A 72,089-nucleotide genomic window follows, 5' to 3' on the forward strand; every position below is an offset into this window, starting at 1 on the left:
AGGCCCTCCACGTCAAGTATCAATTAATTTCCTTTAAAGCATTCAAGAGTTGGTGTGATTTTATTTTAAGCCCAAAGAAAAGATGTGTGAGACTCAATTTGTCAAGCGCACGCTCGGAGGCCCTCCGCGTCAATAGTTGTTCAATTTTAGTACCCAAATGAAGTGTGATTGATTTAATCTAGATTTTTGGTCATTTAAGAATTTTGATAAAGTTAAAGCAAACGTTCAAAGACCAAGTGAGTGAGTTAGATTGTGGAACATTTAACACCTTTTTCAAGTAGACCCATCCCCATGAATGGCGCTGAGATTGCAACCAATGGTTAATATTTGATGGGTGATTAGAAAAGAGGCGAGTCCAAGGAACTAATCAAATTGATTTTTGCAAATTTTTGTTTAACTTAACGAAGTTTCTTAAATGTCCAAAAAATCAAACTTTGCCTGAATTGCATGTGGAAAAGAGATTTGTTTTGTTCAATTTTAAAAGCTCCAAATGAAGTGTTTGATATTGCAATGGTTAATTGATCCTTGGAATTCAAGATTGGATTTGTTATTTTAATCATGCATTCAAGAAAAATTTGATTTTAATCCATGGCATTTAAGAGTGTGTTTAGCAACATGCATTCAAAGACAAATGATTAAACATTCAAGTTTTTTTCCTTTGAGCATTCAAGATTGAGATTTTGTGTGTTGTTTTAAGAACTTTGAAGTGCTTTGTTTTAACCTTAGATCATTCAAGATTGATTTTGGACTCAAAAATGAAAATGACTTTTTGGACTTTACTTTTCATTCAAGATTTTGTGTTCTAGTTTGCATGTTTTAAGCCCAAAAATGATATTCTTAGATTGTTTTGATGCATGAAAAACCTAAGAAACATTCAAGATTTTGCAAGAATACATTTTTTTGGAACAAATAAAAAAACTTTTAGGACAATTTTTGGCAACCATTTAGGACTCTTAGTTTTCATGAGATTTTTAAAAGAACTTTAAAATATTTGCAAATGAGGTTCATTTTATCCTTGGTTGATGCTTTGAGTTTGATTTAGATTTTAGTGTGCACTTAGTGTTGATTTTGAGCCTTTTGAAATGAAAACTTGAAGTTCTTTTTAAATTACCAAAAATGAAGTGTTCCTAACTTTGCATGAATGCATCTAAAACCTTGATGTTGCAAGGATGCAAATGATTAGATTGGTTTAGTTTCACTTGTTAAAAGATTTTTTCTTTTTTGCAAATTTTTAATTTTTTAATGGATTTAAGTATGATTTGGGAGTTCATTTTAAGAACTAAAAAGAAGTGTGTATGATTTTGCTTCCTTAAAAAAAAATGGCCAAGATCTCCCACAAGAAGAAGAAGACGAAGTAGATGGAATAAGAAGAATATAGACAAGAAGAGGAAGAAGAATTCCAAGTGCTTTGTCCACCTATAAGCTTGAAAAATTTGCAAATACTATGAGTTCCTTTGTCTTCTTCATGCTCATGTGGACCTAAAAAACCAATTTATACAATCCTACCAATCACAAAAACAAGCAAAATTAGCCAAAATTAGCAAATGACATACAAAACTTGACTAAAAAAGCTAATGAAGATGACCCATGTGGGGTCCCACCGGGCGTGCCAAAATGTATATGAGCAATGTTAGTATGCTAATAGAAACCAAATTTAAATAAAGCTTCTACAAACTAAACAAAATTCATAAACTTCAAGATAGACTAAGATGAGCTCTCAATTGAGAATATGAGCCATTAATGGGCTCTCTCAATGAGAAGCTCTCTTGTTGAGTGGCTTTGTCTAAATAGATAGGATGTATGCTCAAGCTTATGCTTCAAATGGAGTTGGAATTTGGGTGTGAGTGTATGGTTTTGATGTAAAATGGCTTCTCAAAATGGCATTATGACTTTACTTCATGGATTGTGTTATTTTTCAAAGGGGAAGGATCCAATTTATAGGCAAGAGGCTTGAGAGATTGAGGGCTAAGATGCAAGGATGGGAAAAAGCTTATGGAGGGCTCAAATTGCATGAGAGGAGAGCACATGGATTGTGCTTCCTTATAGCCAATCAAAGAGTGACACATGTCACATGGTGAGAGGATGGAGGAAAGGGGAAGGATGAGTCAACAAAGGAGGCTCAAAGGATAAAATATTCATAAAGACCCTCATAATGACTTGTAAGAGCAATAAAAGGGCTTGGAAGAGTCATTTATGGCCTAGTGGGCTTCATAAAGTTTTATGGTTGAGATATTTTGAGGGAGATGAGAGAAATTTCGACTTGGGCTTGATTAGGAAGGTTTTAAGCTTGCTTAGGATTGTGCAAATGATTAGAGGATGGATTAGGATGGTTTAGGATTAGCTTAGGGATAGGCAAGTGGATGGCATTTAATGAGGGTGGGTGAAGGAGGAGATATTTGTTAACTTTGGCTTGGGTTAGTAAGTTTTAACCCATGTTTAGAGAATGTGACAAGGTTAGGAGGGGATTAGGATTAGGTTTAAATACATCTTCTAGAAGAGTCTAGATTTTAGATGAGGATAAAGACTTTCTAGAATAGTCTAGAATTTCCTAGGATGAGGATGAAGACTTTCTAGAAGAGTCTAGAACTTCTTAGGATGAGGATAAATTAGATTTTTAGGAAATAAATAAAGTTTTATTTATTTCAAGGGTTTGGGTTGAGGAGATATTTATTAAAATTTTTTTAATAAACATGAAGATTAATATTTAATCTTAATTAAATATTTTGAGTTGGGATTAGGGGTAGGAAATGATGGGATTAGCCTTTAATCAAAATTAAAGAAGGGTTAGAAGATTTTGGAAGAGGTTAGTGGTCTTAAGGAAATTGGCCAAGTTTTGGGCAAAAAATAAATTTTTTATTTATTTTGAGTTTTTTGGTCAATTTATTAATTAAATAATTAATAAATAAGGAAATAATGTTTAAATAAGATTTAAACATTTTTGGGAGGGATTCCTTAATTAAATATTTTTAATTAAGATAAAGGGATTTAATGGCATACAAATAAATAAATAAATAAAATAATTAATTAATTAATAAATGATGATGTCATCAGGACTTTTTTAGAAAATAAAAATACTTTATTTTCTAAAGATTTTTAGGTGTCTACACTATGTTCTCTCTAGTTGGGGTTAGTGGGGGGGTGGGGGGTGGTGAATTAGTATTCCAACACTTTTTTCCCAACATTGAATTTTAGCAATTAATCATAAACATGCATAAAAAATTAAACTAAAAAAAATTTAAATCATCCCAAAAAAAATCATAACACCATAATTTGTTAAATAGGGAAACCCATGCCAAAGGAAAACCCTAGTGGGGATGGCACCCATAAATGATGCACTAATAAAATACTCTGCAACAAGTTTTGACCCTTTTAGGAGTATATTACACAGATTTAGTACATTTTTCCTTGTTATAGGATTTGACCTTGGGGTGTGTGCACCTAGATGGTGTGTAAAAAGAGGGTATAAGTGGACAATTTTTTTCGAAATCAAGTAAACTTGATCTTGGAAGACCCATTTGAGGGTCATACATTAAAAATGAGAAAATGTGCAAAACACAAAATTATAGTGCATTGAATCCAGTTTCTAAACCACTAAGGTTTTTTAAAAATGGATTTAAGGTTAAGAGGGTCAAATCCCATGCACATGAAAAAGTTTTTCTATTTTTTGCTAAAAAACATAACATAGCTATTTCCGTGCACTCAACAAAATGATATAGCTATATTTATTAGTTTTAAAAACCATTTGGTAGGATGATAGGTAAGAGTGAGATCTATAGGTAAGAGTGAGATCTACAATTATTATTTTTTCTATGATTTTTTGAAGTGACTCTATCATCAAATTTTGGTACACCTTCATGCACTAGACATAACTTGCATCAAAATCATCTAAAAGCATAGAATAAAGTTTAGAACAATAATATGTAATTTATTTCCCATTTGGATAAGTAGATCAAAAGTTATTAAAAAAATGATAGATGTTAACCTGAGAGGACTGTTAAGACACTAATATAGAAAAATTAACTTCACAACTGTAATCTTGTCCAAAAATTAAAGAAATTATATGGTTAGAAAGGCAAGAAAATGCATGAGATTATGGTGGTAATTTTAGATATACACACTTTAGCATTTGTAGACTTGATGAAGTTAAAGACGAGAATTGACCTTAGAAGATGAAAAAATGTCTAAAGCAACAAAAAATAGAGGGAAAACATCAACCCAAGCCTTTAGATAGTTTTACAGGCCTATTACCAATCTTCAACATAATCGTTCTTTTTTGTTAACAAAATGTGATAGCATTATGCTTCATATGACTAAACTATCATACTAGACATAACACAACCACGCTATGTCTAGTATGACTATACTAGACATAACATGATCACCTTATGTCTAATATGAATATCCTATACATAACACAATTGCATTATGTCTAGTATGGCCATATTACACATAATGCAATCATGTTATGTCTATGTAAAATTTAATCAACACCTTTCTTTAAAAGTGTATAGAATTAAGTGTAGAACAACAATATGTAATTTATTTTCCATTTGGTTAAGTAGATCAAAAGTTATTAAAAAAAAGGTAGATGTATGTCTGAGAGGACTGTCAAGTCATTAAAATAGAAAAATTAACTTCACAATGTTAATCTTGTCCAAAAAATAAAAAAGTTATATGGTTAGAAATGCAAGAAAATGTGTGAGATTATGGTGGTAATTTTAGATATAACCACTTCAACATTTGTAGACCTAATGAATTGAAAGATTAGAATTGATCTTAGAAGATGAAAAAATGTCTAAAGAAAAATAAATAGCGGGAAAACATCAACCCAAGCCTTTGGATAGTTTTACAAGCCTATTACCAAGCCTAAACCTGATTGTTCTTTTTTGTTAACAAAATGTGATAGCATTATACTTCATATGACTAAACTATCATAATAGACATAACAAAACCATGTTATGTCTAGTATGACTATACTAGACATAACATGATCACATTATGTCTAGTATGACTATACTAGACATAACATGATTGTGTTATGTCTAGTATGGCTATACTACACATAATGCAATTGTGTTATGTCTATGTAAAAGTATAGTCAATTGTTCAGAGGCCTAATAAGCCTAATTAGGCTTAGTTAATGAAGGAACTACCCAAAAATTGCTTGATTTCATAAAAATAAATGATTGGATCAACTAGGGAACTATGAAAAATTTCTAAATCTTGAGCTTCATGCTTTAAATGAGCCATGCATCAGACACATTAGAACCATCACATTTCTCAATCACTTCATTGTCTTGTTTAGAAGATTGTGAGAGTAATAAAAAAAAATGTTGTAAGAAAAACATGTGTATTGCCAAAGAGTGCCCAAACCTCACTATAGAAAGAGTTTGGTGGAGGGACAATGCATAATGAGTTTTATAAAAAGATTCAAATGCCAATTCTATCAAGGAAAGTTTAGCTTCCCTAACTTTGACTATGGATCTTAGAATCATTTAGTTTGTTGTTCACCCAAATGGAAACCCTTATAGGGAAGATCTAATTGAAATGAAATAATACAATGTAAGGTTAGGATATAGGAGAGAGATTATTGTGGTTGAACTAGAAGCTAAATAATCTTCTGAAGAAACAATAGTAAATTCCTATGAAAGCTTTGAGGTACATCGATTCATTTTAGTCAACTTTCTCTTTAATTTTTATCATGTAGGTGTTAGCCATAATTTTTGATTGACCAAGTTTTATAGTCTATTTTTCTCTTCACTTATTAAAGTATGCCTTTCAAATTGTGTGTTGTTCCTATTGATATATTGTTTTGACTTATGTGCATAAAGTTGAACCCCATTGTGGAATTCTTGTGAATAAATACCTTGAACTAGGTTGAACCTCTTTGAACCTTGCTTTAAAGAGTTCAAAGTAGTTCAACCAAAGGTTTTTTGGAATAAATTTTTTCTTTTAGGTGGGACCTACCAAGTGCCCCACTAGCTTTCTTAACGTAACACTAATCTTTCTCCTCCTTAGGTCTTTCTTCTGACCTAATAGGGTTACTAACTACCATATTCTCCTTAGCATCTTCAATATGAGATCCTACCTCCTTCAATAATTGAACATCAATTGAAAAGAGCTACAACTCCATCCATTGCTTCCTAGGCTTGCACTAGCCCCAATGCTTCCTCTCCACAAATTTCACATCCTACCTCCTTTTGATCAGAAGACACTCTAAAAATAGGCATAGGCCTTTTGAAGGTTATTTGAATCCCTTTTAAGATCTAATATTACTTTGGAGATTGGAACCCTAATTGAGTTCACAAAAACACATTATTTGCTTCCCAAATAGCTAAACAAGGCTACAACCAATTAGCCCTACTATTGAGGAATTGAATAACTTGAAAAATTCCTTAACAAGAAGGGGAACCAAGTCTTGATCCAATCACACTTTTGAGATACCTAAAATATTTCTAAGGTCTTTGGCCCCCAATATGTCCTTACAGTACAACCTATAAATGTGCCTAAAAACAAGGTTTTAAGGCTTTTTAAGCCTGTGTAGCAAGAACTTAACTTTCACCTCCTAAAATATTTTTCCAATACCTCCCATTGAGTTTGGGACTTATATTCTCATGCTACTACCTTCCTCCAATATTTATTGAAGCTATTCATGTAATCAATCCCTCCTAACACCTCTGTAATTGACTATGATCCCTAGCCATATAACTGTGGCTCGCCTAGGGCATCGCCTTAAAAATACCATCCTTTCTTTCCAGTGCCCCTCATTCACTATAAAACATGTACAAGGGGTCATTTTCCTAATACCAAAATGCTGTATAGGTCCTATAGTGGTAAGAGGCTCTATGATCCCATCTTGGCAAACAACCTAGTTCAGGACAACAGACTAGCAGGAAACAAAATAATTTAACCAACTAACTAGAAATCCACAAAACTACAATATAAAACTAAAAATAATCTAGAAAGGATTTATACTAAAATTTCTACTAGTTATCACACTCATTCAATCAATGAAAAGCCAAAATACTCAGAAAATAAGAATTGTCACTATTATTGCTTTGTTTAAGTCTGTACACAAAAGACCAAAACTTCTTCCAATCCCTTTATTAGGTTTGGAATGGCCTTAAATAATTTTCAAAAAGCCAACAATAACTATTTTAGATAGTTATCAATCCCCATCGACGAAGTTTCTCCAATGCAACAAAAAGCAACTTTTGAGCAACTTTTATATCTTTTTGAATGTTGCACTCAAAAATGTCCCAAAGGCTACCAAACTACACCAAAAGTCTAAAAAGGACTTAAATCATGTAAAAAGGACCTTAATCCTCCTATTTGGCCACTACTCTCAAAATCACATAATTATCCTATCTGACCTAAAATGGACAATTCTTGCAAGTAAGGCATAACATGCTTTCCTAAACCTAATACTTCCCACTTTAGGACCTAACCAATCTCTTTATTAATCTAGTGGTGTGGCTAGTACCAATACAAGATAAAATAACTTAGGAACACTATAAGAAAACTCAAGTGTGGAAACAACTTCCTACACTAGTCACTTAAGGAAAGTATTTTGCAAATTCTTTTAAAATCCTCACAATTATAGATTCAATATTATGTAAACAATAATATTAAAGTCAACCATGAATATAGAAAATAGATAGAGAAATAAAAACACATAAACACAAAGATATGTTGGTGGGGAAAAACCTTTCGGTAAAACAACCCCACCCCTCCAAAACCTACACAATGTATCATCTTCAACTCAAAGATTACAACACACTTGCAGTGAAAACTCTTTTAGGACATGGAAAACTTATCTAGTAGCAAAGCTACTACTCACCCTTACACTATATACAGCCCTCAAAGTGCTTATATAATGCATTTTGCGTTTTTAGGAAATATTCCAAACATAGCTCTTACACGTCATAGGAATTCATCATAACTATTTCCATTATGATTTCCTTACATACAATTAAATCTTCCAAAGATATCTCTTATGCATCATAGGAATCTATCATAACTATTTTTGTCATGATTTCCTTACACACAATTAAATATTCAAAAGATAGCTCTTATGCATCATAGAAATCCATCATAATTGAAGATGTCGACACATGCAAGTGGAGTGACACATCAACATGCCAACTAGACATGTACACTCACACTTAATTACATTATTTACAAAAAATACATTTACAAAACAAATATGAAGAATAGGAATTATCCAAGGTTGAAACACCTTATTCCTAACATTCTCCCACTTGTCAAACACCTTGTAAGAGCAATAAGAACATAACACAAACTAACCAGTAACCACTATAGGACGAAAGGCCCATAGAATCCAAACACCATTTGAACTTCTTTGTGCCTACTAGTTTTGTCAATGCATCTACAAAATTCTTTATAGTATCTACCTTCTCCAAATTTACCTTTCCATATTCCACCATATCTCTCACAAAGTGAAATTGCACATCAATGTGCTTCACTCTAGCATAGAAAGTTGGATTCTTTGCAAGGAAAATAACACCCTGACTATTGCAAAAAATAGTAATTTTTCCTACATCAACACCAATATTAGAAAAAAATCTTCTAAGCCAAATGACTTCCTTAAAAGCATGAGTAGCAACCTCAACTTTTGTAGTGGACAAAGCAACCACAGGTTATCACTTACTCATCCAACTGATGGAACCACCAAACATAGTGAACACATAAGCACTGGTGGATCTCCTACTATTAATATGACCAGCCCAATCTAAATCCACAAACCCACAAATACAAATTGAATGTGGAGCTCTAGAAGAGTTACCATGATAATAAATGGAGTAATTTGACATAGCCCTCAAATATTTGAATACTCGCTTAACTGCATCCCAATGTAGTCATCTAGGATTAGCCATAAACTAGCTCAGAACTCCCACTACTTGGGTAATGGCTGCTCTAGTATAGACCATAACATACACAAGATTGCCAACTACATTAGCATAAGGTACTCTACTCATGTCTTCCACCTCACTAGGAGGTTTTGGACAATCATATATAGATAAATTTGTTCCCATAGCAATAGGAACACACAATGGTCTACAATCTACCATGCTAAACCTTTTCAACATAGACTTCACATACTTACTCTAACTCAATCAAGGTTTTCTGTTAGAACCATCTCTATTGATTTCCATACCTAAGATGTACCTTTCTACCCCAGGATCTTTCATCTCAAAATGTGCTGACAACTGAGATTTAAAATTAGAAATGATACCCTTACCCTTCCCAAACAACAACATATCATCAACATATAATGCAACAATAAGAAGGCAATCATTTTCAACTTTGAAGTAAACACAATGATCTGATTTTGATCTTACAAATCCAATTGGCAACACAAAAGAATCAAACTTAAGGTATCACATCCTAGGAGATTGTTTCAAACCATATAGAGACTTGTTTAGTCTACAAACTAAAGATTCTTTATCTTTAACAATGTAGTGCTTAGGCTGTGACATATAAATCTCTTCCTCCAAATCGCCATGAAGGAAAGCTATCTTCACATCCATCTATTCTATCTCTAAATCATATGATGCAACAAAAGATAACATACATCTAATGGATTTCAACTTTGCAATAGGAGATAATATTTCACCATAATCTATTCCCTTTACCTATGAATAGCCCTTCATAACCAATCTAGCTTTGTAGCTTTCAACAATGCCATTTGTACAAAAGTTCTTCTTGAACACCCATTTTACTAATAGTTTTTCATCCTTTAGGAAAAGGTACAAGGTCCCAAGTTTTGTTTTTATCCAAAGAATCCATCTCATCATCCATGGCCTCAATCCAAGAACCTACATCTTTCATACCCAAAGCCTATTTCATAGATCTAGGCTCATTAGTGTTAGTAATCAAAGCAAAGGCACAAATAGAATCTATCATAGAATAACCAAACCTTTTTGGTTGCTTCCTTACTCTTGTGGATCTCCTCAAGGGATGAGGTTGAGGTTGTTCTTCCTCTTCTTCTAAATTGTTAGAGCTACTAGAGCTCTCCTCATCACTAGACCCAACATGGTCTTTTTTTAAAGTCTTCTTAGGGGTAGGTGGAAATTGAACAATATCTTCCTTTTTTTTTCCATCTAGTTGTAGCACAATAGGAGAAGGTGTTAGCTCTCTAAAAGTAACATTTATGCTATACAACACCTTACTAGTCATAGGGTCCCAAAGCTTGTATCCTTTCATACCAACATTGTATCTGATGAAAATACATTTAACAACTTTGTTTTTCAACTTAGATCTTTTCTCCTTTAGAAAACGTGCATAAGCTTCACAACCAAAAAAATGAAGATGTCTAATTGAAGGCTTCGTACTAGAACACACCTCCATGGCTGTCTTACCAACACCAGCTGATGTAGGAGATCTATTAACTACATAGCAAGTAGTGGCCATAGCTTTAGCCCAAAATTTTTGTTCAAGACTAGTTCCACTAAGCATACTCCTAGCCTTCTCCATCAGTGTCTTGTTCATTCTTTCTACAACTCCATTTTGCTATGGGATATAAGGAGTTGTCTTATTCCTCTCAATACCTTTTTCTATACAAAACTATTTAAAAATTTCTAAGAAAAACTCACCACCATTGTCCATTCTCACACACTTAATGTTCTTACTAGTCCAATTCTCTACAAGGGCTTTAAATTCTTTGAATCGACTAAAGACTTATGTCTTATCAGGAAATAAATCCATGTACTTCTACTATAATCATTTATGAAAGATACAAAAAATATAGACTTGGAGATTGAAGGGACTTTTACAGGACCAAATACATCAGAATGAATAAGATCCAAAACATCAAAAGTTTTGTGAGAACTAGAGTAAAATTAAACATGAATTTTTTTTACCGTAGACACAATATTTGCAAAAGTGAAACTGAAGATTACAATCATTTAATCCCTTAATGAGGTTCTTGTTCTTTAGGGTTTTGAGACCCTTCTCACCAATGTGGCCAAATCTCATATGCCACAACATTGTCTTTTCTGCAAGAATCTTTCCTTCTAATGTGTTTGCAACCTTAAGTACACATGTTGCACTATCATCAGAAGCAATAACCACAACCTTCTTTACTATATGTTCAAAAGGTGTAGATGAAGTGATAGCTTCTCTCTTCTTTAAAACAAAAAACTATTGCATTGAGAAATGCATGCATCAAGCTAAGAAAGAGTACCTCTCCTAGTACCCTTAGCAAGCACCATAGCTCCTCTCATCATCTTACATCCATCTTTAGAAAAAACAACTTGCACACCTATATCATTCAACATACATAATAGGTTTTGTGCCAAACTAGGGATTTGCATTACCTCATTGATCCCCTTTACTCATCCATCAGGGAATCTGATAGTGACCCATCATCATCCAACTATCTTTGGGTGAGAATCATCACCCAAGTACACTTTTCCACCATCAAAAATTTCATACTTTGAGAACCAACTTTGATGAGAGGTCATGTAGAAAGAAGCACCTGAGTCTATCAACCACAGATCATTAGATGCATGTTCTTCCAAGGCTACAATGAAAGAATCAACATCTTCTTGAGATTTTTATGAACCTAAATTTGAGGCATTCTTCTTCTTCTTTGGCTCTTTATAATCTTTACAGAAGTGCCTAGTCTTATCATAGTTCTAGCATTTTTCCTTGGTCTTTCCAGGAGTCTTTGATTTTCCATGGGATTTGGATCTTCCCTTTCCAAACTTGTTGTCATTTTTCTTGCCTCTATTGTTGGATCTATCATGAACAACAAGAGCTTCCTTAGCCAAATTTGATGACTTTATAGTTGTCTCCTTAGATAATAGTGAAGACACAACATAATTCATTCTAAAAATGACTAAATTACTTCTAAGAGCCATAACAAGATGGTCCCATGAATTCAGAAAGGAACATAATAGGGTCATAGATCGATCCTCCACTATCTTGATAGTAGATGATTTCAACTATACAATTAGTAAATTAAAAGAATTTAGATGATCTATAACATATCTCCTCCTTCCTCCATTCTTAGGCAATAATATTTTAGTCAACCATGAATACAAAAAAAAAATAGAGAAATAAAAACACATAAACACAAATATATGTTAGTGGGGAAAAACCTTTTGGTAAAACAAACCCACCCCTCCAAAAGTTGCACAATGTATTATCTTCAACTCAAAGATTACAACACACTTACACTACAAGATCTTTTAGGACATGGAAGACTTATCCAATAGTAATCAATAATACACTACCCACCCTTACACTATCTACAACCCTCAAAGTGCTTATATAATGCATTTTCCATTTTTAGGGCATCTTCCAAAGATAGCTCTTATGCATCATAGGAATCTGTCATAACCAATTCAGTTATGATTTCCTTACACAATGTAATCTTCCAAAGATAGCTCTTACGCATCATAGGAATCCATCATAATTATTTTAGTCATGATTTCCTTACACACAATTACATATTCCAAAGATAGCTCTTATGCATCATAGGAATCCATCATAATTCAAGATGTTGACACATCAACATGCTAGCTAGACATGCATACTCACACTTAATTACATTATTTGCAAAAAATACATTTACAAAATAAATAATAAGAATAGGAATTATCCAAGGTTGAGACACCTTATTCCTAAAAAACACTAAGTCTTCATTTAGCCTTACCTAGGTGCTGTTGCACCATACTCCCCTACAAAAGAAAACTATATCACTCCTATGGACAATAGATCTGTGGAGATGTCCATTTTGTTGAAGTTTGCCTTAGTAATTCAAGTTGCCTCTGAATCTATATTTTGTTTCCACTTGATAAGGTGTTCCATGTACACCTTAAGTATGGTGGCCTTCTTGACTCTAGAGTCTAACAGCTACTTAGCTTCCAGCTTTCTTGGTGAAGGTGTTACTATAGGTTCTAGATCAACACTAACTTCTTGACTATTATGAGCAATCTCAGGCAATGATCCTTTGAACTAAACTAAGTCTTGGACATTGAAAATAGAAGAAATGCCCAAATCTAATAGGAAAACCACCTTATAGGCATTGGCCCCATATTTTTCTATGATTTTACAAGGTCCTACTCTAATAACCTATAGTTAGTTGGCACACTTTTCTGCAATATTGATATGTTCAAGTACATCATGAAAAAACCTCCAATAGAAAATTGAATGTCTCTTCTATTTTCATTCACCTTGGATTTCAACTTTTGTGTGCTATCTTGAATGGTCTTATTTACCTGCACTTGGAATTTTTTCATAGCTTGAGAAAAATCCTCAGCATGACTACTCCTATATTTCATGCCTCTAAGATCTCTCAACTCACATACACCCCTTGGATGCATCCCATACATAATCTCAAATGGGCTTCTACTTGCGGTTCTATTCTTACTATCATTTTAAGAATATTCTACTTGATGAATAATAACATCCCATGTTTGTCCATAATCTTTATTTAGGCACCTCAAGAGACTATCCAACACCCTGTTAACCACCTTAGTTTGGCCATCTATTTGGGGATGGTAGGTTGAACCAAATGAAAGGTTTGTAACAAGTCAACTCCACAAGGTCTTCCAAAAATGGCTCATGAACTTCACATCCCTATCTGAAACATTACTCATTCCACCCTTGGATTTCATACACATCATGCATTGCTCAACATACTTAGTCGCATCCTTGATTAGTTTTGGCCAATAGTAGAATCTTTTGAACTAATTATAGGGTCTTGTTCAAACTAAAGTGACCTCTTAGGATACCATTATGCTTTTCCTGAACTAGGGGAAGTTATCCCTTATTGATCCTCTTGGGACACATAATTGATTGCCCTTAAATAAAAATCCATTATCCACAGTAAATTTAGAGAACTTGCTATGGAAATGGTTCTCAAAATTAGAACATACCTTATATTCCTCTTCAAAATCTCCATCCTCCTTATAGAGATTCTTGAAACTCTCTATCCCAATGTTATGCAATTGAACTTCTTGGATAGTTAGTAATCTCCTACACAATACATTAGATACCTTCTTCATCTGCCCTTTCTTATGCTTGATTGTATAAGTGAAGGCTTGTAAGTATTCCATCCATTTCAAATGCCTATTACTCAACTTTTCTTGAGTGTTAATATAGCTTAGGGCTTGATTATTAGTAAATACAACTAATTACTTTGGCAACAAATACCGTCTCCACTTCCTAAGGGACTAAACTAAAGCATACAATTCTAGATCATAATAAGAGTATTTCTTCTTAGCTTTATTCAATTTTTCATCAAAGAAGGCTACTGAACTACCTTCTTTGCTTAACACTCCCCCTACTACTAAGCCACTTGAATCACATTCTATGGCGAAGAGCTTCTCAAAACTAGGCAATTGCAAGACAAGTTGGGTAATTGCTTGTTTCTTTAGGAACTCAAAGGATTTCTTTGCTTCTAAAGTCCATTTGAACTTAGACTTGACCCCAACCTTAATTATATCTAAAAAAGCTGCACATATTCCCCTAAAATTCCTAATGTATTTTCTATAAAATTGAGCTAGACCATAAAACCTTCTTATCTTAGTAGATGTGGTAGGTGGTGGCCAATTGAGAATAGCTGCAAGCTTCTCTTGATATATTTCAAGGAACCCTTAGAAACCATAAATCCTAAGTACACAAGGTCTTGTTTGAAAAAATCACATTTCTCAAGGTTAATAGAAAGCTTTTCCTCATGTACAATAGGTACTACACATGAACTTATACTTTTCTTGATCTAGCCTTGATCCAAGAGTTCTTGCACTTGTCTTGCTACTTCCAAGTTTTGGTCAGGAGTCAGATTATATGATGTTTTGTTTGGCAAGGATGCACTAGGAAAAAAGTCAATTTTATGGCTTATCCTTCTAGCAGTTAACATAGTAGGAGTTCTATCACTCATATTCTCTTTGTACTTTTCAAGCAATGCTTGTACCTGTGCAAGCAATGGCTCCATATCTGTCTTTTACTTTCCTTTGAACTTTAGTACAAATACAAAGCTTTGGCTCTCATCATCCCTTAAATCCTTTACAAGCTCCTTTCCACTACATAGAAATACACTAGGCACCTTGGATTGTGGTTCATCTCCTTCCAACAGAGATTGGATTTTGAAAGTTTTGCCTCCCTTCTTAAAATAATATGAAATTTGCTTTTCCATCATACATTGCCTCTCTATCAAATTTCTAGGTTATACCCAATAGTATATGGCAATCATGCATGGGAAGGATGTCACAAAAAAACCTATCTTTATACCCATCTATGGAGAAGTCAACCCATGTCTGTTCATTCATTAAAATGCTTTGGCCCTTATTTAGCCAGTTTACCTTATAAAGAATCACATGGGGTATCTTGTTTAGTTTGAGCTTTTTTAATACCTCCTATGATATTATCTTGTTAGTAGAGCCAAAGTCCACCACTACCTTGTAGACCTTTCCAAGAATCTTGCATTTGATCCTAAAAAAAACACTCTTATGCTTAGGTTCATCTTGAGCTAGTAACCTAATCAATATCCTTATAAACATAAGGTTCACAAATTTCTTTGATTATATATGATCCAATTTAGGTTCTTTGCCACTATAGCTATCCCCTTGAGCATATGCCACTCTCTTGTCATGGTTTGAAGAAGAACTCTTAGCAGGGCACCTATATTGCATTCTAATTTTTGAGTACCATTCTAAAATTTGAGCCCCTTTAAGCACTTTTTGTGCATGTGTACTTGACTATCATTTTGAGGCCTATGAGGTGATTCTTGTTTCTAACACCTTTCATTTACCATATCCTTCTCTCCCATGATGTTAAATTTTCATTACAAATCATTTCATGAAGCGACATTTTGAGCACTGTTCAGATATGCATTTTTGCTTAAGTGTCAAACAATGAGGAGAAGCCTAGTTTGCATTTGAGTATCTTGCACCCAGTAAGGTTTCATGAATCACTTATTTGGGAGTGTTTAGTATGAATATAAAAGAAACTATGTTTTATTTTACAAGACATTTCAATATGGTTTGACTAGGCTTTGAATCCCTCAAAGTTGGTTGTTTATTGTTGTCATGCTGATGCATATTTCTCATAATTTTAGCAAGCCCTGTTTGATCAGTTATAACTTTGATCCAGTAGATCATAATGAGGAAATTCCTTTTGTATTGCACTCTAAGGATTAGAAACTTTCTATGTTATATATTTGAGCCTATGATGAATCCATTTCATTAGTTTTTAAATGCAATTCCAAATGCAATCTGTAAAGTTTTACCGTTGTCTTAAAGTGTAGATTGGTCAATACCCTTGTTTGGAATTTCATAGCTTTAAATCCATGATAGATGAGACAAAATAGATTATACCACTATGTTATACTTTGAAAATACTTTAATCATGCCAATTTTCAAGTCTTGATGAATCTATCTACACACTTTCCCAGGTCCATTTCATTTGTGAAGATCATAGTTCTACCAATGTTCCCAGTTCAACAATTCTGAGTACCCCATTTTGACCCTTTTCCAAATGCACCCAATTATTCATCATGATCCAATATTATAGACTTATACTCTCCTCATGACAATGAACTAATGCTATAGTTTCTATGTCATTGAGTATTTGTTTGACCTATTCCCAAAGCCAAAACTGAATGCATTTTGTTGTTCTGACATGTTTGTTTGCAAGCAGTTTAGAGAAGGAAACTTTGACGGTTAGTATATTTTGATCCAAATTTCATCATGAAAAAAAATTGATAGGGTACAAGAATGTAGAATATAGAATCAGTGTGTCAGATCTCAAGGCTTAGTTGTTTGATTTGGTCAGTTTTTAAAGCCAGTCTTAGAGGCTTCTAGGTGGAAAATCATAGTTTGCAAAAAGTGGTAAAATGATTTTAAAATAATGATTCAGTGGTTGATATCAATTTTAATTAGTGCCATATCATTAACTATTCAGTTTGAAAGGTCACATGTTTCAGTTTGACTTTTTTTTAGTTAGACCGACTTTGGGGTCCAACTAGTTTCATCAGTTTAAAATCCAAGTTATTATAGAAGTGAGGGTGAAAATTAGGATGAATTTTATTCTAAGATGATGAATGTATCCAAGAGTTTTATTTCTAGTGGTTTTCTATTTGTTGTGACCCTTTTCCCAAATATGCCCAAGGTATCAATTCAAATCAAAGTGGAAACATGAAACAATGTACACACATTCAAAGTATACTGGCTATAGATCTTGTGATTGGGCCTCAATGGAATGCTTCAAAGGATTTCCAAATAACTTCTCATAGTTCAGATTGTGGCATGCCAACATCTCAAGCTAGCTTCATCATGTGTGACACCAAAAATCTAATCATATGTGGAGCTTGTTAGAATGTTTCCCATCCACCTTAGGGCTGTAGGGATTATCTGGGAGTATGTTTTCCCACAAACATTGACCATTCATCTTTAGTTGAAAAAAAATACTTTGCACAGATCATTGAGATGAAACATCAACTAACACATGTACTAAAATCTTTAACACAGATGTGTATAATAATGAATACCTAATTACCTAGGTTACGAAGGTGAGTATCAAGTCTTGTATTGATTTTAGATGTTGCGTAAAGGGGAATCAATTGCAGCAATAGACCTCATCCCAAATGTTCATGAGGAATGAACCAATAAAGATGATAAAAACCTAGGTAAGAATGTGAATGGACATGATGCATCAATAAAAATTCTTGAAGGCCAAGTTGAGCAAGATTGTACCCATCATTATTGAGGTAAAACATGGGAAGCATTTAAAGTGTTCCCCAAGGGACATGACGGAGACGGGCATGGTCATATGAGTCCCCTTTAAAACTCATACAAAAAATGCATAGCCATAAAATAGATGAAACTCATTCATCATCTTCTTCTAAAATTTTTCGGTGCTTGTTTATCATTTTTGAGAAGTTGAAATCATTGGCTATTAGTAATGAAAGAATACATGTTTATCAATGACCTTTTAGGGAGAGGAAGCTATGTTTTCATTCCTCTAAAAAACATTCCTAATCCTTGTGATATTGCTATCAAGATTTAACTACGTGATTTTGAGTCAAACTCATTGACCCATGTTTCATGAGTAGTGATTCAACATGAATCCATCTCTCATGAGAATAAATGGAACACTTAGCACTCATTGGATCTAGGTGATACTCATAGGGGTGAAGCATCAAGACTTCCTAGGAGGTCACCCATCCTAGTACTAATCTAGCATGAGCATGCTTAACTACGAAGTTTCCTCTCTCTCTCATGAATAATGCAAAATACTAGTCATTGCTACTGCCTGGCCCTCTTATAGATCACACAAAAAATTGAAGAGATTATCCACATTGAGTGGATAGGAGGCCTTTTTATTTTTTAAATACACATTCACTCAATAGGCTATTGTCTTTAAGACACAACCTTTTTTGAGCCAGCCATGTGTGTGTGTGTGGGAACCATTACTAGACAACTAGTAGTGTGATGACAATAAGTAAATTTTGATGCAAAACAAAGGCAAATAATGATGATGTCAGCACTAACAAGGTGACTAGGTAGAGAAACCAATAGGTGCCACATGGCATGGATTTTGAGGTGGACCTAGATTTCATAGTGTCACAATAGTCAAGCCATGATTAGGCCTAACCACAATGATGGAGCGAAATAGTTAGTTAACTGCTAGGCATAATTTTTTGATAGTTGATGCCAAGTTAGATGAAATGGCTTTGAAGTTGAGAAAATACATGTTTCACATGGTCATAACCATTAACCCATGGTCAAAAAAATGAGCTTTGAGGTGCGAAAAGGAGTTAATCACATGGTTGCTTGGGTTAAGATGTAGTTAAAGGTTAAAGCCATGAAGCTACAAGACATTGACATGTGGTGAGGACCTAGTGATATAGTGAATGAGGTGATGGATTCAACCAATAGGGAGTTGACACTTGGTGCCCATATGGTGATGAATGTGCAAGTATGGACCAATCAAATGGTGACACATGTCATAGGAGGTTGATTGGGTTTGACCCATATGTAAAAATAGAGGAAAAATGTAAAGCCATAAAACCAAAATTTTATTATTTTTCCTTCAAATGTACATGCATCTTCAGATTTGAAAATTTGAAAATGAATTTAAGATAATCTAAAGTTAAAACTATATTGAATTTTTTAAATTTTCAAACTTTAAAGTGTTCTGAACATGGCCAAGGGCCTGATTTTTCAAATCAACACCAGAGGGGCCATTTTTATCCAAAATATGGAGTGTAGTATACCATTGGAAAGGGGAGAAGACAAAATTTTCAAATCTATAGTCATAATATGTACATGCATTTAGTGATAAAAGTTACAAGAAGTTTTGTAAAATATAGGGCATTCTCAGTAGAATTAGTGTTTTTCATGATTGAGCTTCAGAATTAGGTAGAGAGTAGACATGGGAGTTTGTTGGTTCTAGATCTAGGGAAAATATTTTTAAGAGTTCCATTTTGCCTCTAAAATCATTTAGAACTAGTTTTGGCATGAGTTTCAGTGAGATTTATATCTTCTTGCAAATCAGTTGTATGCTTCCATCTTCTGAAGATATTTTGGTTAGTTAGTAAAAGCAAGAGGATACGATCTAATTTCAGTTACATGAAGAGAGTAGAGGAGAAAAAATTTCATTAGTAGGTGGAATTTTTTGAAGTGGACAAATGGTACCATCATAGAAAATCTGAGATTTCTTCCATTCTTTATAATCTCTTCTCTTCTCTTTCTTTAGGGTTAGTTCCAGTTTATTGGAAAGTTTTCCATTGTTCTGATACCACCTAGTTGTTGATGGTTGGCTATTTCTAGACTATTTAGAAGAGCTCTAGCTATGATCCCAACATTCACTCGCAACATTTCTCTTTATATGAAAATTAATTAATGATGTTATAGAGATAGTCCTAGTCTATTCAACTATTTTATGAGTCATTTTCTGCATGCATCTTTTATTTATTTGTTTCATGGAAATGAATAAAAATACAGCAACAAGTTTATCTTCAATCTAATTCTTGTCTCCTATTCATGCTATCTGTAATGTTTTGTGGTTTATGACAAAAGAGCTTAAACCCAATTGCAACTCCTTAAAGTTGTATGTCTTAAAATCTATTTTGCTATTGGAACAAAGAGCCAAGTAAATGTTTAATGTATTTGACAAGATTATAAATTTCATGAAAGGATAGGTCAAGTATGAGATTTAGTTTTGATGCAGATATCTAATTCACAAAGTAATAGGATAGATCAGGGGTCTTGATACATGAGATGTATCAATGATATCCAAGGATGTATGTTTGTGATTTGTGGAATTTCCCAATAGATAAGGCACTAATCAACTACATGATCTATATGTTTTTTGTTCATAACTTGGTTTTGGTGATAATCAACACATTAATCAAAATATTTTCCCTTTTATGTTGAAAAGCTAAAAGGATTTACCTGAACTTAGCTTATCAAGTTCATAGGTCATGTTATTAACTATTTCATGTCTATGTTGTTTACATGAGTATAGAAGAATTGGGGTTTTAATATGTTTTATCTAGATTTAGATGTATGCTTTAAGAACTGGTACCATATGAATGAATCTAAGGTTCACCCGTCTAGGTCTTGCAAAGCTTGAAGGAGTATAGCCTTATAGTTGGTCCTTGTGTTTAAATAATTATGTTGAACATAGAAATTAGCTACCACTAGATGTATTTTGTTCTCATCATTGGGTTTTTGAAACCTTTAGTTTTAAAATAGAAACAAAATGGAAACTCTTCTTGGGAGGTATTGAATATCTCTCATAGAGAAACCTTGAGAATCTAAAAAGAGATTCAATATAGTTGGAAGAAAGGCATGTAAAGAATTTTCTATGGCAACAAGGTTGTGAAGTGTTTTCCATTTCCTTTGTGAAGATTCATGTCTCCTAGTAATGTTTTATTCATTTACAACAATACCTTTGAAATTTGAATGCAAATTGTATTGTTACTAGCAAATTCATCTTCAATTAGTTCATCTATTCACAAAGTGCTATTGTAAAACCAAAGTCATAATTGATCAAAATTTTTCTCTCTTTCTAAGTGTTTGATGATTTACAAGTTTAACAAGTTTAAAGTTTGATTCAAATTTGTCAAGTGATAAATCATGTTTTAAATCTTGTCTCAAAAGTGCGAGTGGTAACTCTTGAAAGATCTCTGTACTAGTGAAAATTGGTTTTATGTGAATGTTTTTCAAGGATTTTCAACTTAGTAGTGTAGATTTGGAAGTTTTGTTTGTAAGAAGAACTTGGCAAGAAAAGAGAAATTATCATTTCTTGATTTAAGTTTAGGTGGTGTATGCATCTGCTATTGTAAAAAATTGAATGTTAGCAAGTTAATCACATCAAGGTATTTATTTTTCCTCTTCAAGGAGGTGGAAAATCTACATGGTTTTGATAAACAGTGTGAAGAAGTTGAGGTTTGCACCCATGACAAATTAGTACATCAAAGTTTAGCATTAACACTTAAAGTATTTTTTTTTTCATGAGATTTTCTTTCATGAAATTCAAGTGTTAAAATTTTTTGCCTCTATTTAATGACTTTTAGCACTAAGAGAAAGAGATAGAATTTTTTCTTTTCAAGATGGAATCAGATCTTAGATCTGAAGTTAGTTTACCAAGTAATGAAAGTGTGCTTGAAGATATTGTACAGATAAAAAGGAACTTCATAATGAGATTATCAGATTCATAAGAAATATGGTAGGAGATATCTAAGGTCTAAGAAATGATCAAGTTTATACAAAGTTCAAATCAACACTCATGGAGTTGCATTTATCTTTAAGACCTAAGAAATTGTCATGGTCTATTGTTTTCCTAGATACTTTTATGCCTAATTCAGTTGATTGGCCAGTACATTTGAGATTATAAAATATTTTGAATGTTGAAGATCTTTTCAAGAAATTTGAGAGTGATTTAAGTAGTAATGAATTTTGTACTAAATCCTTTGATAAAAAATTTAAATGTGTTGAACATAATAGTGAATGTAGTGAATCCATAGATGCTAACAATGTGTCTAGTGATTATGAAGAGATGGATTCTAGATCTAGTGAATCATATGATTTCAATAAACAAGAGAAAGATGGAAACATGACAAAAAATGAATCATGTAACAATATGTGTGAGAGAGTAGAAATTTACAACAACAATATGGATAACTCTTCTTGTGATGAAAATGAAAATGAAACATTTATTGTTTAGATATTGCATAAAGAAGAGGAAATATGTTGTAGTAATGATTTTGATTTTTTAGATTGTTATACTAATGGTATTGCTGTATATATTTTTCAGATCAGCCAGATTATGATCAAAGCCAAGGAGAATAGACTTGTGATGAAGTCTTGTTGAATGCTAATGAAAGTTTAGAACTATTGGCTTATGGTTATGAAAGGTATGAAATTTCTTTTACAGATGATCCATTTTTCCCTTGTTATGTTGATTCTCAAGATAAATTCCTTTCCCTAATGTTTGATACTGAAAGTGATATAAAATCAGAACATTCTTTATCAAAGTTTTGAGGTATATGTGATAATAGTTCAAGTGTCAATACACATGATGACTTCTCTTATGTGGAGAATACCACTAGGGAGAAATTTCATACTATTTCATATTCTTATCATGCTAATGACACTAAAGTTAGTTTTGATTATTCATATGACAAAGAGGAAAATGCTGGAAGTTGTAAATCTGATTGTGAGTTTCCCTTTTATGATGATGAATCTTGTGATGATAAGTTCAAAGTTCACTCTAATGAGTTGTTAGATGAAAACTATGATTATGATCAACATAATATATGTCAACACTTTCATGAGAGTTTTTCAAACTTGGTGACTAATCGGTTATTTGAGTGTGACAAAGTTTCAGCATGTGACAAATCTGATTGGATGAGTAACAAGATTGTAAGTGATGAGAAATTAGATTTTATGTATTCTTCAACTTGGTTACACAAGGTGAGTTGCAAACTCTTGACATATGTAACTTTTTGAATGAAGTAGAATATGAAGCCTTTGTGTTTCTAGTTGATAGCATGCATTAGTCATATATGGATGAAGATGTCCACTTTGATTCTAGTTTCTATGAGAATGCTGATTCACATTTTCATAGTGAGCATGATGTTGAAGTAAATTTTGATTGTTATATGCACTATGAGAGTGAAGAGAGTTATTTTGTTTTGCCAAGTGAGCTAATTCATAGTGTTGATTTTGTTGGTGAAACTAATGAGAATTATTTTTATAGATTGTATCATGAAAATGGAAATGAGAATAGGTATATGATAGAGATAAGAAGTTTTCTTGAAGTTTTGGTGGCCTAGGGCCATCATTTGTATAACTTAGAAGTAGTTTTTCTTTATTTCAATAAAGTTGTTTGAGAGAATGTTTTGGAGTGGTCTACTTCTTCCACATATATGAATCCTTGAAATTCTCACAAGGGACATGTATCCCTAGATAGAGTTGCTAATGGGACTCAAAATTGCATTCTAATTTTTGAGCACCGTTCTAAAATTTGAGCCCCTTTAAGCGCTTTTCATACATATGTAGCCAACCGTCATTTTGAGGCCTATGAATTTCATGTTTCTAAAACCTTTCATTTAGAATATCCTTGGGTCCAATGATGTTAAATTTTCATTTTGAATCATTTTGTAAAGTGTCATTTTGAGCACTATTTAGATCTACAATTTTTCTCAAGTGTCAAACAATGACAGGAAGCCTAGTTTGCATTTGAGTATCTTGCACCTGCTAAAGTTTCATGACTCACCACTTTGGGAGTGTTTGGAATGCATATAAAAGAAACTATATTTCATTTTTATAGACATTTTAATATGTTTTGATTAGGTTTTGAATCCCTCATAGCTGGTTGTCTATTGTTGTCATGCTAATGCATATTTCTTAGAATTTTGGGAAGTCCTGTTTGACTAGTTATAACTTTGACCTAGTTGAAACTAATGAGAATTTTTTTTGGAATTACATTCTAGGGGTTAGACACTTGCTATGTTCTAGATTCGAACCTATGAATAATCCATTTGATTAGTTTTTGAATGTGATTCCAAATGCAATTTGTAACATTTTACTGGTGTCTTAAAGTGCAGATTAATCAGTACCCTTGTTTGGGATGTCACAACTATGAATATATGATAGATGAGACCAAATGGATTGTACCACTATGATGTGAAAATCATAGTTTTTCTAGTGTTCCCAGTTTTGCAATTCTAAGTACCCCACTTTGACCCTTTTCCAAATGCATCCAATTATTTGTCATGAAAAAAAATCATGGACTTATAATATCTCTTAACAATGAACTAATATATGTGCCCAAGTATCTATTTGACTTGTTCTTAAAACCAAAATCAAATGCATTTTGTTGTTTTGACATGTTTGTTTGTAGGCAGTTCAAAGAAGGTAACTTCAATGGTTAGTATATTTTGATCCATACGTCCTCATGACACAAAATGTAAAAGGGTACAAGAATTTGGAACAAAGAATTAGTGTGTCAGAACTTAGGGCCTAATTTTTTGATTTGGTTAGTTTTTAAAGCCAGTCTCAGAGGCTTCTGGGAAGAAAATCATAAGTTGTAGAAAATGGTAAAATGATGATTTAGTGATCAATTTCAATTTTAACCAGTGCTAGATCATTAACTATTCAATTTCAAGGGTCACATGTTTTAGTTTGAATTTTTTTAGTTAGACCCGCTTTGGGGCCCAACCAGTTTCATCAATATAAATTCCAAGTTATTATAGAAGCAAAGGTGCAAATCAGGACGAATGCTATTCTAAGTTGATGAATGTATCGATGAGTTTTATTTCAAGTGGTTTTCTCTTTTTTGTGCTCATTTTCTCAAATATGCTCAAGTTATCAATTTAGATCAAAGTGGAAACATGAAACAATGTACAAACATTCGAAGTATGAAGGTTATAGACTCATGAATCTTTGAAATAAAATCATAATGGGATAAGGGAAATTAAATATGAATCCATGGTAGAAATGGATGGCTCCATGCATACAAAAGAAGTAGCTACATAAGAAACACTATTAGACATCCACAATGAAGTTGAAGATTTGATTGACATTGCAAACTTAGGATACATCTCTATTTTCATGATCAATTGGACTATTGCCATTTCCCAGTCTTCCAGATATGTCTCCCAAGATTTTTTTTGCCATAAATAATATCTATGTCTCACCACTACACTTTGGCAAGAGGGAGAAAACTTAGTTCAAACCATTCAAATATTTTGTATGCATGTGTTGGTGAAGGTACTCACCCATATCAAAGCCCTTCAAAATATTTAATGGCTATTAAACGACTACCTCAACAATAGACATGTTATTAGGAGACTCAATTTTGATGATGTATGTTTAATGAGTGACGTTGAAGTTGTGAGATACTTGTCTACAATGCAAATGTAGGTGAAAAAAATTTCTCACATAAGAATAACATTAAATTAATGTTGATTGGGATGTCGATGAATTAGATATTGAGCTACTTGTAGATCTTGTGATTGGGCCTCAATGCAATGCTTCAAAGAACTTCCAAATCACTGCTCATGGTTTAGATTTTGGAATGCCAATATTTCAAGCTAGCTTCATCATGTGTGACACCAGAAAACTAACCATTTGTGGAGCTTTCTAGAATTTTTTCCCATTCACCTCAGATTTGTGGGGCTTATCTATGAGCATGTTTTCCCATAAACATTGACCATTCATCTCTAGTCAAAAAAACATTAATTTGCATAGATCATTGAGATGAAACATTAGCTAACACATGTACTGAAACCTTTAACATAGATGTGTATAACTATGAATGCCCAATTGCCTAGGTTATAGAGGTGAGTATCAAGTCTTGTATTGATTTTAGATGTTTCATAAAGGGGAATCAAGTGCATCAATATACCTCATCCTAAGTGCTCACAGGGATTGACCTAATCAAGATGATAGGAACCTAGGTAAGAATGTGAATAGACATGATGCAACAATCAAAATGCTCGAAGGCCAAGCTGATCCAAATTGTGCCTATCATTATTGAGGTAAAACATGGGAAGAATTTAAACCCCAAGGGAGATGATGGAGAGGGGCACGGTCATATGAGTCCCCTTTAAAACTCATACAAAAAATGTGTAGGCATAAAATAGATGAAACTCATTCATCATCTCCTCCCAAAATTTGTTAGTGCTTGTTTATAATTTTCTAGAAGTTGAAATCATTGGCTGTTAGTGATGAAAGAATACATGGTTATCAATGGCCTTTTAGGGAGAGGAAGCTACATTTTCATTCCTCTATAAACATTCCTGATACTCACTTTCTCATGAATAATGCAAAATATTGGAGTCATTACTACCACTTAGAAGAGATTTATCCCACATTGGGTGGGTAAGAGGCCTTTTTACTTTTTAAATACAAATTCACTCAATTGGCTATTGTCTTTAAGACATGAGCTCTTTTGAGCTGGACATGTGTGCATGGGACCCATTACCCAATAGCTAGCAACATGATGACAGTAAGTAATTTTTTAATCAAAACATAGGAAAGAATGATGACATCAGCAATGATGATATGACCAAGTGGATGAACTAGCACATGCCACATGGCACAAATTTTGAGGTAGAACCAAATTTCACAACATCACAATAGTTAAGTTGTGATTAGGCCTAGCCATAGTTAGGGCTAATTATGATGATAGAGAAAAATGGTTAGTTAATCACCAGGCATAGTTTCACAATAGTTAATGCCAGGTTAAATGAAATGGCTCCAAAGCTACAAAAATGCATGTTTTTCATGGTCACAACTCTTAATCCATGGTTAGGAAAATGAGCTTCGAAGGTGTGAAAAGGAGTTAATTGCATGGTCACTTAGGTTAAGCTATGGTTAAGGGTTAAAGCCACAAAGGTTCAAGAAGCTAACCTAAGGTGAGGATTTGGTGATGTAGTGAGTGAGGTGATATATTTAGCCAATAGAGAGTTGACACTTGGTGCCTAGATGGCAATGACTATGCAAGGATGAACTAATCAAATGGTGACATGTGTCATAGGAGTTTGACTAGGTTTGACCCAGATGCAAAAATAGAGGAAAAACTATAAAGTCATAAAATTAAATTTTTATTATTTTTCTATCAAATGTACATGCACCTTCAAATTTTAAAAGTTGAAAATGAATTTGAGATAATATAAAGTTCAAACTATATTGGAGTTCTAAATTATTCAAACTTTTAAAGTGTTCTAAACATGGCCAAGGGCTTAATTTTTCAAATCAACACTAGAAGGGCCATTTTTATCTAAAATATGGAGTTTTGCATACCACTAGAAAGGGGAGAAGATGAAATTTTCAAATCTATAGTTAGAATATGCATAGGTATTTAGTGGTAAAAGTTATATGTAGTTTTGTAAAATCTAGGGCATTCTCAGTAGAATGAGTGCTTTTCATGATTGAGCTTCAGAATCAGTTAGAAAGCAGAAAATGGAGTTTGTTGCTCTAGATTTAGGGAAAATATTTTTAAGAGTTTCATTTTTCCTCTAAAATCATTTAGAAATAGTTTAGGCATGAGTTTTAGTGAGATTTATATCTTCTTGCAAATTAGTTATATGTTCCATCTTCTGAAGATTTTTTGATCAATTAGTAAGGGTAAGAGGATATGATTTGATTTTTAGTTATAGGAAGAGATTAGAGAGAAGTTTTTCATCAATAGGTGGAAGTTTTTCAAGTGTACAAATGGCAACATCATATCAAATTCAGGATTTCTTCCATTCTTTATAATGTCTTCTCTTCTCTTTCTTTAGGGTTGGTTCTAGTTTATTGGAAAGTTTTCTATTGCTATGATACCACATAGTTGTTGATGATTGGTTGTTTCTAGGATATTGAGTGGAGCTCTAGCTATGATCCCACCATTCATTCCCAATATTTCTAATGATGTTACAGAGATAGTTCTAGTCTATTCAGCTATTTTATGAGCCATTTTCATTCATCATTTATGTATTTGTTTCAAGGAAATGAATAAAAATGTAGAAACATGTTTATCTTCAATCTAATTCCTATCTCCTATTCATGCTATAAGTAATGTTTTTTGGTTTATGAACAAAGAGCTTAAAACCAGTTGCAACTCCTTTAAGTTGTATGCCTTAATATGTTTTGCTATTGGGACAAAGAGCCAAGTAAATGCTTGATGTATTTGATAGGATTGCAGATTTCATGAATGGATAGGTCAAGTATGAGATTTAGTTTTGATTTAGATGTTTGATTCACAAACTAATAAGATAGATCAAGGGTCTTGATATATGAGATGTATGAATGATTGCCAAGGATGTAAGTTTGTTATTTGTGGAATTGCCCAATGGATAAGGCAATGATTAGCTACAAGATCTATATGTTTGTTGTTCATACATTGGTTTTGCTAATAATTACCACATTAATCAAAATATATTCCCTTTTATGTTGAAGAGCTGAAAGGATTTACCCACACTTAGCTTACGAAGTTCATGGGTCATGTTATTAGCTATTTCATGTCTATGTTGTTTACATGAGTATAGAAGAATTGGGGTTTCAATTTGCTTTATCCAGACATATAGGAAATGGTAGCATATGAAAAAATATAAGGTTGATGTAGGAGAATCCTAGGATGATGTGTTTTCTTTCTCACTTGTTTCCATTTTGTTAGTTGTTTCCTAGTTGTAGTCATTGCCTAGTTACAACCATTATCGAGTGCTAGTAATTTACAAGTATAAGACGAGTTGAAGTTATCCTATGTCATGTTAACATTCAGAGTTGCGTATTATCCCATCTCATTCTATAGTGTGTACCAAGTTCTATAGTGTGTGCCAAGCTATCCAATGGGTGCTAAGTGATCCTTCATGTGCTGAGTGATCCATTATGTTCTAAGTGAACTTGTTGATGCCAAGTGTCAACATTTTGGACTAGTTTTCTACGTTTTGGTTCTTAATGGGAGCCAACTTGCGAGATTAATTTCAATCATTAATTTTATGATAATATCTGGTCTTGGGATATTTGGAGACCATTTTAGGGTTGACCTTTTTTTTTTTTTATGTTCTAGAATCTTCTATAAGCCATTTTGGCAAGTATAAATAGGGTGTTTAGGCTTAGAGTTAGGAAACTTTTTGGGAGTGGAACTTAGAGATTTCAAAGGAATGAGAAAGTTTGATGTATATGTGTCTAGAAGTGTGAATTTGAAGTTGGATCTTGGATTTGGAATGTATTTTGTATCTAGCTATAACTAAGAAGGCCTTATAGCTAGGCATGTATGCTAATTATTTGATGAATCAATAAAAGAATATTGTTCTCTCCTCTCTCTCTCTCTCTCTCTCTCTCTCTCTCTCTCTCTCTCTCTCTCTCTCTCTTTGTAGTGCTATTCTCTTGTTGTGTTTGCTTTGGTTGTGTGTTAACTCTACAAGGTTGTTTTGGATTTTTGTGTGTGACTTTTTCCTTAGTTCTTCTTTCCCTCTATGTGTCAGAGGTTCACCCACCTAGGTCTTGCATAGCCTAAAGAAGGAGTATAGCCTTATAGTTTGTCCTATTGTCTAAATTGGTATGTTGAACATGGGAATTATATACCCCTAGATGTATGTATTTTCATCATTGGGTTTTTGAAACTTGATGTTATAAAATACCAACACATATGCCACTCTATTGTCATGGTTTGAAGAAGAAGGCTTATTAGGGCACCTATATGTTGGATGGCCTATTTGACCATAGTTATAACATTTTATACTAGAAAAGAAAGAGTTAGTTCTACCTGATTCTCTACCTCTATTAGATCCTCCTTGGTTACCCATCCCTCTCCTATAACCTCCTCTAGTAGTGCCTTTAGTGCTTTTCTCAGTGAATTTGGTCTAACCTTGGTTCCTCCACTCATTACCTCTACCTTGATATCCTCCTCTTTATCCCCTTTGATTTCTTCCCTTGCCTCATCTTTGAAGTTAGAATCCCCTTTCTTCCTATTTTTTTCTTCCACCTTTAGGGCTAGTTGATGGAATCTCTAAACAGTAGTAGGTGTCTAAAAATTTAGCTCCTCTTGGATATTCCACTTTAGACCACTGAAGTATCTGGCCACTTTTATTGGCTCCTCTTCTTGTTTATTGGAACCATGAAAAAACCTTTGAAAATCCTCTGTATAAGAGGCCACATCTATGTCTTTCTTCTTTAGTCCTTGTCTCCTCTTGTGAAGTTGAATCTCATAGTTCTCTAGTAGGAAATTCTCCGTTAGTTTAGTTATCATTTCATTCCAATAGGCTACAGGCTTCTTACCCATCCCAATCCTCTCATCATGGACATATCTCCACCATGTTAATGCTAACCCCTAGAGTCTTCACTTAGCCACCCTAACCTTTTGTGCCTCTGTCACTTCTTCACATTCAAAATGATTCTCCATCCCATCTATCCAATCCATTACTACATCAATGTCTATCTTCCCACTAAATAAGGGTACGCCTTCCAAGGCCTTCCCTCCTAGGGCTTTTATGGCTTTCAAGAAAGTATCTTCATTCAAGATAGGGTGTAATTTAGGGACAACATCTTACTCTTCTATATCCTTACCCCTATCATTTCTTTCTTCTTCCTTTTTCTTGGCTATATCAACAACTGCATCCAAATTTATCTTCACATCTTCTAAGGTTTCTTCAAGGATTCTATTCCTCTTCTTTTTCTCATCAACCTCTTTGGCTAGCTCTACATTTTCCACCATGTTTGACTTACCCATTGATTCCCCAGTAGCCAAAAACATATACTAGGTTCCCATATCTTTAACCCACTATGATACCACTTAGATGTACCACTAATCTTTTTTCTACCCCAACTCACACTAGGGCCTCCTTAGGTCTTTCTTCTAACCTAATAGGGTTAATCACTACCCTATTCTCCTTATCTTCACTATAAGATCCTATATCCTTCAATAAGTCAACATCAATTGAAAAGAGCTACAACTCCATCCATTGTTTCCTAGGCTTGCACTAGCCCTAATGCTTCCTCTGCACCAATTCTGATTCCTACATCCTTTTGATTAGTAGATAATCCAAAAATAGGCATAGGCCTTTTGAAGGTAATTTGAATCCCTTCCAATATCTAAATCCACTTTTTATATTGGAACCCTAATTGAGTTCACAAAAACACATTATTTGCTTCCCAAATAGCCAAACAAAGCTATAAGCAATTAGCCTTACTATTGAGGAAAATATTGAATAACTTGAAAAAGTCCTTAACAAGGAGGGGAACTAAGTCTTGATCTAGTCACCCTTTTGAGATACCTAAAATATTTCTAAGTTCTTTGGCCCCCAATCTATCCATACAACATGACCTATAAATGTGCCTAAAAATTAAGGTTTTAAGGATTTTTAAGCCTATCTAGCAAGAACTTAACTTTCACCTCCTAAAACATTTCACCAATACCTCTAATTAATTTTGGGACTCTTATTCTCATTCTACTACCTTCCTCCAAGATTAATTGAAGCTATCTATGCATTTAATCCCTCCTAACACCTTTGCAGTCCACTATGATCCCTAGCCATACAATTGTGGCTCACCTAGGGAATCACCTTCAAAATATGATCATTTATTTCTAGGGCCCCTCCTTCATTGTAAAAAAATTGCATGGAGTCATTTTCCTAATCCCAAAAGGCTATATAGGTCCTATGGTGGGAAGAGGCTCTATGACTCCATCTTGGCCAACTACATGGTTTAGGACAACAAAATGACAAGAAACAAAATAATTTAACCAACTAACTAGAAATCCAAAAAACTAAAATCTAACACTAAAGATAATCTAGAAAGGAATTATACTAACATTTCTACTAGTTATTAAGATGGAGATGCCACTAGCTAGATTATTAATTGGAACAAAAGTGTGATTTACTTTATCAATGTTAGTGAAGCTAGACAATTAAAGATTAAAAGAATTATTGGGTGTGAGAGTAGTTCTTTGCAAGGCACTTAGCTGGGGTTACCTATGGGTTTATCCCCTCCTAACAGTTTTTGGAATTCTTTGATTGATAAGATTCATGTCAAACTTGCTAGCTGGAAGGGTTCTCTCCTCAGTTAGGTGGGGAAGGTGATTGTTTTGAAATCTATTCTTCAAAGTGATCCACTTTATGCCTTGAGTGTCTTTAAGATTCCAAGAAAGTTTTCTGTTGCTATTGAGAAAATTTAGAAGACCTTTTTGTGGAATGGTATGGAGTCTAAAAAGAGAATCCCTCTTATTGCTTGGGAGAATGTTTTTATTCCTAAGGGGAAAGGTGGACTTGGGCTACGAAGGATTTCTACTATGAACAAACTTTTACTGGCTAAACTTCTTTGGAGATGGCATAAGGAAGAGGGTAAATGGAGAAACATTTGGGCTGATAAATACAATTTGGATAACTTTGATTTTTAGCATTTCATTTTTTCTAATGGTGATCAAGGGGGATCTCAGATATGGAAGAATACTAGAAAATTTAAACATATATTAAGGAAAGGAGTTAAATGGAAGGTTGGTAATAGATTGAAAGTCCTTTTTTGGGATGACATTTGGATTTTGGATCACCCCCTTTGTGCTGACCCTAGATGGAATGGCTTTATGGTGCAGTATAAGAATCAGTTTGGTACTTTGGTTAGTGATTACTAGAATAATGATATGTGGGTCAATCTTCTTAGGATGGATCTAAATTTGGTGGAGCTTCCTAATTTCCTGAATGCTTGTTGTTTGAATCATGAAGAGGATGGTCTGATTCTAAAAGATGATCCTAGTGGAGAATACTCCATTTCATTTGTCTACAAAAATTCTTTTGAGGATCATGATGTACCTTGCTAGGCTACAACTTGGGTGAAAGGTATGACTCCTAAAGTTAATATTTTTTTTGGATTCTTTTGCAAAACAAAAATTTAACTCTTGAAAATCTTAAGAAGAGGGGGTTTTTCATTGTCAATCGATGTGTCCTCTGCAAAAATGATGGGGAGTCATTGGACCATATTATGCTCCATTGCTCCTTTACTAAGCAGGTGTGGGATTTTATTTGGAGTTTGATGAACATGGACTAGGTTTCCCATGCTACCATCCAGCTGTTCTTTTCCTCTTAGAGAGCTCCTTCCAAGAATACTTTAATTATCAAATTGTGGGAACTTATTCTTCCTTATCTTTGCTGGGGTATATGGAAGGAACGTAATGACAAAATCTTTAGAGGGGTGGAATCCAATCCTACTCAGGTTTTCCATAAAATCAAGGTCTTTTTGCATGAAAATATCAAAATTTGTGGTAAGGGATAGCAACCTTTGAATGAATGGGATGCTAGGATGATGAATAACTGGAATATTAGGAATATGATTTTGAATGCTAAAGATCCCAACCCTAGGGAAAGTGCTAGATGGGATTGGCCTCTGACTAATTGGTTCAAAATTAACTTTGATGGGGCCTCAGAAGGGAACTCAAGCATTACTAGTTGTGGAGTGATGATTAGAAATTCTAACGGGGACTTTGTTGGTGGTATGGTAATACCTTTGGGTCATCAAACCAATCATGTTGCTGAAGCCTCTACTGCTCTTTATGGTCTTATTTATGCTAAAGATTTGAACTTGAAGAACATTTGGATTGAAGGTGACTCCCTCAATATTATAAACTGCTTAAGAAAAATTTATCCACCTGCATGGACCATTAGTAATATTATGTCTAAGACTAGTTAAATTATTAACTCCTTTCAAAATTGCATTATATCCCATAATTATAGGGTAGCTAATGATTTAGCTGATTGGGCTTCGAATGTGGCATATTGTAATGATCAAAAAATCATATGGGATTCATATGACACTTTACCTATTGATGGCTACAAGCTTGTTAAGAAAGACAAATGGAAATCTTGGCAAAATTCCTTTAATTATGATGTTGTCAGAGAATTATGATCTTAACTCCTTTGGAGTGACGTGGGCAATTATGTTTAGCAATGTGGGCAGAACACATGATTTTTGGGTTTCCTCTTTCTATCCATGCTTAGGTAGTGGTTTTTGCAAAGTTTTTGGGGACTTTTAGTGCATGCAAACTAGTACTTTTGTTGGAGAGTCATGGGAGGTAAGAGGAAATGGGTCAAACCGCCTAGTTGTGTGGATTGGAAGAAGAAAACTAAGGTGTGGGATATCCTTAGGCGGGGCAATTTTACTGGTTACATGGAGAGACTCAAAGGTAACAACCCAACTATTACGCACCAATTTGTGAAATCTTGGAAGGATGGTTCTATCATGGTCAGGAACTAGAGGCTGGAGGTTATAGAAGAAATCATAGCGGAGGCAATGAGTTTGGAGTTGGATGGGTTGAATTTCTACAAGGAAAGGAAGATCTTGGATAAGGCGATTGATGACTTTGTCGAGACCGAATAAGAATGAAATTGACTGGTTAAAATAGGTACTTCTTATTTTAACCTAGCATTTGTGTCTCATTCATGGCAGTTTGTGTTCTATGTTATTATGGAATATCTGACTTTGGATGGAAGATATACAAAACTATATGGTTACCATTTTGTGTTGGCAAATCATTTTCATCATGACATTAGGGTTAATTTTCCTTCATACCTATTGCAATATCTCACCAATTCTACCCTAGCTATTCAACATGACCTAATTAGTGAACATGTTTGTCATGAAGGATTAATGGTTTTGATTATGAATGTGGTGAAATCTAATTTTTTTTTGAAACCTAGAAATTTTAAAGGGAAAGATCAAGATATCGAAGGAAGTATTCTGGAAAAGGGCTACGACTCTGAGACATAGATGAGGTAGAAGGGGGTCTAGTTAATCCTAAAAGAGGTTCGAGTGGTAGCACTAAAAAAAAAAGGTAGAGTGTTGAGAAGGATGATTCTAATCAGGAAAGGGAAAGTGATTTTGTTGATGAAATTGTTAGAGAACATGCAAAAAATAGGGGATGTAGCAAAGGGAAGGGAAAAGGTCATATTGATGAGAGGGTTTCTCCTCTATCGAATGATGAGCCCCTTGCTAATCATTTGGAAAGAAAAAGAAAGTCTTTATAGTGATAGGAAAACAAAGAGGTGAAAACAAGGATTGAGGCTTCTAACTTTTCTGATGATGGTGAATAGGGGTCCAAATCTAATGGAGGTGATTGTGTTGGTGGTGGAACTAGGCCCTCTAAAGGCTTATTTGGTAACCCTAGTTCTATAATGAAGGACATCGACATTCTAAAACATAAAATGGTGCTATTGAACAAAGAAATGGAGCATCTTAGCAAGATGGCCAAAGGGGAAAGAACATTAGGTTAGCATATTGAAAAGCTCTTGGAGGTCATAGGTAATGCGAAAGAAGTGAAAAATTTGATGCATAAGATCCCTGTATTGGAAGCCAAGCAAAAGGTAATGGACAAGGACATTAGCAGTATCCAGGGGAAGGTGTCTAAATTTGAAACTAGGCTACGTAACATGGATAAAAAACTCAGAAAATTGGGGGATAACATGACTAGCCTCCTAAAAAAGAACGAGGCAGATAAAAGTTAGGTTTCTCCCTTAGGAGCAGACTCTCAAGGTCCTAGCAAGCGTACTTGGGCCAATTCAAAGAAGATGGAGGAAACCACTAAGAAGGACGAGGTGAATTCTACTTCTAGACTATGCATTCTCTAGTGGACCAGATTGTGCATCTAATTAATACTCCTTATTTGGTTGGTTGCTTTTCCTTTGTTGGTCTTTTGCTATCTTTTCCAACAATGTTGTCTGTGACCTCTTTTTATTTTCTGAGGTCTATTTCATGTTGTTTGTTTGTTCTCTTTTAGGATACTTTCTTAATAATCTACTGATGTAAGGTTTTGGGTCCTTTAAAACCTATTTTTACATAATCAAAACATTTCTACTAGTTACCACACTTCATTCAATCCAATAAAAAGCCAAAATACTCAAAAAGCAAGAACTATCACTATTATTGCTTTGTTTTAGTCTAGATACACAAAACCAAAAATTCTTCCAACCCCTTGATCATGTTGGGCATAGACTTAAATAGTTTTCCAAGATCCAACACTAAATTCTACCCTCAAAGTTTCTCTAATGCAACAAAAAATTGTTAATGTTGTCAATGAAAACATTGACAAGTTTTGAGCAACTTTTACATCTTTTTCAATGTTTCACTCAAACTTGTCCCAAAGGCTACCAAACTTCACCAAAATCCTAAAAAGGACTTAAAAAATGTAAAAAGGACCTTAATCCTCTTATTTTTCCATTCTACCCTCAAAATCAAACAATTAGCCTATTTGACCTAAAATGGACAATTCTTGCAACTAAGGCCTAACATGCCTTCCTATTGTTGACATTATGGTCAATGTTTGCTTATTAGTGAATCCAACTTCATCAATTGGTTAGTAGCTACTAAGATTATCCTATAGTTTACAATTTTAACTGGGTAATCTAGGTTCTACCAATTCATACAGATGTTATCGAGTTCCAGAATCAACATTCAATTCATGCAGAATAGTATCTATCAAGTTCATCAATGAAAGTGAAAATTGAGCTTCGTAGTACTAACTAAGTTGCACAGTGTCAACCATGTTCTCTAGTCTCTACTAATTTCACACTATCAGTGATGTGAATTTATTGTTGATTGAGTCAAAGAGTGTCAACCAAGTGATTCCATTTATATGTTGAGTTTTGTAGTGCTTACTAAGTCACCGGTGCTGACCAAGTTTAGGCTATTCTGAATTGATTAGTATGAACCAAGATTCTATGTCTACTGAGTGCATGATGATGTTGAGTGTTGACAATGGTTGCCAAGTATCAGAGCCTCACCGAGTTTTTCTTCAAAACTTGAATGCCAGTAGTTGGGCTAACTTTGTGATCTTGATTGAAACTTATGTTGTAGCTAACTTTGATGAATTGTAATTTGGACTGGTATATATGTAATGTATTGTATCACATTCAAATAAGAATATAGAAGAATATATGATGCAAATATAGATAGTAGAATTGCAAAGTGAAAAGGCTACAAGTAGTATAAGGGACATAAAAGATATATCTATTAAAACAAGGTGATCATTACATTTCAAAGGAATCTCAATCAACAATTTAGAGTTGTAGATTAGAGATCAACCACTGGTTCATTCTAATAGGTGTATCAACTAAATCCTTTAACCAGGTAGACCTAATAGTATTTGTCAAATCTCTTTACTGAGTGCATACTTCATTGTATGTTTTGTAAATCCTTTTACAAGGTGGACCTAGTGGTCCTTATTGCTCCTAATAGGGAAGATCATTAGAGGTGATCAATTGTAAGCTTTAACAAGCCAAATTTATACTATAGTACTAAAGATTGTGGGTATCATCCCCACCCTAGTTTTACTTTCTATTTGGAAGGTTTCTAGGTCACCATATCTTGTGTCAATATGTTATGAATGTTTTACTAATTTCATTATTTCATGCATGCAAATTAGATCAGAATATTTTACAAAGGATTAATTGGTGAAATAAGTTGAAGTTTTATTGGTTCCTAATTCACCTTGGGCTCTTAGTAACCTTTCCTACCTCACATTTCCAACAATTGGTATTAGAGAAAGTGAATGCAAGGAGAAACCTAAGTTTGAAGGTAAATGTCACAAGTGCAATAAACATGGACACAAATCTTCTGATTACAAAACCAAGATATTGAATCCAATAGAATAGATTGTGAAAGATATATTTACATGGGACTACAACACTTGGTGTAGATGCCACTACCATGGAGAATTTGGGCATATTGGAGAAAATTGTGTGAAACATCACGAGGACAAGGGACACCACTAGAAGATGATTTATTTGTACAAAACTTAGACATCTTGCCAAGAACTATATGAACACTAGAAGAGTTGAGGATGAAAGGAAAACTAGAGCTGACAACAATTAGAAAGTAGATGAGGAAGTAATGGATTCCTAAATCTTCTAAGAATGCAAGTCTAAGTCATGAAGTAGATGTCACTCAAGAGTTGGGTGACTCAAGCATGTCAACTTGAATTCCCATGGGAATAACTAGAATTAAGACTCTAAAGTAGACATCTCACATCAATTCTAGCTAACAAGAAGGAAAGATCCATATCAACATTTAAGATGCAAAGGAATCATCGAGTGATTGAAAACATTTGAGACCTTATTGAGCTAGGTCAGGTTACAAAGCCTTGCCAAGCTAGGTCAGGATACACTAAAATCGTTGTGTAGACATTGAACTATGAATGAATCTACCAAGCATTAAGGTTGAACCAAGTGGAAGATAGTCTTTCACCAAATGAGCAATTATACCAAGAATTTATGGCATTTGAAAGGTGGAAATTGTTAAAAGGAAGGAAATAAAATTCATTTATCATCAGGAATTTTTGAAGAGCTATTTGCAAGGAGCAATTTCTGTGCTTCCAAGTGATTTGTGTATTTTTGGCTGAAGATTTTTGTGTTTTCATAAACCCTACCAAGCATGGCATCTTCTAGCAACAAAACCAAGAAAGGATCTGAGATGTTGATTCATGGAATTGAATGGAATGCACTATATTTCAATATGAGTTTGATAATTATAGAAGTGATTGACTCAACTAGAGCTCAATCTTAGATTCTACCTAAGGTATTACTTGTTAATGATATCTATTCAGATTTTCACTATTTGATACACGAACATGGAACCCTAGAGATGAATGAGTCTTTGAAGATGTTATGTGTTAATGGTGTGTTGAAACCTAAACATCAACTTTTGGAGAGAAAGGGTTTGACACACATTTTGCATATGCCCTCAGATTTTAGAATCAAATGGATCATGTTTATTCTCATCTATGTACACAATGGGTAGTTATGGTTGGAGTAGCCTATTCTAATCAGAAATAAAATGATTCATAGAATAATAGGGCTCCCAATATTGAACAAAGCTAAGACTATCAAAATGCTAAGTTAGGTAGAACTAGAAAATACGACTCTTGCCAAGTGGGATGGAAGAAGAATGAAGATCACCAATGTGATTGACATGGAGCTAAAATTTTGAATTCATGTGATTGCCCATAAGATATATAGCTCTAGTCATCTCAACATCATGTCATATAGTGAAGAACAACATGTACTTTGAAGCCATCAAGCTCAGAGAAAGCTTCTACCGAGTTGGCTATGGTAACCACTACAACACCATGCACCCAACCAATCTCTACATCTATTTAGTTGAGTACCATATTGAATAAAGTTATCAATACTTCATCTAATGAGAAGCTAGTGCTTCCACCATCATCAAATTTAGCTACACAACAATGAGGCATTTCTACCATTAGTGAAATAACTACTTTTATTGCTAGCCCTTCTATTTTCACTATTATTACAATTCAAAGTGTGCAAATAGTTAGTACAAGGATAGTTAAGATCAAGTTTTAGCTAAATACTAAAGTGTTTAGTAAGGATAAAGTAAAGAAGAAGACATTGATCTTGATGAGGATATCATTATCTCAAATTGGGTTATCTCTACTCTAAATCCTAATCAAATGAATATAGTGGGTGAACTGTTGCAAAAGAGAGATAAGAAATAGAAGCTTAGAGTAGAAAATAGGAAAGAAAACCAAGTGCTTGAAGATGTAAAGAACATACTTATGGATGCATTGATTATTGAGGTTGATAGTACACAAAATATTTTGTATCAGTTGGCAGAAGTTGTCTAGAAATTCAATGAAGATATGAATGGATAAGAAAATTTATTACAGAGGGTAGAGAGGAAATTTGAGAACAAAGTATTGGAGCCAGGTAGCATAGAAAATTGTAATAAATCAAGTAGAATTGTCTACTACTCTTAGCTCATTGGAAACCTCTGCAAATAATGTTACTTCATTATTTATAAAGTTGTGTGATACATCTATCTTCATCGAGGAAATCAAAGATAAACTATCTAATATAGATGAAGACTTGAAGGCAAGTTCACACCATTTTTCACTTGACCCAAGCTACAATTCTGCTCACTATTCAAAGATCAAATTTTTGACTAATCTGCAAGAAACATTATTAAGGGAAGAAGCCAATATAAGAACCACACTTGTAGATATCCAAGGTATGATTATTCCAAACATGGGTGCATTATAGAAACACATTGCACATGCCAAAACTCTCATCCATGACAATAACTTCTCCATAGCTGATCATATGATGGAGTTATCAACAGAAGTATAGATTTCATGTCATGAAAGAAAGGTGCTACAAGAAAATTGGGACAAGAAAATGGCACTAATTTTAAAGGTACATTCTGACTTCTTGTCACATTTTGGCATCAACATGTAGTATACACCTTTGGCATTTATGTCAAAAAGGGGGAGAAGATGTGATATATAAAGGGGAGAAGATGAGATATATAAAGGGGGAGAAGTATAAGAATATATATATTGAGAAAGTATAATATGTGTATATATGCATGGGGGAGTAGCATAATATTATACATATACATGTATAGATAATTAGAAAAGATCTTTTACAAAAGAAATTTTTGAAAAATTTCAAAAAAAAAGTATGTTACCAAGTTGAAGACACATAATGGAAATAAAGAACATTTTGACCTAAAAATTTTGAGTATTCAGTTTTGGATTGATAAGTGTTTTTGTCACTAATGCCAAAGGGGGAGATTGTTGACATTATGGTCAAAGTTTATTTATTAGTGATTCACACTTAGTTAATTCGTTAGTAGCTACTAAGCATATCCTATAGCTTGCAGTGTTAACTAAGTAATCTAGGTTCTACCAAGTTCTATAGTTGCTACCAAGTTCTAGAATCAACATTCAATTCATGATGAGTAGTATCTAGCAAGTTCATTAATGACAGTGCAAACTGAGCTTTAGAGTACTAACTAAGTTGCATAATGCCAACTATTTTCTCCAATGTTTACCAAGTTTGCAATGTTAGTGATATGAATCTAGTGTTGACCAAGTCAAGGAGTGTCAACCAAGTGACTTAGTTTATATGGTGAGTTTTTCAGTGCTCAATGAGTCACCAACATTGACCAAGTTCAAGCTACATTAAAGTGATTAGTATGAACCAAGATTCTATGTCTATTGAGTACATGACAATACAAAGTGTTGAAAATGGTTGACAAGTATCAGAACCTCACTGAGTTTGTCTTTAGAACTTAAGTGCTAGTAGTTGGGCCAAATTTATGATCTTGATGGAAACTTATGTTGTAGCCAACTTTGATGAATTGTAATTTGGAATGGTATAAATGTAATGTATTGTATGACATCCAAATAAGAATATAAAAGAATATATGATATGAATATAGAGAGAAGAAGTATGAAGTGAAAAGGCTACAAGTAGGATAAGGGAAAACAAAGATTTATCTATCAAAGTAAGGTGATCATTACATTTCAAAGGAATCTCAACTAGTAAATTATAGTTGCAAATTAGAGATCAGCCACTGGTTCATCCTAATAGGTGTATCAACTAAATCCTTTAATCAGGTAGACATAACAGTCTTTGTCAAATCTTTTTACTAAGTCCATACTTCATTGTATGTTTTCTAAATCCTTTTACAAGGTGGACCTAGTAGTCCTTATTGCTCCTAACATGGTAGATCATCAATTGTAAGCTTAAGCAGCCAATTTTATACTATCTTACTAAAGCTTGTGGGTATCATCCCCACCCTAGTTTTACTTTCTATTTGGAAGGTTTCTATGTCAGTATGTTATGAATGTTTTACTACTTTCATTATTTCATACATACAATTAGATTAGAATATTTAATGAAGGATTAATTAGTGAAATAAGTTGAAGTTTTAGTGCTTCTTGATTCACCCCCCCTTGGTAACCTTGCCTACCTCACATTTCCAACACCTATACCTAATACTTCCCACCTTAGGATCTAGCTAGTCCCTTTATTAATCTAGCGGTGTGGCTAGTACCATTACAAGACACAATAACTTAAGAATACTAGTTCTTCATTCAACCTTACTTAAGTGCCCCTGCACCATACTCTCGAACAAAGGAAAACTATGTGACTCCTATGGAAAATAAATCAATGGAGATGCCTAATTTGTTGAAGTCTTCCTCAATAATTGAAGTTGTCTTTGAATTTGGGTTATGTTTTGACTTCATGAGGTGTTCCATGCACACCTTATGTCTGATGGCCTTCTTGACTCTAGAGTCTAACACTTATTCAGCTTCTAGTTTTCTTGGTGAAGGTATCACTGTAGGTTCTAGATCAGCATTGACTTCTTGAATATTGTGAGAAATTTGGGGCAATGGACCTTTGAACTAAACTAAATGTTGCACATTGAAAACATGAGAAATGCCCAAATTTGATGGAAAATTCACCTTATAGGCATTGGCCCCATATTTTTCTATGATTTTACAAGGCCCCACTCTCATCTTCATTTTTGTTGGCACACCTTTCTGTAATCTTGATTTGTTCAAGTGCACCATGAAAATATCTCCAATAGAAAATTGAATGTCTCTTCTCTTTTCATCCACCTTGGCTTTCAAGTTTTGTGTGCTATCTTGGATGGTCATCTTTACCTTCTCCTAGATTTTTTCCATAGTTTGAGCAAAATCCTTAGCATGACCACTCCTATATTCCATGCCTCCAAGATCTCTCAACTCACATATACCCCTTGGATGCATCCCATACACAATCTCAAATGGGCTTTTGCATGTGGTTCTATTCCTATTATCATTGTAAGCATATTTTTCTTGAGGAATGATAACATCCCATGTTTTCCCATATTCCTTAGTTAGGAACCTCAAGAGATTACCCAACACCCTATTAACCATCGTATTCTAGCCATCTATTTGAGGATGGTAGGCTGATCCAAATGAAAGGTTTGTACCAAATCTTCTCCACAAGGTCTTCCAAAAATGGCTCTTGAACTTTACATCCCTATCTAAAACAATTTTCAATGGAAGTCCATGAATCCTCACAATAGTCTTAAAAAATAAATGGGCAATGTTGCTAGCATCATTGGTAGTCTTGCATGGTATAAAATGCCCCATTTTATTGAATCTGTCCACCACTACATAAATACTATCATATCCCTCTTTTTTGGGTAGATCTACTATGAATTCCATGCTCATACACTCCCTTGATCTATTTGGGATTGATAATGGTTGATTTAAACTTGCATTTGTCATTCCACCCTTGGCTTTCATATACACCATGCATTTCTCAACATACTTAGTCTCATCCTTGACTAGTTTTGGCCAATAGAAGAGTCTTTGGACTAATTCAAGGGTCTTTTTCACACAAAAGTGACTACTTAGGATAAAATTATGGTTTTCCTAAATTAGGTTTTCCCTTATTGATCCTCTTGTGACACATAACTGATTTCCCTTAAACAATAATCAATTCTGCAAAGTAAATTCAGAGAACTTGCTATGGAAATGTTTCTCAAAATCAGAACATAACTTATATGACTCTGCAAAATCTCCATCCTCCTTATAGATATTCTTGAAACTCTCTATCCCAATTCTATGCAATTTAACTATTTGGACACTTAGTAATCTCCTCCTCAATGCATCTACTACCTTGTTCATTTGCTCTTTCTTATTCTTTATTGTGAAAGTGAAGGCTTGTAAGTGTTCCATCCATTTCAAATGCCCATTAATCAACTTTTCTTGAGTATTAATATAAATTAGGGCTTGATTATCAATAAATAAAAAACAATTACATGGGAAACAAATGTCTCCACTTAATAAGTGACTAAACTAAGGCATACATTTATAGGTCATTAGAAGAGTATTTCTTCTTAGCTTCATTTAAATTTTCACTAAAGAAGGCTACTGAACTACCTTCTTGGCTCAACACCCTCCCTAGTGCTAAGCCACTTTCATTACATTCTATGGTGAAGAGCTTCTCAAAACTAGGCAATTGCAAGATAGGTTGGGTAGCCACTTATTTCTTTAGAAACTCAAAGGATTTCTCTTCTTCTAAAGTCCATTTGAAGTTAGACACTACCCCACCCTTAATGGTATCAAAAAAAGGTGCACGTATTCCACTAAAATTCCTAATGAATTTTCTATAAAACTAAGCTAGACCATGAAAACTTTATAGCTCCGTAGATGTGGTAGGTGATGGCCAATTGAGAATAGTTGCAACCTTCTCTCGATCCATCTTCAAGGACCCCTTTGACACCACAAAGACTAAGCACACAAGCTCTTGTTTGAAAAATGCACATTTCTCAAGGTTAATAGCAAGCTTCTCCTCATGTAACCTCTACAATACAACTTACATATGTGTAATGTGTTCTTTCTTGATCTTTCTGAATATTAGTATATCATCTATGCTAAGAATAAAGTGTCTCAACCTTGGATAATTCCTATTCTTATTTTTTGTTTTGTAAATGTATTTTTTGCAAATAATGTAATTAAGTGTGAGTGTACATGTCTATTTGGCATGATCATGTGTCACTCCACTTGCATGTGTTACCATCATGAAGTATGATGGATTCCTATGACACGTAAGAGCTATCTTTGCAAAATTAAATTGTGTGTAAGGAAATCATGAATAAAATAGTTATGATAGATTCCTATGACACATAAGGGCTATCTTTGGAAGATTTAATTCTATATAAGGAAATCATTTCCAAAATGGTTATGATGGATTCCTATGATGCATAAGAGCTATCTTTGAAAGATGTCCTAAAAATGGAAAGTGCATTATATAGGCACTTTGAGGGCTGTGGATAGTTGGGAATGTGAGTGTGTGAGTAGTGTATTGTTGGTTTCTACTAGATAAGTCTTCCATGTTCTAAAAAAGCTTGTACTTTAAGTGTGTTTTAATCTTTGAGTTGAAGATAGTACATTATGTAGGTTTTGGAGGGGTGGAGTTGTTTTATTGAAAGGTTTTTTCCCACAGGCATATCTCTGTGTTTATGTGTTATTATTTCTCTATCTATTTTCAGTATTCATGGTTGACTATAATATTATTATTTATATAATATTGAATCTCAAATTGTAAGGATTTTAAAAGTAATTTACACAATACTTTCCTTAAGAGATTAGTGTAGGAAGTTGTTTCCACACCTGAGTTTCCTTGCAAGTGGTATTGGACCAAGATCATAGTTGTTGGGTAGGGTTTTTTGAGCTAATCTCAAGGTAAGTGGGATTTTTATGTAGAGAATTTTGAATCTTATTTTCCAATTGAGATAGCTAATTCATCATATAGAAAAATGGAGGTGAAGAAATTTAATGGCAGTAATTTTGAGTTGTCGAAACTCAAGATGGAAGACTTGCTTGAAGTTCGTGATCTATGGGAGTTGACTTCACTTGATGTGAGACCTAAAACAAAATCTCAAGTAGATTGGGATCTCAAGGATTACAAAGCTAAGGGTCTCATTTGACTCTGTCTAGCTGATTTAGTGATCTTGAATGTTCTTGATGAGAAGACTGCAAGACAAATCTCTACTGAACAAGTTGTTCCTAAGAAATAAGTTTTATTCTCTAAGAATGGAGGAAGGAGGATCTATTATGGATCATTTAAGTGCTTTTAATTTACTGATTGCACAGTTGGCATCATCTAGTGTGAAGATAGAGGAGGAGGGTCAATGTATGACCCTATTATGTTCCTTGCCAGATTCATGGGACCATCTTGTGATGGCTCTTGGAAGTACTTTAGTCACTTTTAGAATGGATGATGTGGTGTCTTCATTGTTATTTGAGGAGATGAGGAGAAATTCATCATATTTGGCTAAGGAAGCTCATGGTAGATCCAAAAATAGAGGCAAGCAAAATGATAACAAATCTGGAAAGGGTAGATCCAAATCCCATGGAAAATAAAAGACTCTTGGAAAGTCCAAGGAAAAATGCTGGAACTACGGTAAGATTGGGAATTTCTATAAAGACTATAAAGAGCTAAAGAAGATGAAGAAGGCCTCAGATTTAGGTTCATAAAAATCTCAAGAAGATGGCAATGCTTTCGTTACAACCTTGAAAACGCATGCATCTGACGATGTGTGTATGATAAACTTGGGTGCTTCTTTCCACATGACCTCTCATTGAAGATGGTTCTTAGAGTATGAAGTTTTTGATGGTGGAAAGGTGTAACTAGGTGATGATCCTCACCTAAAGATAGTTGGATGAGGATGAGTCACTATCTGATTCCCTGATGGATGAGTAAAGGGGATCAATAAGGTAATGCACATCCCTAGTTTGGCATGAAACATATTATTTGTAAGTATGCTAAATGATGTAGGTGTGCTACTTGTTTTTTCCATAGATAGATGTAAGATGATGAGAGGAGCTATGGTGCTTGCTAACAGTACTAGGAGAGGTACTCATTTTTTAGGTTGATGCATACATTTCTTAGTGTATTAGTTCTTATGTTTCAAAGAAGAGAGAAGCTATCACATCATCCCCACCATCTAAAAAAGTAGTAAAGAAGACTATGATTATTGGTTTTGATGGAAGTGCAACATGTGTACCTAAGGGTGCAAATACATTGAAAGGAAAGGTTCCTGTAGAAAAGACAATGTTGTGGCATATGAGATTTGGCCACATTGGTGAGAAGGGTCTCAGAACCTTGAAGAACAAGAACCTCATTGAGGGGTTAAATGATTGTAATCTTGAGTTTGATTTCTGTGAACATTGTGTCTATGGTAAACAAAATTATGTTCAATTTTACTCTAGTTCTCAAAAATCTTCTAATGTTTTGGATCTTATTCATTTCAATGTATTTGGTCTTGTAAAAGTTCCTTCAATCTCCAAGTCTATATTTTTTGTATCTTTCATAGATGATTATATTAGAAGGACATGGATTTATTTCCTAAAAAGTAAGACACAAGTCATTAGTAAGTTGAAGGAATTTAAAGCCCTTGTAGAGAATTAGACTAGTAAGAAGATTAAGTGTGTGAGAACTAAAAATGGTGGCAAGTTTTGCAGAGTAGAGTTCAAATGGTTATGCAAAGAACAAGGTATCAAGAGGCATAAGAAAACTCCTTATACCCCACAAAAAATGGATTTGTAGAAAGAATGAAAAGGATAGTGATGGAGAAGGCTAGGAGTATGCATAGTGGAGCTAGAATTGAACAATGGTTTTGGGCTAAAGTTGTGGCCACTACTTGCTATCTAGTTAATAGATCTCCTACATCAGCTCTTGTTGGTAAGAAACCCATGGAGGTGTGGTCTAGTAAGAATCCTTCAATTAGACATCTTCATGTTTTTGGTTGTGAAGCCTATGCACATGTTCCAAAGGAGAAAATATCTATGTTGAAAAATAAATCTGTCAAATGTATTTACATCAGATATAGTATTGATATGAAAGGATACATGCCTTGGGACCCTATGACTAGTAAGGTGTTGTATAGAAAAAATGTTATTTTTAGAGAGCTAACATCTTCTCCTATTATGCTACAACCAGATGAAGATGAAGAAGAAGATATTGTTCAATTGCCTCCTACCCTTAAGAAGACTAAACATAAAGATCATGTTGGGTCTAATGATGAGGAGAGCTCTAGTAGCTCTGATAGTTTAGAAGAAAAGGAAGAAAAACCTCAACCTCAGCCCTTGAGGAGATCCACAAGAGTAAGGAAGCAACTAGAAAGGTTTGGTTGTTCTATGCTAGATTTTAGTTGTGTCTTTTCTTTGATTACTAACACTGATGAACCTAGATTTGTGAAAGAGGCTTTAGATATGGAAGGTTTAGGTTCTTGGATTGAGGCCATGGATGATGAGATGGATTTGTTGGATAAAAAAAAAATTTGGGACCATGTACCTTTTCCTAAAGGATGGAAACCTATTGGTAGCAAATGGGTGTTCAAGAAGAAATTTTGTACAGATGGTAGTGTTGAAAGGTACAGAGCTAGATTGGTTGTGAAGGGGTATTAATAGGTAGAGGGAATAAATTATGGTGAAATATTCTCTCCTATTGAAAAGTTGACATCCATTATTTCTATTATCTCTTTCTGCATCATATGATTTAGAGATAGAACAGATGGACATGAAGACAAATTTCCTTCACGGTGATTTGGAGGAAGAGATTTATGTGTCACAATCTAAGCACTACATTGTTTAAGGTAAAGAATCTTTGGTTTGCAGATTAAAGAAGTCTTTGTATGGTCTGACACAATCTCCTAGGATGTACCTTAAGTTTGACAACTTTGTGTTGTCAATTGGATTTGTAAGATCAAAATTATATCAATGTGTTTACTTCAGAGTTGAAAATGATTGCCTTCTTATTGTTGCATTATATGTTGATGATATGTTGCTATTTGAGAAGGGTAAGGGTATGATTTCTAATTTTAAATCTTCGTTGTCAACATAGTTTGAGATGAAAGATCTTGGTGCAAAAAGGTACATCTTGGGTATTGAAATTAGTAGAGATATATCTAATAGAAAAATTTGGTTGAGTCAGAGGAAGTATGTGAAGTTTGTGTTGGAAAGGTTTTGCATGGTAGATTATGAACCATTTTGTGTTCCTATTTCTATGGGAACAAATTTATCTATAGATGATTGTCCAAAATCTGCTACTGAGGTTGAGGACATGAGTAGAGTACCTTATGCTAGTGTAGTTGGTAGTCTTATGTATACTATGGTCTGTACTAGACCAGACATTGCAAGAGTAGTAGGAGTTCTGAGCTAGTTTATGGTTAATCCTAGATGGATACATTGGGATGCAGTTAAGTGAGTATTCAAATATTTGAGTGGTACATCAGATTACTCCATTTTTTAACATGGTAACTCTTCTATAGCTTTTCATTTAGTTTGTATTCATGGGTTTATAGATTCAGATTGGGTAGTTGATATTAATAATAGGAGATGCACTAGTGCTTATGTATTCACTATGTTTGGTGGTGCTATCAGTTGGATGAGTAAGCAAAAAACTATGGTTTCTTTGTCCACTACAAAAGTTGAGTACATGGCTTCTACTCATGCTTGTAAGAAAGCCATTTGGCTTAGGAGATTGTGTTCTAATATTGGTGTTTATGCAAGATAGATTAGTATTTGTTGCAACAGTCAGAGTGCTATTTGCCTTGCAAAGAATCCAACTTTCTGTGCTAGAAAAAAGGAAATTGATGTCCAGTTTCACTTTGTGAGAGATATGGTGGAAGATGCAAAGATAAATTTGGAGAAGGTAGATACTATAAAGAATTTTGTAGATGCATTGACAAAACTAGTAGGCACAAAGAAGCTTAGATGATTTTTAGAGCGTATGGGCTTTTTGGTCTACAATGGTTACTTCTTGTTATGTTCCTATTGCTCTTACAAGGTGTTCAAGAATTGGGAGAATGTTAGGAATAAGGTGTCTCAACCTTGGATAAATGTTTTATTTGTCTTATTATGATGAATTCCAATGATGCATAAGAGCTATCTTTGGAATATTTAATTATGTGTAAGGAAATAATAACTAAAATGGTTATAACAAATTCCTATGACACATAAGAGCTATCTTTGGAAGATTTAATTGTTTGTAAGAAAATTGTAACCAAAACGGTTATGATAGATTCCTATGACGTGTAAGAGCTATCTTTGAAATATGTCCTAAAAATAGAAAGTGCATAATATAAGCACTTTGAGGGCTATAGATAGTTGGGAGTGTGAGTGTGTGAGTACTGTATTGTTGGTCACTACTAGATAAGTCTTCCATTCTTGGAAGAGCTTGCATTGTAAGTGTGTTGTAATCTTTGAGTTGAAGATAATACATTGTGCAGGTTTTGGATGGGTGGGGTTGTTTTACTGAAAGGTTTTCCCCACCAACATATCTTTGTGTTTATGCATTATTATTTCTCTATATGTTTTTTGTATTCATGGTTGACTGCAATATTATTGTTTACATAATATTGAATCTATAATTGTAAGAATTTTAAAATGAATATGCACAATAATTTTCGTAAGAGATTAGTGTAGGTAGTTGTTTTTGCACCTGAGTTTTCTTATAATCTAGATACACAACCACAAACCTTCTAGTGAAGTCCTTAAGGACTTCATTCAAGAGCCTCATGAATGTGCTAGGAGAAAACAAGATAGTTTAAGGAATTGAAGGAAAACTAAACTCTTTAAGGAATGTTTAAGGATTTGAAGCAGAAAACAAGATAGTTTGCATGTAGAGAATTCATGGTGACTTATAAGTTATGAAGAAAGAGTGAATTACAGAATCAATTAGAGAAGAATAGAGGGTAGAGATAAGGATTCAACATTGAGACATCTGATCATGAAGGATCAAGAAGAAATTTTTTAGAGGTGATCTATTATTAGGCAAGCAAGTGCCAACCACAGGATCTATGCCGAGACATTTTAATAGGTGATTTTAGTTAAATCTCTTAACAAAGTAGTCCTAATAGGCTATATGAAATCCTTTATCAAGGTGCTTAATTAGTTGTAATTTGAAGTCCTCTAACAAGACACACTTCTAACAGGTTGTTGAAATCCTCTAACAAGGTGAGACCTAATAGTCTTTGTAAGTCTTTAATAGTGAAGACCTTTAACAAGGTAGATCATGTTTCATGGTCAAAAAATTATAACCTTCATTGGATACACTTTATTACTATAGTAGTGAAGATTTGTGGGTGTCATCTCCATCCCAATTTTACCTTCTCACTTGGAGGGTTTTTGGGTGATCATATCTGATGTTACTTGTGTGAATGCTTACATGGTTATATGATTTAGATGTATATGCTTTACATGTTATTTCAATTTACTTATTTAATGCATGTGATGAATGTATGGTGAAATTTTTATGGGTCCAAGTTTAAACTACTAATTCACCCCTCCCCCCCCCTCAAATTTTTACCTTTCCTCTTGTAATTCCAAAAATCCAACTATTTGTATCATAGCTTAGTTCTTTGAAAGAGAAGCTTTGGAACTTTGAGGAAAGATCTTGAAATGGAAGTCTACAAGTTGGGAAAGACTATTGAGAACTAGAAGATTGAAATACATCTTATACTACATCAATTGAATGAAGCAAGAGAGGAACTAAGGAAATCCTTAAAGAGAAGGAAAGAGATTGCTATTGTGGAGAATGACACACTATACAAAGAGATAGACACTACTAAGCTATTTGTAGATGGTAACTCCAATGAATTTGATGTAGCAGTTGTAGATCTAATGGATAAGAATAGAGTCCAAGTTGAGGAAATCATAAATCACAAGATAGAACAAGAATCACAAGCTATACTACTATGTGAGGTGATGGACCAAAAGAATAAAGATTAAAGATATGGAAGACAAATCCATGATTGAAGAAGACAAAAGAATTCTAGCCAACAGATTGGAAGAGATGTCAAAAGAGCTAACCAAGATTTCCAACATCCAATTGGATACTCTAAGTCAAATGATGAGTGCCAACTATGAACTAAATGTCAAGGACATTGAGATAACTACATTGAAGTTGCAGAATGAACAATTGTAGTGTGACCTAAAGAGAGAAAAGGAATTTGTTGAAAGTTTCAACAAACCAAATGAAGCCATCAAATACTTTGAGTAATTATTGAGATCCCCTAGATCCAACAATGATATATCATGATTGGGCTACACAAGCAATGAAGAAGAAGAATCATCGAAAGATGTAGAAGAAAGGAACACCAAAGCTAAGAAATCTAAACCTACTTGTCATAATTGTGGTAAGAAAGGACATACTACTAATGTTTGTAGGAGAAAGACTACAAATTAGAATGTCAAGCCTAAGAAAATGGCTCATTTTCTTAAATGCAACAAGGAAGGTCATTAGGCACATGAATGCAGAACCAGGACCATGCATACACAAAGATTTGAAGGATATTGCTATAATTTTTAGAAGTATGGACACAGAGATTTTGGATGCAAATCCAAATCCATGTGGTCATCAAACAAGAAAACAAAGGTAAGGAACAATGGAAACTTTTATAATTTGGATTATAATACAAGATATAATTGTCATTATTGTTAAGAATATGGATATGTTCCTCAGAATTGTATTAGGACACACTTTAGTGGCAATTACAAAAGATGATTAAGTCAAACTACATGTTTTAGCTATTTGAAGATTAGTCACATCAATAAATATTGTTCAACTAAGTTAAGGCACCAATTTATGAATTTGATAAAGGTAAAGGCAAGGCAGATGTTGAACACATCAAAGATGAGATGAAGAAGACATGGAAAAAGAAAGATATTTGTAGCACATCAAATGGAGAAGGGATCACTTCACCCAATGGGTTAGGTGATCACACCTCATCAAACTAGACAAACAAGAGGTATGTGGGAATAATATTTAAAGGTTATATCATGCATTAGTTCCAAAAGGAGATAGTACTAAAAGGAATACATTAGCATGAATAAATATGGAAGATGTTATTAGAAATTTAAGACAAATATTTAAGTTTTTCATGTTGTTTCTGAGTATGAAAATTTTCCTATATGTTATGAGTGGAATGCAAGAAGATGCCAATATATTAGACTAGGTAGTTGATGTTGAGCTCATTGTAGCTACTGAGTGATGGAAACATCAATGGATGCTGAGTGAACCCAAAATTGGTTATTACCGAGCTTACAGCTATGTAGGAACTTGACATTAAGTGAAAGGTTTACAAAGGGTACATGATTGATTTGAGCTCATTTTTCATCATTTCAAACTCAAGAAAGAGAGAGAAGAGCTATAAGTGACCTAGAAATTCATCAGAAGTGATTGTAGAAGATTTGTGCAATGATTCATTGCTATTTCATCAAGTTCTCTAAGGTATTTATCAAGAGTTGAGCTATGCAGTTAAAATTTTTCATAAACCCTAGCTTGACAGAATGATATCAAGTTCAAAAAAAGTTGAAGGAAAGGAAGTTTTAAATGTTCAGCTAGTTAGTAATGAAGCTAAGAAACTTGTATTCAAAACCATTCTTAACATCACTTATAAATAAGACCCTTCTGGCACATTGTCTATGATCCCACGAAATGTGATAATGGTGCAAGATGTGAGGAAATACTACTCTTTCAAGAGAGGAAGCATTGCTAACATGGAAATAAGAGGTGCATACAATAGGTTGTGTGAAAATAATGTTTTGAAAGAAGAATTTAAAATTGTCGAGTAAAAGGGTTTAACATGAGCCTTAGATTTTCCTAATGTATTTAAAATAGAGTGGATATGAATTGTACTGATATGAATTCATGATGGTTCTTTGTGGCTAGAAGCGGGACCAATCAAAATAACTAAGAGAATAATTCATAGGGTTACTAGCTATCCAACCCTAGATTGACCTATGACATTCATAAGTGATTCCAAGGAAATGATTGAGAAGAATACTATAACAATCTAGAATAAGAGAGGTATGACCGTAGATACAATCACAAATCCTCTTATCAATTTTTTTATAAGGGTAATCTCACATAAATTCTATCAATCTAGTAGATTGAATAGTGTATCCTATATAGCTATGGATTTTGGTTATAAGATTATTAAGAAAGATCATACATATGATCTAGTATAAATTCAATTGCAACAACTTATGGAGAACCTTGGAGAAATAAGGAAAACCAAGAGTGCATAATGCAAGTTTGGTTCTATACTAGTTTGTATATTCTTTTATGTATAGAACACATTCCCCTCATTTGGAATAATAGGATTGAAGACTAAAAAATAAACTTTGCACTTCAGATTGGAGAGTACATTGAGCAACTAGGAGAAAATTTTGAATTCTTAATGACTAGTTACCATGAAGATTTCAAGAAGTCAATGAAGTAGAGACTCTATTAGTTTCCTTAGTTGAGAAACATTATAATGATGTATGTTTTCTTTTTGATCTTGACCACACATTTGTGAAAGATGCCACACCAAGGGTAAGATGGTTGAGACCTTTAGGGTATGAGGAAAATGTAGATGAAGCCTCTATAGAAATAACAACTCTACTTACAAAAGAAGTAGATAAGACTGCAAATATTTTTGGAAACTATGAGATGGAAAAATTCAAAACTACCATGGATTTTAAAACTACCTCTGCCATGAAGAAAAAGGAAAAGGTTGTAAAGAAATTGAAAGAAAAATTTGGGGAAGGTGTCAAGGACGAGGAAGAAAAAACTCAAGCTCTAGAACCTCTAGCATTAATAGAGGTCATTGGAGAAGATAAGGAAGAGGAGGAGACTGAAGGTGCTGAGGTTGAAGAAGCTGAGGAAGCACCCACTCCTACCAAGCAAAAGAAAATAAAGAAAAATGCACAAGCAATGAAAAGAACAAAGAAACTTGTCAAACCAAGTTAGCCAAAGCCCATTGCACCTACAACTAGAGCTAGCACACATACTACAACACAAAAGGCTAAAGAAAGGTCAAAGCAGACATAGCAAGGAGGTCAAGAAAAAAAAAGATAGAGAAGGAAGTATGTGGCTCAAACAAATTCAGATGAAGAGAAGACATAATAAGATGACAACAACCAATTCAAGGTGGTGAGTCACAATCCTCTCTCAGATCTTGAGAATATATGTGAAAATGTCAAGAACAATGCCAATTTATTAGGTTTTAGTCATGATGATTTTGATAAACTTGGTAAAAAAGAGAAAAGTAAAGTGGAAGAGGCATAATATGCCATGATGTCAAAGTTCAAGACTACACCACTAGAATTTTCCAACTTACTACCAAAAAGTCTATAGGACATAGTTGAGCAGAAATGACATTATTGTCTAAATTTGGAAAGAAAAATTAGCAAAACAACACTAGCCGAAGTAATGCCTGAGTTAACAAAGGAAAAAATTGCTAAGGAAATAAAGAAATATGTACTTAGGTTCACAACCATGTATAGAGGCTTTAGCATTCTCCAAAATAGTATTGAAGATGTTGAGAAATCAACACAAATATGGAAACTCATTTATGGGATAACCACTATCAAGAAAGAAGAAGCTGACCCTTCATAGGATAAAGATGATGGTAAAGATGATGATAAAGATGATGAAAAAGATGATGATAAGGAATATGATGACAAAGATAACATAGTTGGAGGAGAGTCAAAAAAGAAAGAAGATGACAAGGCAACAGTTGAGCATCAACAAGAAGAACAGAGTGTGCATGACACACAATTTTTGAGTATCAATCCTCCCCATGATACAACCAAAACTACTAAAACTATAACTATCAAAATGACTCTGATCCATCAGCTTAGAACATCAATCCTCTTACTATAGAAGATTTAAATAAGATTTTAGATCAATCTACATTGCAAGCCAAACTATGTGGCAATCTAGTTTTGGTTAGTGTAGAAGAACTCCAAAAGGTAGTAACAGATATAACAAGGGAAAAGGTGAATCCACAAGAACCACCTTTCATCATCCCTTCAAATAATAATGTAAAAAATTTGACCCAAATGATAGTAGATACATCTACCAAGGTTGATACAATTGTCAAGGTTAATATAATTGAGAAGAAAACAACAGAAGCGAAAGACACCACTGTAGGACAACATAAGGAAACAAGATAGATAGCTAGATCCATCTGTACCTACAACACAAGAAAAAGTTGCAAGCCAAGTAATAGTGATAGACCAGGGCAAGCCTAAAGAGATAGAACCAAAGGTGAAGGAACAAGTGGCCATTCAAGCACTAGTAGCTTTATCAACATCTGGCACTCCTTCTACATAAACTCTTTAGAAGCTGACCACAAATGCTACTCCATTATAGATCTTAGTGCCAAGCCCAAGATTGTCAAAGGATGAAAAGGTAATACATTAAAGAGATATAAGTCTTGATGAAGAAATTGTTATTCCAAAGTATGATTATAATAACATGATTTTGGAACAAATAGCCATTTTACAACAAACCTTGGAAAGGAAAAAGCATCAAGAAATGCTTAGGAGAGAACATAGGTAGAAGCAAGCACTTCAAAATATTAAGGACATCTTTCTAGATGCATTTAGTTTGCCAAATCCTAAAGAGAATAAGCCACTTATAGAAAAAATGATAGATATAGTGGAGAAGGTTAGTAATGAAGACCTTGATACAAATGCAAAACTATTAGAATGGTTAGAGAAAAATTTCCAAAATAGAGTAAATGAGAAAATATTTGGTGATATAGCACTTACTCAAGTTACATTGGCAACTAAGGTTGAGGATGTGAAAGAGGTACTTGAGAATATATTCTCATTGTACACAAAACTATGAAATTCTACACTCTTCACCCAAGACACTAGAAGTCACATTCTGAGTTTGGAAAGCCAAATATCTACATCAAGTGCAAGACTACCAACAACTCCAGCTCAGAGTTAGAAATTTTTTAGGACATTGCTTTAGAAATCAAGTCAGTTAGCTATCTTAATAGCAGATGAGGCTAACATTAGAGCCAAATTGATAAGCATACAAGCTACCCTCACCTCACACATGGAGATATTGCACAAGGAGCTAGGCTATACTAAAACTCTATCAAAGAAAGATCCCAATCTTTCTACTTTAGATGGTCTAGTACACCTTTCTATTGATCTTGCAATCCAAATTAAGTCATTAGATGTTGCATGTGATAACTTAGATGTAACCCTAAAGATCATAATGGATGTCCATAAATCCTTTTTGGACAAAGACACCATAGGTGTATAGATCATTTGACATAAATGTTAAAAAGGGGGAGAAATATAAGATATGGGGAGCCTAGTAGTAGGAAGAATAAAACATAGGAGAATAAGAACAAAGTAGCATAGTAGTAGGGAGAATAAAATAGAGGAGAATAAGAATAAAAGAGGAGATATGTCATTGGAGAAATATATATTTTTGGGCAAGAAAGTAGCAAAAAGGGATATATATCAACTAAGGAAGAGCATATCAGATGAAAGAGTATCAGTAACATAGTGCATTGAAGTCAAAGTGTATCAACAAAGACATATTTACTCAAAGGGAGCACATAATTTTGGCTACAATACAAACATATTAACTCAAGGGGAGTTATCAAATTTTGAGGTATACAAGTTAGTGCAACATTTTGAAATTTTGAAGTTTTCTATATAAGCCAAGTCATGGATATGTTATGCTTGAGAGATTAAGGATAATATTGTATATTCAAGTGTTTTTGACTCTCATATCAGAGGGGGATATTTTTGATCTTAGATTGGTCTTGATAAGTGAGTGTCAACAAACTTAAGCCATTTACTTAGTTCATGCCAAACTAGTAATACATCCCAAGCACAACATGTAAATATTAGACCATGTTGATTTGTAATGAGTGCTGAGTCACTCAAGTGCCAAGAAAATAGATCATGCCGAGTGATTCAAGAGCCAAGTAAATAGTGGATGCTGAGCAATGTAGGTGCCAAGTCATAGTAAAAAGATTAGTGCATGATGAGCATCAAAGACTTCATATGCTAAGTGATATAGTTTCGACATTTTTGTTTGTACTGACACAAAAAAATATGTAAACTATTTTTGAGCCAACTTAAGATTATATTTTGGTATTTGGGAGATAAGGACGAATCTCTATTTAGATTCCCTATGCAATTACATGCAACCAATTAGAAAAAGGGAATGATTAAGTGGAAAAATGGATGAATCTCAGTCGTAGAGTCATACCTAACCCTAAGCCACAAAATTCTTCTTAAGGAGGACAAAGCCCTCAACTCTTTATTGAATGTTTAAGGAATTAAAGGAGATGTAGAGCATTCCTGGTGACTTAGAAGTTAGAAGAAAGAGTGAATTATAGAATCAATTAGAGAAGAATAAAGGATAGAGATAAGGATACAACATTGAGACATCTAATCATGAATGATCAAGAAGAAAATGTTTAGAGGTGATTTGTTACCAGGCAAGCAAGTCCCAACTGCATGATCTATGTTGACACATTTTAATAGGCGATTTCAATCAAATCTCTTAATAGAGTAGTCCTAATACACTATACGAAATCCTTTATCAAGGTTCTTACTTAGTTGTAAGTTGAAGTCCTATAACAAGGCACACTTCTAATAGAGTGTTGAAATCCTCTAACAAGGTGAGACCTAACAGTCTTTGTAAGCCTTTAACATGGCATACCTTTCACAAGGTGGGTCATGTTTCATGGTCAAAACATTGTAACCTTCATTGGATACACTTTATTACTACAATAGTGAAGATTTGTGGGTGTCATCTCCACCCCAGTTTTACCTTCTCACTTGGAGGGTTTCTAGGTAATCATATCTGGTGTTATGTGTGTGAATGCTTACATGGTTATATGATTTATATGTATAGTCTTTACATGTTAATAAGTTTACTTATTGAATGCATGTGATAAATTTATGGTGAAAATTTTATGGGTCCAAGTTTAAACTATTGCTTCACCCCCCCTAGAAGTTTACCTTTCCTCTTTTAATTCCAACATAGGTATGGGGAACCTATACATAATTGTGATCCTATATATAGCCATTGAGTCTATTCATAGCCTCCACTTTCCCCCCTTCTTGGATGCTAGTACAATAGGGACTACACATGGACTTATACTTTTCTTGATTAGGCCTTGATCCAAGAGTTCTTGCACTTATCTTGCTACTTCCAAATTTTGATAAGGAGTGAGGTTATATGCTACTTTGTTTTGTAAGGATGCACTAGGAAAAAACTCAATTTGATGGCTTATCACCCTTCTAGGAGGTAAGGTGGTAGGAGTTCCATCACTCACAATCTCTTTGTACTTTTCAAGCAGTGCTTGTACCTCTACAGGTAGTGGCTCCTTGTCTATAAATCCTCTCCTTTTGGACTTTTGAACAATTAAAAATCTTTGGCTCCCACCATTCATGATATCCTTGAAAAAATCCTTTCTACTACATAGAATTGTTAGAGTAAATAATTATTGATTCTTTTACTTAATTTTACTTAGGTTAATGCATTTATTTAATAGTTGTAGTTGATGAGTTGTTGACAACATGAGAGTTTGTTCCTATCTAGTCATACTTATCCTCTCACCTTGATCAAAGATATTCCACCTTTTTTGGATGTAAGCTTAGTTTTCAACCTTATCTTCTAGCTCCTTCTAGCTTGTTCTACAAGCTTCCTTGAGGTCTTTATATTCAATCTCTCTCATTGTAAATTCATCTCATTCACATAGCAATTTCATTTCTCATTGTTGCAATATAATTTCTCTTGTTGCTTCAAGCTCTTGGTCCTTCCTTCTTTGGTTTCTCTTCAACAGGTTATTTGCATGCAGGTGATCTTGGCACACTATGAATTTGACTTTCATCAACTTCTACATGGTATCAGAGCCTCCCTACTACTTCCTAGTTTGAAGGATTTTTGAAGCTGCGATTTAGAGACACAAACCCTAGTTTGTTTGTGATTTTTTCTTCAATCAAGAGCAAGAGAATTTTTTTAGTATTTGGAGAAAAAGGAGAAAGAGGGTTTGACATAATAGATCTAACATTTTTTGGGATTTTTTTCTTCATTTTTTGGAGGTGCGATGGTGGTGATTTAGAAAAATAACTACATAGGTGATTTTTAAACAGCAATATCTCCCTCATACAAACTCATTTTTTTGAGTAATTTTTTTTTGTTTTGGGGTAGAATTTTGTGATCTACACATTGGTGCAGGAAGTTTGACATCTTTCTTCTTGAATTTTCCTATAACTTGAAAATCCCCTTTTTACACCTTCAAAGGATTCATTTGGGCTCATATGGACACATATTTCAATGCTATTTTTTAAAAGTGCATGTTTTGTTGTCTACTTTCTAGATCTAGAATCAATTTGGACTAATATTGAGCTCTAATTTTTGCTGTTGAAGTAGAGGCTTTAGTTTCCTCCCTCTCTACATCTAGAATTCAGGTTCTTTTCTTAGTTTTTGTACTTTCTATAGTTGTTTATTTGGTATTTGAGGGATATCTTTATCAGTTGTTAGGGGGGCATTTTCATTTTTGTAATTTACTTTAGAATAGACCCTTTTGCTTCTATCTTCTTCTCTCAATGTTAGATCCTTCTGTGACTTGACTCATGCTGCACAACTATCACACCTAGAAAACACAAATGACTAGGCTTCTCATGTCATGAGGTTTATGGTCATGTCTAGATGAGAACCAACCTATTATGCAATGCCCCTTTGAGGTTCTTCAACACAAAAAAAAATGGATGAGGCTATGGGATTGATTGTACTAAACATTTCAGATAGTCTATTGTTTCACTTGGATTGTTTGACCACTCCATAGGCTTATTGGACAAAATTTTAGACTTTGTTTGGCACAATGAATGAGTTCCAGGCACTTCAACTTGATGCTAAGTTGATGTCTTTAACACCTACCAACTTCCCACCATTGAGGACTTCTTGATGAAGTTCAAGTCTCTACATACACTTTTGTAGGGATGTGGAAAAAATAAGACAAATGATGAGTGTATCTTTTTGATACTCTCAAAGTTGAGGGGATAGTATTAGATCTTCTCTTCCACCTTCTACTCCACTATGGATGCCTTGGGTGATAGAAACATGATGCTTTCATTTGAGATTTTTTCTGATTAGTTAACTCATGAACAATCCAAGATTACTCAGATGGATTCATTTTGAGGTTCACAACCATAGGCATTGCTTGTCAAGGATACACAAGAGCAGAAGCCAAAGTAGATATCAAATTCTTCTTCTACTATTTCATCATCTTCTTCTAAGAAGAAGGATAAAAAGAAGACTAAGACTCCTACCTATTCCTATTGTCACAAAGGATCTCATGATGAGGCACATTATTTTCAGAAGAGATTTGATGGCTTTGAAAAATAAATTGCAGATTTGCAAGCTCTCCTTCAAAAGAGCACTATTTCCTCTCCATCCTCTTCTACCTCACACTTTTTAGGCTTCTTCCAAACCTTTGACATCTACATCAGATCTTGGAAAGGGTCATGCACTATAGGTATCCTTTACATTCCCTTCATAGGTCCCTTGGATACTGGATTCAGCTGCTTCTCACCATATGACATCTCCTCAAGGTGTCTTCTCTACTCTTGAGGCTTCTCCCATTCGTCATTTTCTCATGGGGAATAACACTACCATACTAGTTTGTGGGAAAGGTTTAGTTTGCATTTAGGATGGTATATTTAATGATGTATTGTATGTTTCATCTTTATTTGCCAACCTTCTCTTGATTTCTCAGATTACACGCAGTGGATTAGGGAAGATAGTTGAGTTCACCATTGATTCAGTATTCATTTAGCATCATGCTACAAGAGGCCTTATTTCTATAGGGATAGTTTATTCTTCCACCCATCTCTACACCTTTTCACACTTTTGTCCACCATCTACATTTCTGAGCATGACTCTTCTCTTTCGCATGAGCATCATGTGGTGTAGTCAAGATACTTAAACCTTTGTATTTTTCTTGAGATCCCTATTTTGACTTCCACACCACATCCAATTGAGGGTTTTTCTCTTCTATAGGATTCTTCTTCAACTTTGCTTGATCCTCCAACTCCATTCATCGAGCTTCCTGGAGCACTTATTGTAGATTCTATAGTGGACATTCATGATAGCATCATCATACCTACCTTGGGGATTCCCTTTTAGGATCCTCATATTTTCTCCTTTGAGCATCATCTAGGCCTTCCAATTTTCACTCTCATTTAGGGGTTCCCTTGTTTTGTTCCCTTGTTACTCTACATTGGAGTTTCATTGGTTCAATTCTTTCTCTAGGGGCTCCATTATTTTTGGGGGGCTTTGGCATATTTTCTATCTCTCATGGGGGGTGGTTGGTTGTACTCATGGAATTGAGAAAGTCTCTTGAAACATTTTTGGTGGAAGTTGTCCTTGGTGGGTCTTGTTGAGGCCTTCCTTCCTTCATTTTTTCAGCATGTTTGTACTTACCCCTTTTTCGGGGAGGGTTTTTTCCATGAGGTTTTCCCTCTTTCCCCATTTTTAGAGGTTGCATTTCTTTGCATTATACATGGGTACCTAACATGGTCTTGTTGTCAAGACCCATTTTGCATTTCATCTTAGATTTTGTGAGCTTAAGGCATTCCCCTAAGATTCACTTAAGGGGGAATGTTAGAGTAAATAATTAATAATTAATTATTTATTCTTTTACTTAATTTTAATTAGGTTAGTGCATTTATTTAATAGTTGTAGTTGATGAGTTGTTGACAACATGAGATTTTTTTCCTATCTAGTGATACTTATCCTCTCACCTTTATCGAGGATATTCCACCTTTTGTAGACGCATGCTTAGTTGTCAATCATATCTTCTAGCTCTTTCCAACTTGTTCTACAAGCATCCTTGAGGCCTTTATATTTGGTCTCTCTCATTGTAAATTCATCTCATTCACATAGAAATTTCATTTCTCATTGTTGCAGTATAATTTCTCTTGTTGCTTCAAGTTCTTGCTCCTTCCTTCTTCGGTTTCTCTTCAACAGGTTATTTGCATTTAGGTGATCTTGGCACATTGTGAAATTTTCTTTCATCAAATTCTAAAAGAAATACACTAGGAACCTAAGACTATGGTTTATGTCCTTCAAACAAAGATTGGATTTTGAAAGTTTTTCCTCCCTTCTTAAATGATATGGAATTTTCCTTTCTATCATACACTTCCTCTTTGTCAAATTGCCAAGGTCTACCCAATAGTAGATGGAAAGCATCCATGGGTAAGATGTTACACAAAAACCTATCCTATATTGCTAGGTTGGGAATTGTTAGAGAGCCAATGAACATCCATGTGATGGAGGACCTCGATAGCATAACCCATTATGATGAGCTCATCAACCTCGCTCTTTTGGTTTTGTCTGATAACATGTGGGAATCTGGCTTTGACCTTTTGAACAACATAAAGAATAGCTTGATAGATAACTTTCAATCTAGCAAATGGTTGTTTTAGGAAATTGAGGCTCTAAAGGAAAAGATTATCCAGGATAGCAGCCAGAGCCCCCATAGAGTCTAGGAGAACACTAGAAGGATGAATGACCAGGATGATAGCTAGAAGCACTGCAGTGACTAAGAATCTAGAAATGATTAGGAGGATAGATTTTCCTTGGTTGAATAGAAAGTCCAGAGGTTATACAACATCATCTAGATTCTAACTAATCAAATTGTTGACACTCTGCACACTTTGAATGAGAACATTATCAACTGGGGGGATACTCTTATGAGAATTGGCATCAGGGGGAACATGGGGAAGCTGACTAGCCAAAAAATTGGTAAGGAAGAGGCTAATCTAAATGCTAGTAGGGACTAGGTGGATCATTTGGACTAGGAGGAAGCCCAAAACATCAACCAGGAAGGAGCGAACAACTAGAATGATAATGAAGCTGTAGAAACTCTATAAGGTCTAGATAAGGAGAACCATTAGGTTTGGTTTTCCTTATCAATCTAGCGGTTGGCTTTTTCCTCCTAGCCTATGGCCTTTTGTTTCTTTTTGGCTATTGGTTGTTGGTTTTTTTTTTTCTAGACTTTATTATCTTATCTTTTATGCTATAAAACTTTTGGGTTTTAGGTCCTTATAAAACCTGTTTTCCTTAATAAAAAATAACCTGTCCTTATTCCCAACTATGGAGATGTCAACGCAAGTTTTTTCATTCACTAAAATACTTTGACCCTTGTTGAGCCAATTTACCTTATAGGGATTCACATGGGGTATCTTGGTAAGTTTTAGTTTGTTGACTGCCTCCTTTGATATTATGGTGTCAGTAGAACTAGAGACCACAACTACTTTGTAAACCTTTCTAGGAATCTTGCATCCGATCATAAAAAAATCTCTCCTATGCTTAGGCTCATCTTGAGCCTATTTATTGATCAATACCCTTCTAAACATGAGCTTATCACCTTTCTATAATTCTATATGATCCACTTTAGGTTCTTTTCCACTAGAGCTATCCTCTTGAGCATATGCCACTCTCTTGTCATGGTTTGAAGAAGAAGGCTTATTAGGGCACTTTTATGCTGGATGGCCTAGTTGACCATAACTATAATATTTCATACTAGCAAAGTAAGAGTTTCTTTTACTTGATCCTCTACCGCTATTAGAGCCTTCTTGGTTACCCCTTCCTCTACTATAACCTTCTTTAAGAGTGCCTTTAGTGCTTTCCTAAGTGAGTTTGGTCTCACCTTGGTTCCTCTAATCATTACCTCTACCTTGATATCTTCCTCTTTGTCTCCTTTGATTTCTTCCCTTGCCTCTATTTTTGAATTTAGAATCCCCCTTCTTATTATTTTCTTCCACCTTTAGGGCTAGTTGATAGCACCTCTAAATAGTACTAGGTGTCCACAAACTTAGCTTCTCCATGATATTCCACTTTAGACCACCTAAGTATCTAGCCACTTCTGTTGGATCCTCTTCTTGTTTCTTGGACCTAAGACATAACCTTTGAAAATTACTTTGTATAAGAGGCCACATTCATGTCTTTCTTCTTTAGTCCTTGTCTCCTCTTGTGAAGTTGAATCTCATAGCCCTCTAGTAGAAAATCCTCCCTCAGTTTAGTTACCATTTCATTCCAATTAGCTATGGGCTTTGTACCCATCCTAATCCTCTCATATTGGACATAGTTCCACCATGTTAATGCTGACCCTTTAAGTCTTAAATTAGCCACCTTGACCTTTTGTGTCTCTATCACTCCTTCAGATTAGAAGATATTCTCCATCCCTTCTATCTAATCCATTACTGCATCAATGTCTATCTTCCCACTAAATAAGGATACACCTTCCAAGGCCTTACCTCCTAGGTATCTTATGTTTTTCAAGAAAGGCTCTTCATTCAAGACATGGTCTAGTTCAGGGACAACATCTTCCTTTGCTATCTCCTTACCCCTATCATTGTTTTCTTCTTCTTTTTCTTGGCTGCATAAGAAATTGCATCCAACTTTATCTTCACCTCTTTTAAGGCTTGTTCAAGGAGTCTATTATTCTCCTTTTTCTCATCAACCTCTTCAGCTTGCTCTTCTTTTGTCAATATAGTTGACTCACCTACTGATTCCTGAATAGCTGCAAACATATACTAGGTTCCCAAATCTTTAACCTGCTCTAATACCATTATGATGTAACACTAATCTTGTTTCTATGCCAACTCACACTAGGGCCTCCTTAGGTCTTTCTTTTATCCTAATAGGGTTATTGGCTACCCTTAGGATCCTCACTATGAGATCTTTCCTCCATCAATTAGTGAACATTAATTGAAAAGAGCTACACCTCCATCCATTGCTTCCTAGGCTTGCACTAGCCCCAATGCTTGCTCTGCACCAATTCCACATCCTACCTCCTTTTGATCAATAGAATCTCCAAAAATAGGCATATTAATTTTGAAGGTAATTTGAATCCCTTCCAATATCTAAAACCACTTTAGAGATTGGAACCCTAATTAAGTTCACAAAAACACATTATTTGCTTCCCAAACAGTCAAATAAGGCTACAGGCAATTAGCCCTACTATTGAGGAAATCTTGAATAACTTGAAAAAGTCCTTAACAAGGACAAGAAATAATTCTTTGATCCATTCAAGGTTTTTATATACCTAAAATATTACTAAGGTCTTTGGCCCCCAATCTTTGTATACAACATGACCTAGAAATCTGCCTAAAAAATAAGGTTTTAATGTTTTTAATCCTTTGTAGCAAGAAATTAACTTTCACCCTCAGAAATATTTCAGTAATACCTTCCATTGAGTTTGGGACTTCTATTCTCATGCTACTACCCTCCTCCAAGCTTTATTGAAGCTATCTATGCATTCAATCCCTCCTAACACCTTTACAATCAACTATGATCCCTAGCCATGCAATTGTGGCTTGCCTAGGCCATCACCTTAAAAATACTATCCTTGCATTCCAAAGCCCCTCCTTTACTATACAACATTTAAATGGAGTTATTTTCCTAATACCAAAAGGCCATATAGGTCCTATGGTGGGAAGAGGCTCTATGACCCCATCTTGGCCAACTGCCTAGTTAGGGACAACAGACTATCAAGAAACAAAGTAATTTAAGCAACTAACTAGAAATCCACAAAACTAAAATCTAATAGTAAAAAGAATCTAGAAAGGAATTGTACTAACATTTCTACTAGTTATCAAACTTCATTCAATCCAATGAAAAGCCAAAATACTCAAAAATCAAGAACTATCACTATTATTACTTTGTTTCAGTCCGTAGACAGAAAACCAAAACTTTTTCCATCCCCTTGATTAGGTTGGCCATGGCCTTAAATACTCTTAGAAATATTGTTAGAGAAATAAAGATCCTTAGAGCAAGATGAGGATAAAGAATGTATAGAATTTCTAACAAGTGGTATCCTCAAAGAAGATGCCTTCCCTCCTTCATTTCTAAGCCCAGATTTACTCAAATTCTATATAGACCATTGTGATGTAAAAGCTAAGAGCATCCTGAAGAAAAATGGAGAACCCTTGTTGTCTATTACTAGAGAAACCATCTCATCTATCCTAAAGTTTCCAAAATGTGCCTTTACTAGTTTTAGCCCTACCCAATCCTTGGTTCAATATTGAGAGGATCCTTCAAAACACAAAAACAAAATGGCCAAGAAATGGACATAAACATTTTATAGTGGAGATTCAAGGCTACTTGATGTACTCACTAAGGATCATATGAAACCCCATATACATGACTTGATGGGTTTTTTTTGCATAGAACAAAGGGGTCGATCAATGTTTTGGTTTTTGAAGAATGAATGTGTCATTACATAGATATTGTTTTCACTGGTAAAAAATTTCTAGATCGAGTAAAGTTGATAGGTAGTTTATTTTGGAGCCAACTCAAGTACTCACAAACCTCTAAACAAGAGTTTTATATGTCTTCCTATCCACCTTACTGGTTCACATGTGCAAGTGATCTTGCCTTCATCCCTCATGAACCTTGGAGTGAGGACATAATGATATATCAATATTGTCCCTTGCTAAGAAAAGATAGAGTGTTAGAGGATTTCAGGAGAGTAAATGATGTTTTTATGGGAAATATACACCTTAGTCTTGTCAAAAACTCTATGCAAAGTGTTGGTAAATAGATATTTCTTTCTAATTTTAACTCTTCAATACCCTGATTTGTGAACAATATCTAATTACAATAGTTGGAAAGTTTCTTCTAAAATGACTTTCCTCTAAATTATTAGGTACAACCCCCTATTGTAGATTTGCAATGAATTTTTTTTACTCCTAAATCTAATAGGGTATGTTCTTAACTGTAGAACAAGAGAGGTAAACCAAGAAAAACCTATACAGGACTTAACTCAGGCAAGAAATGATATTTTGAGGGTCGATTAAGTTTATGAACTCACACATCTTATGAACTCATAAGGCTTAATGCTTCAATAGTGCATATTAACTAAAGCTAACTAATCTATCTAGAGACTAAATTACAAAGAAAGAGAGATTAACTTGAATGAAAACATCTAAAGGATCTCTTTGGAACCTAGGATGATAATACTTATCATATTCATCTCACTATCTCAAAATAGGGGAATGAAACTTTGTTCATTCCTCATTTCAATTCAAAATAATGAGAAATAAATAATTAACAACTAATAGAATTGAATAGTAAATAATTGATACAAAATACTGTTTAATTGACTCTACAACATCAAGTACTTCAGATCAAAAATTAGCCAACCTTTTATTAATCTTTCATTATCATACATATAGGATTTTGAGATGACTGTTACAAAGGAAGTTCAATGAGTTCATCTCCTCAAAATTGACAAATGGCAAGAAACTAGTTTGTTTATTACAATGATTATAATAATTTTTTTTTGAAAGAGATGGAATATGAATAACTTTTCCTTCTTTCCTTTTTCTACCTTTGTCCTATAGGCCTTGAAAAAAACAATGATTGGAATTATCTTTTCGTGCTTATGGATGTGTACATTAGTGTATCTTAAGAGCCATTTAGAATATTCTCGGGCCAAATCTTTGATAGTGTCCAACTAGTCTTGTAATTCTTTTGTGGCCACGTGCATGCATCCACCAACCTTTTGAAGTTCAGAGAATCTATTATGATGACCAAAAACTATTTCTATAAGACCATCTATGAAATTACAAAAATTTGTCTACATGAAAACTACTCCAATGATTGCTTTCCCTTGCCCACTAGACTACAACTCTATATGAAAACCTCTTAATGGTTCATAATCTCTATCTTGCTCCTTCTTTACTTGGCTTCAGTTTCTTTAAGCCCCTCCTCTACCACCATGATCATTTCATATTTGAACTCCATGCTCTAAAACCACTCAACTAAGGGCTCATATCATTTAGGTAGAATCTTTTCTTCAATAGCTTCCTTTACCTTCATGTGGATGATCATCTTCAATAAGGAAACACAATCATCACTCTTGGTTTTCTTTGCAACCAAGGTGGCTCTATTTGATGATATGTTATCTTTCTCTATTTCCAATCTCAATATAGCATTACCAAAATTATCTATAATGGAGAGTCCTTCCACCTCGATCTTCTTGCTCCACTCTCTATTGATTTACCCAAAATGCTTATCTTCCTAGAGCTGAGAGATAAGTGCCTGAATGTCTATAGTGATGGGATCACTAGTAATGGGCATCCTAGAGATTCTTGCCAATAGGGTCACCAATTTCCTAGTGAAACCATTCAATTCCTATATTTCTACTTTTATTTGGAGCTTTGACAACTTAAGGCTCTCTAATTGTCCTTCAATCACCTCATTTGTTGACTTCCACAAGCCAACTTTGGTATCGTGTTTGACCTCTCCAAGATCCACCAAATGAATGGTGAAATCATCTATAGTCATCTCCTCAATGCTTCCTTCTTTAGCAGGCTTTTCTATATCCATTATCAAATGCCCTATTTCAGGTTCTTGTCCAAGGATAGACAAGGTCTTCTATTTCTTAACCTTAGTCAATGAAGATCTAGAGTGGAAAACAAGAGATAAGGTATCCTTGTTGGGAGAACCTTCATCTTTCCTCTTTCTCTTCCTATCTAGAGTATCTTCCAACCATGAATCTGTGCCTATCACTCTAGAAGTCATCCCAATAGAGTCTATACTAAACATTTTTCTCTTAGTTGGGGTAATTGCTGTCACAATTAAAGAGCATGAATTCTTTGAAGTTTGTGAAACAAACTTCGAAGAATCTTTGCCTTTCTATACCTCTATAGTCTTTTTGGTTGCCTCATTTGATGCAGTGGACTCATTGTCACTACTTCCTCCATCTCCTAAGTCCATTACCTACACATGAGGGCTAATTGGTAGAAGAAGTGCAACACTTGCAGATGGAACTGGACTACAATGAGGTTAGGAGACTAGAGTAACTACACTATCTTTTAGTTCCTCCACCTCCTTCTCCTCAGCTTCTGGTTGGGTACCAATCACTGAGAGAGAACCATCTTGGAAAATTTTAGCCATATGAATATTTTTATTTGGAGGATAATCATCTCCACTTGATGGCTGAGCTAGTCCTTGAGTGATGGCTAAGGTTACACCTAATGTACCACCTTGAGAGGAAGAGGTCAATGCAACTATTAGAGAAGCTTGAGTGGATGTACTTTTACTTTGACTCCTTCTAGTTGTGTTCCATTTGACCCACTTCTTATTTCTTTTAATAATCTGGCCATCATGATCTCTAGCTCTTCTCTAGTATCCTCATAAGGCTTTGAGTTGATAGGAGTATTTCTTAGCTTTGTTAAATAGGTATTACTATACATATTTTTCCCATCATCTTCCACTCCCTCAATGTTGATATTAGCTTTATACATTTTCACTTGATCTTCTATGAGTCTCATGAAAGCATGATCATGGCTCTCAAATTCATCCTTGCAATCAACCCAGTAGTCTTCAACAGTGGTGATGTGTTTGATAACACTTCCAATCTACAACACCTCCCTTGCATATCCATTTGGATCAACCATAGGCCTCAAAACCTCATAAATCTCCAATTTATATTTCATCTCAAACACCTTTAACATGTTCTTTACATCAGAATGAGACTCACAACTGAAAGCTCCCACTTTCATAGGAAACTCGTAACCTTTCTTCTTTACGCTCCCGCTTAGCATGCTCACTTGAATCACTTGCCTCACGATCTCAATCAACACGATCGTATCACTTGGATATCTCAGAAGCTTCAATGGAAATCCATCAAAAGCTACAAGATGCAAATATGAAAATGATGAGAACTGGATGAAATAACTCCCAAACTAACTAATGGCCACCCTAGCTTTGGGGTTGAATCTCCTCTCTGGGCATCCTTGGAGCTCCCTACAAATACTCATGGTAAATGCATCATTGACTCTTATATACTCTGCATAACTAATTTCCAATTGTAAACATCGGTAGAACTAATAAGACTTCACATCATCAGGGAAATTTACTACCCTTGGGAGGCCTAACCATAATTGTAGAGTAGCTAACATGTAAAATAGAATGGAGGACATATAGAAGGTGTTGTAGAATTTTGCAACATGAAGAGAATTGAACAAAATCTCATTTACCTTGTGAGCCCAATCAATATATTGGGTGTCAGAGTAGATAACTTGTACCAAAAAGAAATATTGCTCAACAAAATTTAAAGCTTCTACCTCACCTTTCAATTTATGCAAGAGAACCATGATGTTCACAATCTCAAGCTTGAGATTAGTACCAAAAAGAGTCTTAGGAACCTTACTCTTGGGGCTCCATGGTTTTTGAAACCATGATTGCATGATTTCATTTCTCCAAATCATTTTCTTCACAAAAACTCAAAGATCTCTCTACCAAATGTCAAATCTAAAAACTTCTCTCACTCTAGAACTCAAAGGCAATTTACCATAGTTTTCCTATCAATGGAGATCAATATTGTGTCATTTGGCAATACAATCTATCTAGTGTCTAGGTTATAATGATTTATGCATTCATGTATCAACTTTGGAGCTTTAACTACAATTGGAAAACCCACTACTTCAACTAGCCCATATCCTTGGAGCTTTTTAGTAATGGGATGAATAGGTTCTAATCTCACTCTCTTCTGAAAATCTTGCATGTCATAGAAAGAAAGAGAAGTATCCATGAAATTTTGTAGTGAAGTTTTGAATCCATTTCCATAAAAACTCACAAATCTAGTTGCCATTCTGTTTGGAAATGAATTTTGAATCTAGAAAATGAAAGGAATAGCAAATGTGCAAATACTAGCTTTTTGAAAATGTAATGCAATTTTAACAAAATAATAGTTCAAGAAAGAGTAGTAGTTTTTGTAACTGTTCATGTTTCCATCTATATAGGAGCTTTAATTCATCCATTGATCTTTAGAATTTGTGCCACACAAATGAATTGAAGGATAGATCTGTTGAAATAGAAAATGTATGGTTTTAACAGATATTTAGGTATCTTTTCACTATTCTGTTGGTCCAATGGTAACCTATTTCCCATTAAGTTTTGAGAAGTTATAAAAGGAGTACTCTATAATAAAATATTTTCTAAGTCAAATTATTCCTAATAGTTTTTTCTTGCAATGGTTAGATCACTTTCATTATCATCTTAAGCTTTTTTGCACATGAAAAATAACTTCACTCTTCTTACAAACTTGATTTTCTTTAAAATCCAAAAAATTGTCCTCATGGGTTGAAAACCCACTGAGGAGAAGATAATTTCCATTTCTTTGCCTAGGCTTTCCTTTAACTTTACCTATTGATTATTGTTTTATTTTGGTTTAGAGATGTCCAAAAGTAGTGAAAACATTCATTAGGGACCCACCTTTGTTTCTTCTCCCTCAGAATTACCTTTTATGGGAAATTGACTTCATGGGTTGAAAACCCACCAAGGAGAAGTCAGTTTCTAGTTTTCCACCTAGAATGTTTATGATAAATGTTCCAAATCTTGAATGTTTCCTAAGGTAGGTAATTGTAAAAGGAACATTAATTTTTCATTGGGTACCTTATTATCTTCTTATTTTGACCCATATACATCATTTGCTTCTCTCCACAGGAAATCACCTTCATCGGTTGAAAACCCACCAAGGAGAAGCCAAAGTCTAGATTTCCTCAAGCTTCTATTCTCATGGAGAAAATAATGGACCATAAGTAAATATAACTCTTTTAAATTATCTTTGCATGTTTTGTAAATCTCCATCAGATTAGGTACTAAGCTACCTACAAAATCTCTAAACATAAAGGGAAAACCACCCGGCTAAGAAATGTGGAGAAGGGGAAAATGAAAAATTTGATGGAGAATATTTCCACCTAAGGGGGATTCAACTTAGACTTGGACACATCTAGTACCTTACTAGAACACAAATTTCCACTTTACTAATTGGTTAGAGGATAAAAAGTGGGGCAACACAAATGATGTCTCCAGAGGCTCAAAGATTGATTCAAACCTATGGAATTTTCAACATCTAGCTCCTTGGATTCACCTCTCTAAGAATACAAGGTTTTGAAGAAGAACCCATTAAGCTGCCTTGGTATGCTCTGGATTA

The sequence above is a fragment of the Cupressus sempervirens genome, chromosome 3 (genome assembly GCF_028749045.1).
Source record: "Cupressus sempervirens isolate cs-2001-9-10 chromosome 3, ASM2874904v1, whole genome shotgun sequence".
Lineage (NCBI taxonomy): Eukaryota > Viridiplantae > Streptophyta > Pinopsida > Cupressales > Cupressaceae > Cupressus > Cupressus sempervirens.